Source organism: Zootoca vivipara, chromosome 12, assembly GCF_965207765.1.
Source record: "Zootoca vivipara chromosome 12, rZooViv2.hap1.1, whole genome shotgun sequence".
Lineage (NCBI taxonomy): Eukaryota > Metazoa > Chordata > Lepidosauria > Squamata > Lacertidae > Zootoca > Zootoca vivipara.
This window is the reverse complement of record NC_142595.1, coordinates 49,536,854-49,596,353: the sequence shown is the minus strand read 5'-3', so window position 1 is coordinate 49,596,353 and position 59,500 is coordinate 49,536,854. Positions and strand designations below refer to the sequence as shown.

The 59,500-nt window shown below is 47.3% G+C and overlaps 1 protein-coding gene across 1 annotated transcript; it reads left to right on the top strand.

The window, feature by feature from the left end:
* The first annotated feature begins 22,205 nt into the window (after nucleotides 1-22,205).
* On the top strand, nucleotides 22,206-58,565 carry GUCY2D (guanylate cyclase 2D, retinal). The gene is made up of 20 exons (XM_035135850.3): nucleotides 22,206-23,080; nucleotides 29,660-29,961; nucleotides 30,920-31,274; nucleotides 32,784-32,868; nucleotides 33,021-33,117; nucleotides 34,097-34,189; nucleotides 36,597-36,680; nucleotides 41,042-41,122; nucleotides 41,319-41,495; nucleotides 42,877-43,033; nucleotides 43,742-43,891; nucleotides 44,708-44,856; nucleotides 44,945-45,108; nucleotides 45,775-45,967; nucleotides 47,229-47,403; nucleotides 47,609-47,707; nucleotides 49,579-49,673; nucleotides 51,106-51,191; nucleotides 51,315-51,441; nucleotides 56,539-58,565. The coding sequence occupies exons 1-19, from the start codon at nucleotides 22,363-22,365 to the stop codon at nucleotides 51,397-51,399; spliced, it is 3,345 nt and encodes a 1,114-aa protein (XP_034991741.1). The 5' UTR covers nucleotides 22,206-22,362; the 3' UTR covers nucleotides 51,400-51,441; nucleotides 56,539-58,565.
* Nucleotides 58,566-59,500: the final 935 nt, after the last annotated feature.

Sequence of the window (59,500 nt, the reverse complement as noted above, 5' to 3'; positions counted from 1 at the left end):
TGAGATGGTCAATCTAGGCTGTATCCAACTAACTTTTAACTGAGTAGAGCCATTGAAATTATTGAACCAAAGTGAGTCATGTCCATTAATTTCATTGGGTCTGCTCTGAGTAGAGCCAGCCAACATTTGGATACAACGCCATGGGTTTTTATACAGTACATAGAAATCCAGACTTTAGGAAGGAGTTCCACTCTAACCATTCCCTCTATGTAGTACTGGAAATTTTTGGAATTGTTGAGACCACATTTGGACTTGGAGGTGGTTCTGTTTCAGCACAGACCGGCCACCAACGAGCCTTAACCTTCTGTCTGGGCTCCTAAAAGTTAGGGGTACCAAGGAACAAGCCTCAACCGATGGCGCTTGTTTGTACCTCCTGCCATTTGCTTCAAAGAGAGAGACCTCAACAGCCGGCCATTTTGCCTTGAGTCAACGGGTGGAAATGGCAGGGTAGGTTTATGAGGGCGTGCTTTCTGACTTTGCAGCACTAAAAAGAAAGGGGAGATGCAGGCAAAGAGCATCCCAACATTTTACTCCAAAGGTGAACAGCTGTATTGAAAGAAACCTTAATTTGAAAGGTGCTTGTCCAGCTGTGGCCTCCCTTTAGTTCTTATAGTTAAGAAACAGGTTTTTAGAGTAGGTGGAGGCAACAGGAGAGAGGCTGTTGAGTTTTCTGCTGGAGATCTCAAGTCATTCCTTTTTATTTCCCCTGTCTCCCATTCCAGTCCATGCTGTTGCAATCTTCTAGACCTCTGTCCCTTAACATAATTCTTTTCCTGTGATTCTTCCCATTGCTGCAATCGTTACTTTGCTGCTAGCCATCAAAATAATCTGATTCCTCCTTTCATCAAACTGTTATTCTTCCCTTCTACATCCCTGTGCTCTGTTCCTCTCAGCCGCATGACTTCATCTCTCCTCCATCTTGAATGTCCCACTTCATCAACCCTCCATCCCTTTATTGAGTCTTTCTGCATCCTTCAATTCTTTGTAGGGCTGGGGAAGAAACATGCAACAATATGCAAACCAAAGCACAGCTACCCTTTGGAATTTGCACTTCTCTGAATATTGTGATGCCTTTTTTCCAACCAAAAAGAGGTGTGTATTAGGAGGAAAAGTTCGTAATCATGCACGTGTTGAAAACAGCATACAGAAATGCATAATGTTAAAGGAAATTGATTATACAAATTTGCTATATTTGGGGGGCAGGAATTGCTTACAAAAGATGTGTATTGGGAGAGATGCTGATGATTTTTTGTGGGGACTTAAATCAAAAGCACCCCAGATACATCATCCAGTCATCACATTGTCCATTTTGACTTCTGACTTCTCTGCATTTGACCAGCCTCTGTGCTCTTAATAATTGGGATTGTCTTGGATCTAGTAGGATTGATTCGTGTCTGGCTGGTGCTAAAGCAGGGTTTTATTACCAGTGCCCTTAATTTGATTATAAACTTGCATTCCATTAGCATGCTCAGAGCCCACTGGATCAGGTCGGAGGCCCATCCACTTGAGCATGCCCTTCTCACAGTGACCAGTGAGATAATTCCTAAGAAGGCAGGACCTGAGGGAAAGACCCCTTTCACCACTTGGGATTTCCAGCAGTGGGTGTTAGAGGCACACCTCCTTCTCTGATAACCCTCCAAACACCAGCTCTGCCGCGCAGTATTCTGGACACCAGCAGTGAGTTTTTGCTAAAGCTTTTAAGAGGAAAAAGCCAACTGCAGTAGGGAGAGAAGCAAGAGGGGATCCTGTTGCTTTTATACGTTTCTATACCAAATAATGTCGCACCTTTCACTCATTCATTCATTCATTCAGCCAGAATCTTTGAGAGACTTGGGGAGGCAGTGAAAATTTTACTTGTCCTGTTTAGTGTGTGTCGGGGGAATTCCTGCCTGCCATTGAATCAGTTTTCCCTGTGGTGCCACCAGAGTGGGTGCAGATCATAGAATCATGAAATTGTAGAGTTGGAAGGGTCCATAAGGGTCATCTAGTCCAACCCCCTACAATGCAGGAAACTTTTGCCCAACCACCCTGAGATTATGCTCTACGGACTGAGCTACGGAGTCTCATGCTCTACGGACTGAGCTACCAAAGCGGATATGCCTGCAGAGTGTTACCCCCACCCCCAACAAGACCATTAATTCCAAAGTCTACAATTACCTATGATGTATGGAAGTGAGAACTGGACCATAAAGAAGGCTGATCACTGAAGAATTGATGCTTTTGAATTATGGTGCTGAAGGAGACTCTTGAGAGTCCCATGGACTGCAAGAAGATCAAGCCTATCCATTCTGCAGGAAATCAGTCCTGAGTGCTCACTGGAAGGACAGATCCTGAAGCTGAGGCTCTAATACTTTGGCCACTTCATGGGAAGAGAAGACTCCCTGGAAAAGACCCTGATGTTGGGAAAGATTGAGGGCACAAGGAGAAGGGAATGACAGAGGACGAGAAGGTTGGACAGTGTTCTCGAAGCTACATGAGTCTGACCAAACTGTGGGAGGAGTGCCTGGCATGCTCTGGTCCATGGGTCATGAAGAGTCGGAAACGACTAAACAACAACAACAATTACCTAACTTTCCTGCTCTCGGATCGTGAAGCAGAGGAAGAGATCTGGCAGAGGGCCTCAGCAACATCTTGCCACTGCATCAGGCACAACACATATCACAGGAGGGGCAGAGAGTGGTGCAAGGGAATGTCTCTGGCATGCGTCTTATTCTCAAAGGCATTCTCTCCAACGTAGCTGACCGGTGAAGACATGTGCAAGAGATTCATGACGCAATAGTGTGTCATAACTTATCAAAGTATGATTGAAATGCTTATTTTGGAGATAATAATTCCTGTAACCCAGAAAGAATGCTCTCATATTCAGATGTCGCACACTGCATCTTTTAAACTTTAAATGCTCCTGTATTTCAGAACTTTGTATACACGTACATCTCTCTCTCTGTGTATGAGAGAGAGCCAGTTCACAAGCGCTTGGATAGTGTTCTGCTCCAACTGGGTCAAAACTGGAGCAGAGAGGGCAATTTAACACACACCCCCGTCAGAAATTCATTGACACCAGTCAGGAGTAAGTGGAATCTGAAAAGCAGAATCTAGGAGAGCTTCCATGCTTGAACATTCACGCTGATAATGTTCGCACACAAAACTTGGGCAGAGGTTCTACAATGCCTCCTGTTTACTGAGCATTCATCCTGAGGTTTGCGACACCTAGGTTACAAGGCCTTTTCAGCTAGTGGCTGTTATCTCACGCTTTCCAGTGCAATTTTCTGTCACCTTTTTTTTTAACTCTCTCTTTATGGCCAGAAATGTGACGTTGCGGAAACGACAGGTCCTCCTCTCGTGGCTCTCCCCGCAGCTTGCACAGTTCCCTCCTTCTCGTCGAGGCTGCTGTGGTGTGTGTGCTGCTTGAGTGCGCCGCTGTACTCGGTGTACTTCCTCCCTGTCAGATTCGGATTCGTCGGTGAGGTCTTCGTGGTAGACCCTCGGTTGGGATGGCGGGGCCGGTCGTGCCTCTTGCGTTGACCTCTCGGCGGCTTCGGTTGCCAGGGCTTCCTCCAGAGCAATCTGGAACGTGAGGTCTTTTTTGGCGTAGAGGCGTCGTTGCAACATCTCGTCCCTCAGGCCACCGACGAGGCGGTCACGAAGCATGTTCTCCAATTCTGAGAAGTTGCATAACCGGGCGGCTTGGCGGAGGGAGGTCACAAACCCAGTTATGGTTTCCCCCGGGGCTTGCCGTTTTGCGTAGAAGGCATTTCGGCAAGCTACCACCGAGGGCTGTGGTGAGAAGTGCTCCTTCAGCCGTTCCATTATTGTTTTGTAAGAGACGGTAGCGACATCTCTAGGTGCAAGGAGAGCCCGGGCGATTTCAAACGTCTCCTCTCCACAGACGCTGAAGAATGTCGCCCTCTTCATGGCATCGTTGGTGACTTCTTTCGCTTGCAGGAGGAAGTTGAAACGGGCGGCGTACCCTTCCCAGTCTCCTGATGCTGGTTTGAATGGCGAGAAGCTGCTGTTGGTTGCCATTCTGGGTTCCTTGGGTCCTGGAGCTGAAGCCTGGATGCACGGTGCGATGCAGCGGTGCAGCAGGGGCGGTGCTGCGGTGCAGTGCGTGGTGGCGGTCAGCTCAGCAGGATCCCATCCTCGTCGCCAGTGAAATATACTCGGAGTCAAGAGTGAATTTCATGCTCTTTATTCAGCTCATAGTCATCAAGGAGGAGAAGAGAAGACGAATGGCTCTTTTCCCAAAACCATCTGCTTATATACATTATTTACACAATGGGCCTTGCGTGATTGGCTACTTCAGGGCTACACCTGTGGGCCAATTATATTGTGGATTGACTTTTGCTTGCAGCCTGATTGGCTGCTCCTACAGGCCAATCAGGTAGCAGATTCACTTCTGCCAGCCGCCTGATTGGCTGCTCCAGCAGGCCAATCAGGTTGCGGATTCACTTCCACCTGGAGTTGGATTGGGTAGCTCCTGCTGATTCTGAATCCTATTGTTCTAGGATTCAGCTCAGTACATAACAATAATTGTACTAGAAAAGTGCAGCATCACAACCACATTTTGTGTTAATAAACATCTCATCTAGAAGCACCCTGGATTTAGCAGTAGTCTCGGAAGCAGGGACTGAGAGCCTAGTGGTCGGTAGCATGGGAGATGAGCCAAAGTTAGGGCAGAAGAAATAAGATGTCTCAGGCACCTGACCAGCTCCCCAAGAACCCTTTACTCATGAGCCCTTTAGCTCTATTACTTTGGGCTCCCAGGCACACACTCCTTTGCCAGCTAGCCTGAATGTCTTTGCTCTCAAATTGAGAAATGGTTCTTCTGCTCCAGAAGAGTTAGGGACCCACCCCAAAAGTCCTTCTTTGGAAACCTATAGAGACATGTTTCGGGGGTCCGGTCTCTCTCTGGACGCAAAGGTCTTCTGATCATTGCCAGAGTTGGACTCTGTCTGCTCACCAGGATCTCCTGGCTCTGGGCAGCCTGGGGCTTCATTGGAGGAAGTGGGCGGGACAGGGCCCAGCTTGACAGGCTGTCAAATAAGCGAAAAGGTAAATGCAGCTATTAAGATGTGTGTTCCCTACATAGTGCAGAAAAGGGGACGGATGGAAAACTTTATTATGCATTTGCAGGAATCAATTTCTCCGTGAGTTTTCTGTGCCTGCGATATTGATGATGACGATCTAGTCTCAAATGCTGTAAAGGTCATGGGCATTTTAATTCCCCAAGTGTAGAAATGCCTCGGCTACAAATCTTGACATCTGCTATTATCTGTTTGGAGGACAGGTAACTGAAATTTTACCCATTTCACACTCCGCAGTGAATCCGCAGCAAAGTGCAATGGGGCAGGGGAGGTTCTTGTAGAGAAGGGAGGAGCTGTTTTGACATCACCAGTGTAATGGTCTGGGTAAAGCAAGGTCTCAGAGGTGAGGATTAACTCTTTAAAACTCCCTGAAAATATCCCCATTTATCTAGCACACTTAGAATGTGGATCAGAGGCGGTTTAGATGTGAGGTAATGCCTGGCTAAGAGATACAGTAAGCTAGATCCAGCGGAAGTCAACCCCAAATGCGGGATGTACCAACTAAAGGAAATATTTCTCCTTGCCTTTGCTTTGTAGTTTTCTTAGGCCTGTCTGAGCATAAAATAATAATAATAATAATTAATAATAAATGCTTGATTTAAAATGGGGGTGGGGGTCAGATTTGTCTGTTTCAGCCTGAAGGTTGTTTTCTGCCATCTTTCTGTTGTTCTTTTTGTGCAGTATTTCATTTATTGATTAGATTTCTTACCTGTTCTTCAGCGTAAGGCACCAGGACAGATCACAAGAATCTAATATACAATTATAATACTATTTTTGGATGGGGGGGCTGCATGTTGAGATCCCTGCATTGTAGGAGGTTTGACTAGATGACCCTTGGGGTCCGTTCCAACTCTAAAATTAGATGATGCTATGTTACAAGCAAACAAACAAACATGTAAAACAGTTCCAAATGCAACAGAGCAGTGTAAATGCAACGAAAGAGGTGGTCCCCGCAATGAAAAATACCTAAACCGCCAAAGACCAGGATAAAGAGGTGTGCATTTTTAGCACACACTGAAAGCTATGCGGTTAAGATGCTAAAGGCACTTCTTTGGGAAGGGTGCTGCTCCCTGCACTTTTGCCTGTGCGTAGTAGACATGCACTTTACCTTTCGTTCATGTGACTGCAGCCAATTTATTCAGGGTTGCAGTTCCTTTCCTATCCTGTTCTTCCAACACTCCCTTATGTAGGTGTGCATTCCTCGCAAGGGAGGTCAGAAAAAAAATCATTGTATATAATAATAACGACAATTATTTTGCACAGGGCACTCTCTGCGCTTAAAACAGTCGGCAGAATCGAGTGGCAAAGCCATTCCCAGACTCCACCACTTCAGGCAGCTGGTGGGGAGTTCTCTTGTGTCAGGACTCTACTACAACCCCACACCCCTCTGAATACAGGAAAATAGCATGCTCCACTGCCAGGCTAGGCTAAAAACCTTGTATACTCAGAATAGCTCTGCAAGTGGGAGTGGTGTTTGTTTGTTTTAAATAAAAGGTGTGGGATTATTATGATTCTCTTCTATAAATACGTAAATGGCCTGAGTTGTGGGGGTGTCTCTCAGGGAAGCAGAAGAAAATTCAGGAGGTCCTACTCTGTTAATATGTTTTGTTGTGTGTGTGTGTGTAGGTCTTGGGGGAGGTATTTCTGGTTCTACTCATGTCCAGTTGGTGTAGCTCAGGGGTCAGCAAACTTTTTCAGCAGGGGGCCGGTCCACTGTCCCTCAGACCTTGTGGGGGGCCGGACTATATTTTAGGAAAAAATTGAATGAATTCCTATGCCCCATGAAGAAGTGTGCATGCACACGAAAGCTCATACCAAAATAAAAACTTAGTTGGTCTTTAAGGTGCTACTGAAGGAATTTTTTTATTTTACTTCGATCCAGACCAACACGGCTACCTACCTATGCCCCATGAATAACCCAGAGATGCATTTTAAATAAAAGGACACATTCTACTCATGTAAAAACATGCTGATTCCCAGACCTTCCGTGGGCCGGATTTAGAAGGCGATTGGGCCGCATCCGGCCCCCAGGCCTTAGTTTTGGGACCCCTGGTGTAGCTGATAATATGCTGGAAGAGCGTTGATGGCTATCAATGCTTATCTCTTAAATTGGTGAATACATGTGTGGAGTGCAAAAGGGACTCTGACACATTATTATTATTTATTTATTCAATTAATATCCCACCCTTCTACCCAAAGCAGCCCATGGAGGCAAACACATCATTAGAAAAACAAAAATCATTAAAAACACTCTGACAACCATCAAATCCTCTCAGCCACTGAATTCAGCATTGCCAGGAACAGAATATTTCAGGCGTCAAATGCCTGAGATAAACGGGTGTTTTTTGATTTCTCCTTGAAAGTCAATAATGAGGGAGATGGGGCACACCTCACCAGGGAGGGCATTCTGCAAGCAGGGAGCCTCCACCAAGAAGGCTCTGTCATGTTCCAGTGCAGTCAGGGCAACCCCCAGTGGTGGCACCACAAACAAGCGTCATCTCCGTGTCTCACAGGGTCCAGGATGGTCAATATTCTGGCATGTGCCAGAGAATTGCAATGGAGAAGAATCATTCCTAGATTTGGATTTGACCTCTCTTTGGCCCTTTCAGAAAACTTCTATTTAAAAAGTACTTTCTAAACATGTTTTTAATATTGTGTTTTAATTATAACCTACCCTGGGACCTTAGGGGAAGTGCAGGTTAATGAAATAATAATAATAATAATAATAATAATAATAATAATAATAATAATAATAATAGTCGTGGGCGGAAGGGAGGCCAGTTGGTGGTATGGGGGTCTTTTTGCTGTGCTGTTGTACTGTGAGGGGAATACTGATTGTATGAGGTACATTTTTTCTTTGCATTGCAATGTAGTTGAAGCAAAATTCCAAGTATGGTTGATACTTGGCCAATAAATTATTCTATTCTATAATAATAATAATAATAATAATAATGCTGGTAATAATAATAATGTGGGAAAGCCAAGTAGCATGACTATACCATCTGATAAATATCTGTACACTACATATGATAGACAACCCCCCCCCCCAAAATTGCATATGTGTGTAGCTAGTTGTTCATTCTTGTTAGAAATGGGGGGGGGGAGTGTTGTATAGTACTATAGGGTACCCCTCCATTCTGACTTAGTAAAAGGGCATGATCTCTTAGACCAGGCATCCCTAACTGCGGCCCTCCAGATGTTTGGCCTACAACTCCCATGATCCCTAGCTAACAGGACCAGTGGTCGGGGAAGATGGGAATTGTAGTCCAAAACATCTGGAGGGCCAAAGTTTGGGGATGCCTGTCTTAGACTCTTCTGGAGTGTGTGCTTAGGAGATGTAGAACTTCTTGTTCTTGTTGCAATGATATCATAGGAACCATCCCATAGCTACCCTATCACAATAGCTGCTGTCCGTGTAAGTGTGTGTGTGTGTGTTTGAGAGAGAGAGATTTCTCATCTTCAAAGGGTCTTGGAGAAAGAAGGAAAGTTGATTTCTCATCTTGTGATATAGCTTTTGACTTTAAACACTATGCTACTAATGGGTTTTGAATATTAAGGCCCATAACAAAAATATGTGAATATGTCTCCAGTGGTGGCTCAGAAGATCTCCCTCTAGGGCACGGGTGTCAAACACAAGGCCCGGGGGCCAAATCCGGCCCGCCAGACCTCGTCATGTGGCCCGCCGAGCGCCCCAGCCAGCGGGACCTTGCTGCTGAAGCACCGCGCCGACAAAGCACTGACAAACAGCTGGGGCCGGGGGGGGGGAGAAAGGCGGCCAGAGCAGCGCTGCGTGGAGCGCCCCGAGCCACAGCAGGAGAAGGAGGCGGCGGCTTGCCGGGTCGGTGCCCGGCAGCGCCGTGCGGAGAGTCCCGAGCCTCTGCGACGCAGCAGTGCTCTGTAGCACTTTGAATCCTCCTCCTCCTGCCAAGGCTCGGCGCCTGGAAACGGCTGCTGCTGCTGCTGCTGAAGCACAGACAAAGCACCCAGCAGCGTCGCATGGAGGAGGAGGAGGATTCAAAGTGCTACAGAGCACTGCTGCGTCCCAGAGGCTCGGGACTCTCCGCACGGCGCTGCCGGGCACCGACCCGGCAAGCTGCCGCCGCCGCCTCCTCTTGCCTCACCTCCTCCTCCTCCTGCCGCGGCTCAGCCTCATGAACGTGAGCTCAGCAGCGGCTCAGCCTCACGAACGTGCAACTCTGAGGCTTTACGCACTTCTCCTAAAACAGACACCCGCTGCCTCACGCTGCACGGGAAATGCTTTTTGCCCCTGGGTCCCTTCGTGCTCTTTTCTGGCGCTGAATCAAGGCGGCGACCCCCCCCTTCCCTTTCTTTCTTTCTCTCTCTCGTTCTTATTCTTTCTTTCCCTCTCCTTCCTTCCTTCTTTATCTCTGTCTTCTCTCCCTCTTTCTTTTTCTTTCCTTCTTTATTCCTTCTTTCCTACTCTTCTTTCTCTCACCTCTTTCCTTCCTCTCTCCCTCCTGCTCCCTCTTTTCTTTCTTTCTTCATTTCTTTCTTTCTTCCTTCCTTCCTTCCTTCCTTCCTTCCTTCCTTCCTTCCTTCCTTCCTTCCGTCCTTTCCATCTTTCTTCCTCTCCCTCATTCCTATTCTTTCTTTCCCTCTACTTCCTTCCTTCTTTCTCCCTTTCCGTCTTCTCTCCCTCTTTCTTTTTCTTTTCTTCTTTATTCCCTTCCTTATTTCCTACTCTTCTTTCTCTCCCCTCTTTCCTTCCTTCCTCTCTCCCTCCCACTCCCTCTTTTCTTCCTTCCTTCCTTCCTTCCTTCCTTCCTTCCTTCCTTCCTTCCTTCCTTCCTTCCTCCCTCCCTCCCCTCCCCTCCCCTCCCCTCCCCTCCCTCCCTCCCTCCTCAGAAACATAGGATGCTGCTTTATACTTCTGGCCCTTAAACCCTGGAACCAGGAGAGCAGCTCCAGTGAGTCAACCTCAGCCAGTCCCTTTGGTGAAGGGTGGTGGCTCACTGGCAGAACATCTGTCCTGCATGCAGAAGGACCCCAGCATCTCCAGGTACTAGTAGCTCTGCAAAGGTCCTGCATGAAACCCTAGCAAGCCTCCACCACCCTGTGCAGTTACCAAAAATCATTTTTCAATAAATTGTACAATAATTGTACATTTGAATATCTACTTGCCATTATTCTGACTATGTTTCTGCTTTCAGAGCTAGTTATTACTTACATTATTACAAAAAACAGTAATAATTGAATGCAGTGACAATAATTTATGATAATAAAGAGTGGACACATAGTCCTACAGATACAACCAGCCCTTTGAGGGTGACCAAACTGCTGATGCGGCCCCCGATGAATTTGAGTTTGACACCCCTGCTCTAGGGCAAAGACACTTCACAATGTCTTGGGATAATTTATGGCCTAGCCGCCTACTGTATGTTCACCCTACTTAATTTTCTCCACATGTGTTGCGTACCTGAGTGCACAACCTCTTGGAAAGTTACAGGGCATCCAGTGGTGGAAAGAGCTGCCGGCCATTTTCCTCCCTCCTACCACCTGTTTGGTGCAACTTCACACAAACTTTTCTCCAGAGCTTTGCTCATTTCCCCATGGAGAAGGCATGATGTGGGGCTTGCATGCATGAAGTGATTCTCATTCAGTTGCCCAAGTCTGCTTCCCACTAGCCCAGCAGCCTTCAGCATTTTCAGTCCTCGGAGCCACACTTGCCTTTGGGGACCTATTTCTTCACTTTTCACCATATATTTGTATGGTGGTAGTACTGCTGTTTCCACCCACCTCAGATTAGACCTCAACCCACCAGTTGAAGGCCAATGTACTACCCTCCTTAGCTCTCCTTTGCTGTATCTCTTGTCTTTTGCCTTTCCTTGGTAAACATAAAGGTCTTAGGAACTGCCCCATGTCCACCCCCCACGTCACAGTATTCTCCTTTCCCTCCCAAAGACACCGTTTCTGGAGAGTGAAATTTAGTCCTGGGGTCCAATGATGGAGGTCCCAAATAAATGCCTAACAGAGAAGTCTTTAGTGAAGCTATAGAGAATATGCGTGCCCTTGGAGGTTAGTAAAATACTTATAACCATCCATCAGGACACGTGCGATGGCTTTTAGTAGGGTTGTCAAATGTCCGGGATTTAACTGGCGGAAATCAGCAAAAATTCTGCTTTTCCTAGAAAAAGCTCAACGACTTTTTGGCAACTCTACTTTTAGCCAATCAAAAGCTTTCGGCAAACTTGAGCTTATATATGGATTGCATATATAGCGACCCAGAGGCCAACTGCATTACTTCATAAATTTAGGGATAGAGCACATGTGGGGAATTTTCCATTCTTGTTCCTGCCCCCTCACAATATTCTTCGTCCGTTTCTTTGTAGTTTCCTGATGTCTAATGCAGGCCCCTTTACCAGGCACAAGACCTTAAGCAACGTACAGTATATATCTTTAGTATAGCAAATGCAGGCCCTTAGTTACCAACTACATTTCTGCCGGCCAATTTCAAAACACCCCATTGCTTAAGCAAACTAACTGCGATTTTAGATGCAACCTGAAAAAATAGATCCTAATAAAGCCACAGAATGCAACTGAATAATCTAGTAATGAAATTCCTCCCTTCGTTTATTCATCCACTCGACGCCTCTCAGTCAAATGTGTGCTCTGTCTCCCAGGGCAAGTATTATGGTCTGAGTTGACACCGGGTGCTATATCTGTGGTGATTTAAGGCAGTGTTTCTCAACCAGTGTGCCTCCAGATGTTCTGGGACTACAACTCCCATCATCCCTAGCTAGCAAGACCAGTGGTCAGGAATGATGGGAGTTGTAGCCCCAAAACATCTGGAGGCACACTGGTTGAGAAACACTGATTTAAGGTGCGGTGGCTGAGTCATACAGGCAAACCGTCATTTGGCGCTGCTTTCCAATAGATGCAAGTGTGGACTGGCTTGTGCATGAAACTCGCCTTTTCCCCATAGGTCATGTCAGAGCCTCCACCTTTAACCTGCCAAGTTAAGGGACTTCCAGTAATTTGCCACATCAGTAGAGCATAACCGGCAGACCACCGAGGGGTTTATTGTAAGCACAGGATAATAATGACTAATCTGCTCTGTTCTCATTTTCCTATGTGCTACAGAAGGAATTAGAAAACATAGCCCTAATAATCTACACATACATAAACTTCAATTTTCAAGCTGATGTGGCACTATGCAGTTTGGATTTGGGTTTTTGTTTTTTTTAGGGCTGCCAGCTGATCAAAAGATACTTTAATTGGCTTAATTAATTAATTTGCATTTGAGGATATTAAATAGTGGGTAGACAACACAGTGGTTCTTCAAGAAGCTCTTTATTCGGAAGCCAGAACTGAACTGAACTGCATTGCTGAGCCGGCCTGCTTTTATAGAGGCTGGCTCAAACAATGTATCAAACATAATTCAAAGTTCCCTCCTAAAGTTCCCTCCTAAAACAACTGACAAGGACCTGAGGACCTGAGGGAAAACTATATAGACTAATACATAACTGAGGAAACAACTGTTTTGAAACAAGGCCCATGCTTCCTTTGTTTTTTAAGGCGTTGCATCTTAGAGGACCTATTTTCTCATGCGTGAGAGAAGAAGGCGAAAGGCCTCCATCCTCCTCTAAGATGGCAGCCGCAGCTTTTACAAGTGCTTATGTTAAAAACAACAACAACACCCCTATATATTTTTAAACTGGGGCACTCGGGCTTATCAGAGGTCGACGCTGCCTTTGCTGACCAACGACTGCTGGCAAGCAAAGCCATCATGGCCACTGGGAGGGGGACAGGACTGACCCCAGGAGGCAGGGCCCCTTTCTGTGGTGCTGTGGCCCTACTTCTCCTGCTGTGCTCACCGGGTTTATGCCGTGGCTTCTGGCAAGATCTCTCAGGAATCTTAAGAGATCTTGCCAGGAGAAGCTGCCGCCATGACCCTTGGAGCGGGAGCAGGGGTGCCGCTCCATGTGATTCTGCTGTCTGAGGAGAATTTTTCTAGTCACTCAAAATCTTTCCCTCCCGGTTGGTTTAAATATGACTAATTTATCCATGAAGTCATTGCGGTTTGTGTTTCGAAACTGTACTTGACATTGTCCCTGTCCCCCACCCTTTTGGCCACCATTTTCCTGTCAACACAAATGCGATTCTCCCTTGCAAAAGAGAGGGAGAATCCTCTTCTCCACAGACAATGGGCCTGGCTTATAAGAGGTGATTTAAATAGTTTCAGGTTTCTACTATAAGAAGCCTTATTTCTCCTAATCTTTTCAGGACACCGCTTTGTACAGAACGGCAGGTATAATGGCAGGAGAATGAGAGAGGGACTTTTATGAAACCAGAGAGAGTGTGGCATGCTGGTTTTTTTCCGTTTCGTTTCGTTTTTTACACTATCCCTGCTTCAAAGCTGCGTAAGAAGAATTGGTTTTCTCCTTGCTGTCGAAGGTCCAGCAAAGCCCTTGTTAGCAGCTTTAGTCAGGGAGCTTGTGGGCGACGCTCCTTTGAGAGCGCGAAGGAATTAAAACAGGTCTCCTTGTCAAAATTATCTCCTCAGTTTTGAAATTATATGTGCAAAATTTGTGGAAAACTAATACAGTAAAAAATATTTTTTGAGGGAGGGGAATCTCCTCAGAACACGGAGGCCGGGCCTTAAAGCACCTGCTTTCCTGATTGGTCCTTGGGCATGCCTGTCTCAGAAAGCCATAATCGATAAAAGAAAATCTAATAAAGATGTTCTATAGGTGGTATCTAACCCCAACAAAAATATGTAAAATGTACAAAACGAAATCAAATTTATGTTGGAGGTGCAAACAGGGAGAGGGGACACTGCTGCATATGTGGTGGACGTGTGGTAAAATTAAAGCTTTCTGGGATTCAATATATGAAGAATCAAAGAAAAAAAATAAGCAAAATTTCAGCAAGAAAACGGAAGCTTTCTTGCTGGGAATTTTAGACACAGACCCACCCAAGGGGGAAAAAATATTTCTTTACGCCACAGCAGCAGCAAGCTCCCTATTTACCCAAAATTGGAAAAAAGAGGAAACCCCAACAAAAAAAGATTGGCAAGAAAAATTATTTGATTATATAGAAATGGCCAGAATAACAGAGGCAATTAGGGGTAAATCGAAACAAAAATTTCAAAAGGACTGGGATAAATACAGAGATTATCTGAAAGGGCAGTGCCCCCAAATTAACACTTGGTCTTCTTTTGATTAAATTCTGCAAAAAACGACAATGTAAAAATTGAAATTTGAACGAAAAACAGAAGGGGAGAATAGGAACAAAAAAAAAGGAAACAGTTTATAAAAGGATGTAGTGCAACTGCTTTGAGGAGGAATGAAAGTCAACCAGAAGAAAAGATGAAATGAAATATGGTATAATTAGCCTATATTGTTTTTTTCTAATTTATACTGGATCTTAGTACTATATGATATATTTCTCTTTTCTTCTTTTTAGTTATTCATATTTGTGTCTGAAATTTTCATTTTCTTTTTCTATATTGATTTATAATTTTCAATTTCATCTGGGGCTGTGGGTGTTTGTGTAGTAAAATTGAAATAAAAATGAGTTTAGAAAGAAAGAAAGAAAGAAAGAAAGAAAGAAAGAAAGAAAGAAAGAAAGAAAGAAAGAAAGAAAGCCACACATAATTCTGGGTTGTCATCCTGGGGTGGGGACAAGCTACATGAAAGGGAGAATATGTGAGTGAGTAATAGATAAAGTAAAATAATTCTGTTGTGCAAAAGTTACTGCACAGCAAATTGCACGAGTGATCCCAAAACTAAGCTAGCCAAAGCACATGCCTCAGAAACAATAAAAATAACTGGTACATTAACTAATACATATATTCATATCTGTGGTTGTGGGTTCATTGGCCAGCATGGCCTAGGTTTGTGTTTGTGTGGTGCTGACGGCGATGCATTCTTACACGCATTACAGTGTAATCTCACTGTATACAAGTTGTCCAAGTGACAATGAAGTATTTCAATCAATCCATCATTCTCCCCCTGAGCCAAATATGATCAGTCAGGCCTGCACCCCCTTCTCATCAGATGAGTAAACCCTAAGGGAAAATGAATGAGGTTGATTTCCTGTGCAGGACAGGAAAGTGCTCCAGAAGGTCATAACCACAGCCCAAAAGATTATCGGTCATCCTCTCCTATCTCTGGAAGAACTATACAAGTCCCGTTGCCTTAGAATCATAGATTCATAGAATCATGGAGTTGGAAGAGACCACAAGGGCCATCCAGTCCAACCCCCTGCCAAGCAGGAAACACCATCAAAGCATTCTTGACATATGGCTGTCAAGCCTCTGCTTGTTGTTGTTGTTTAGTCGTTTAGTCGTGTCCGACTCTTCGTGACCCCATGGACCATAGCACGCCAGGCACTCCTGTCTTCCACTGCCTCCCGTAGTTTGGTCAAACTCATGTTCGTAGCTTCGAGAACACTGTCCAACCATCTTGTCCTCTGTCGTCCCCTTCTCCTAGTGCCCTCAATCTTTCCCAACATCAGGGTCTTTTCCAAGGATTCTTCTCTTCTCATGAGGTGGCCAAAGTAAAGACCTCCAAAGAAGGAGACTCCACCACACTCCTTGGTAGTAAATTCCACTGCCAAACAGCTCTTACTGTCAGGAAGTTCTTCCTAATGTTTAGGTGGATTCTACTGCCTTGTAGTTTGAATCCATTGCTCCGTGTCTGCTTCTCTAGGGCAGCAGAAAACAACCTTTCACCCTCCTCTATACGACATCCTTTTATATATTTGAACATGGCTATCATATCACCCCCCCTTCATGGATCAATGCCTTGTCGTGGCGAAGGGGCTTGAATAACTCGGAGAAGCTATGAGCTATGCCATGCAGGGCCACCCAAGATGGACAGGTCATAGTGGAGAGTTTTGACTAAACGTGATCCACCTGGAGAAGGAACTGGCAAGCCACTCCAGTATCCCTGCCAAGAAAACTCCATGGACAAAGACAACAGGCATATAAAAGTTATGACGCTGGAAGATGAGCCCCTCAGGTCGGAAGGCGTCCAACATGCTACTGAGGAAGAGCGGAGGACAAGTACAAGTAGATTCAGAGCTGATGAAGCGGCTGGGCCAAAGCCGAAAGGACGCTCAGTTGCGGATATGCCTGGAAGCGAAAGGAAAGTCCGATGCTGTAAAGAAAAATATTGCATAGGAACCTGGAATGTAAGAACCATGGATGGAGGTAAGCTGGATGTGGTCAAAAATGAGATGACAAGAATAAATATCGACATCCTGGGCATCAGTGAACTAAAATGGAAGGGAATGGGCGAATTCAGTTCGGGTGACTATCATATCTACTACTGTGGGCAAGAATCCTGTAGAAGAAATGGAGTGGCCCTCATAGTCAACAAAAGAGTGGCAAAAGCTGTATTGGGATGCAATCTCAAAAATGACAGAATGATCTCGATACGAATCCAAGGCAGACCTTTTAACATCACAGTAATCCAAGTTTATGCACCAACTACCGGTGCTGAAGAAAGTGAAATTGACCAATTCTATGAAGACCTACAACACCTTCTAGAAATGACACCAAAGAAGGATGTTCTTCTCATTACAGGTGATTGGAATGCTAAAGTAGGGAATCAAGAGATAAAAGGAATAACTGGCAAGTTTGGCCTTGGAGTTCAAAACGAAGCAGGGCAAAGGCTAATAGAGTTCTGTCAAGAGAACAAGCTGGTCATCACAAACACTCTCTTCCAACAACACAAGAGACGACTCTACACATGGATATCACCAAATGGGCAGCATCGAAATCAGATTGATTATATTCTCTGCAGCCAAAGATGGAGAAGCTCTATACAGTCAGCAAAAACAAGACCTGGAGCTGACTGTAACTCAGATCATCAGCTTCTTATAGCAAAATTCCAGCTTAAACTGAAGAAAGTAGGAAAAACCACTGGGCCAGTAAGATATAATCTGAATCAAATCCCTTATGAATACACAGTGGAAGTGAGGAACAGGTTTAAGGATTTAGATTTGGTGGACAGAGTGCCTGAAGAACTATGGATGGAGGCTCGTAACATTATACAGGAGGCAGCAACGAAAACCATCCCAAGGAAAAGGAAATGCAAGAAAGCAAAATGGCTGTCCAACGAGGCCTTACAAATAGCGGAGGAGAGGAGGCAAGCAAAATGCAAGGGAGATAGGGAAAGATACAGGAAACTGAATGCAGATTTCCAAAAAGCAGCAAGGAGAGACAAGAGGGTCTTCTTAAATGATCAATGCAAAGAAATAGAGGAAAACAATAGAATGGGGAAAACCAGAGATCTGTTCAAGAAAATTGGAGATATGAAAGGAACATTTCGTACAAAGATTACCATAATCAAGGACAAAAGTGGTAAGGACCTAACAGAAGCAGAAGACATCAAGAAGAGGTGGCAAGAATACACAGAGGAATTATACCAGAAAGATATGGAGGTCTCGTACACCCCAGGTAGTGTGGTTGCTGACCTTGAGCCAGACATCTTGGAGACTGAAGTCAAATGGGCCTTAGAAAGCACTGCTAATAACAAGGCCAGTGGAAGTGATGATATTCCAGCTGAACTATTTAAAATTTTAAAAGATGATGCTGTTAAGGTGCTACACCCAATATGCCAGCAAGTTTGGAAAACTCAGCAATGGCCAGAGGATTGGAGAAGATCAGTCTACATCCCAATTCCAAAGAAGGGCAGTGCCAAAGAATGCTCCAACTACCGCACAATTGCGCTCATTTCACACGCTAGCAAGGTTATGCTCAAAATTCTACAAGGCAGGCTTGGGCAGTATGTGGACCGAGAACTCCCAGAAGTGCAAGCTGGATTTCGAAAGGGCAGAGGAACCAGAGACCAAATAGCAAACATGCGCTGGATTATGGAGAAAGCTAGAGAGTTCCAGAAAAACGTCTACTTCTGCTTCATTGACTATGCAAAAGCCTTTGACTGTGTCGACCACAGCAAACTATGGCAAGTTCTTAAAGAAATGGGAGTGCCTGATCACCTCATCTGTCTCCTGAGAAATCTCTATGTGGGACAAGAAGCTACAGTTAGAACTGGATATGGAACAACTGAGTGGTTCAAAATTGGGAAAGGAGTACGACAAGGTTGTATATTGTCTCCCTGCTTATTTAACCTATATGCAGAATTCATCATGCGAAAGGCTGGACTAGATGAATCCCAAGCCGGAATTAAGATTGCCGGAAGAAATATCAACAACCTCAGATATGCAGATGACACAACCTTGATGGCAGAAAGCGAGGAGGAATTAAAGAACCTTTTAATGAGGGTGAAAGAGGAGAGCGCAAAATATGGTCTGAAGCTCAACATCAAAAAAACCAAGATCATGGCCACCGGTCCCATCACCTCCTGGCAAATAGAAGGGGAAGAAATGGAGGCAGTGAGAGATTTTACTTTCTTGGGCTCCTTGATCACTGCAGATGGTGACAGCAGTCACGAAATTAAAAGACGCCTGCTTCTTGGGAGAAAAGCAATGACAAACCTAGACAGCATCTTAAAAAGCAGAGACATCACCTTGCCTACAAAGGTCCGTATAGTTAAAGCTATGGTTTTCCCAGTAGTGATGTATGGAAGTGAGAGCTGGACCATAAAGAAGGCTGATCGCCAAAGAATTGATGCTTTTGAATTGTGGTGCTGGAGGAGACTCTTGAGAGTCCCATGGACTGCAAGAAGATCAAACCTATCCATTCTTAAGGAAATCAGCCCTGAGTGCTCCCTGGAAGGACAGATCGTGAAGCTGAGGCTCCAATACTTTGGCCACCTCATGAGAAGAGAAGAATCCTTGGAAAAGACCCTGATGTTGGGAAAGATTGAGGGCACTAGGAGAAGGGGACGACAGAGGACAAGATGGTTGGACAGTGTTCTCAAAGCTACGAACATGAGTTTGACCAAACTGCGGGAGGCAGTGCAAGACAGGAGTACCTGGCGTGCTATGGTCCATGGGGTCACGAAGAGTCGGACACGACTAAACGACTAAACAACAATCATATCACCCCTTAACCTTCTCTTCTCCAGGCTAAACATACCCAGCTCCCATAGCCGTTCCTCATAAGGCATCGTTTCCAGGCCTTTGACCATTTTGGTTGCCCTCCTCTGGACACGTTCCAGCTTGTCAGTATCCTCCTTGAACTGTGGGGCCCAGAACTGGACACAGTACTCCAGGTGAGGTCTGACCAGAGCAGAATACAGTGGTACTATTAACTTCCCTTGATCTAGATGCTATACTCCTATTAAAAAAAGCAAATAATATTTTACAAGATTCATCTCATCCTGGATATAGATACATGTACCTGAAGAAGTGTGCATGCAGACAAAAGCTCATATCAATGACAAACTTAGTTGGTCTCTAAGGTGCTACCGGAAGGAATTTTTTAATTTTGTTTCGACTACGGCAGACCAACACAGCTACCTACCTGTAACTAGAACTGAAGGTAATGGGGCCCTTTATATGTCCAGCTGTCCTTTGTCAACAACAAATTGTTGCTGTTTTTTGTGTTGGATATATGGTACATAGTAATTTATGGACCTCATAGGTATCTGAAGCCATTTGCCCATGTTGCCCTGCAACCAGTCCATGCAAAATGTAGGGACCCTATATATAGAAATGAGCAAACCAGTGATATTTTAGGGAGCAGGCTAGCAGGCATTGTCTTACATCATAGGAGCCTACACAACACAAAACACTGTTGCTGTAAGTAGGTTTTATTTTATTTGTTTTTTATCTTATATTTTGGAAATGTACATCCAGGTTTTTTCCCCTTTATATTTTTTTGGGGTCCCCGAGAGAGTGGGGCCCTAAGCTATAGCTTGTTTAGCTTATACGTAAATCCGGCACTAGTAGGGGCTGCTATTTTTCGTCGGGGATGGAGGCGTTCAGAGGCATACTGACTCCAGCAGTGGAGATACATCACAGTGGTCATTGCTAGTAGCGACCAATAGCTTTTACCTTCCATGAAACAGTGTACTTAACCCCTGTTTCTATAAAAGATGCATCAAAGATGCAGATGTACAGGTGAAGTTTGTCGTTGTGTTGCATGGGGTGGGAAATTACCTGTTGAAATGGTGTGTGTGTGTGTGTGTGTGTGTGTGAGAGAGAGAGAGAGAGAGAGAGAGAGAGAGAGAGAGCAGGCATGGCTAGGCTATGACCCTCCAGATGACTCCTCTCTGTCTCAGCTAGCATGACTAGTGGTCAGAGATTCTGGTAGTTGGTGTCCGTCCAACCTCTGGAATAGAGGGAGATAGCGGGCAGAAGAAGCAGGCAGAGTCTGGACAGCAAGGTGTCATTTTCACAGCCTATTCCAGGACCCAGATTTGAGACCAGAATAGGCCTAATTGGGACCCACTCTAGTCTTGCGTGGAAAACTCATTTGTATCAAAAGCAAATACGGGCATCTTCATTCAGTGGGATTCAGCCAGAGTGGTTTCTTCGTAAGCAACTGTGCCTTGCTGAATTCCACAGCGTTCCACCGAATCGTAAATGTAGGTCACCAGCTATGCACTCAGTTTTTAATAGATTCACAGGTGTGGAAAGGCAAGTCGCTTGACCTTTGTCAGATGAAAATAGGTAGACTTGTGTCGTGTTGCATAATGCAATAGCTCTTCCCAGTGGGATAATGAGAATAGCACAGAAGCATATTTTTGTGGGTGTCTTAAATATGTGCCCCTCCCACCAAATATTTTTGCAAACTCACATTTTGAAAGATTAATTCCATTATCATCTATACAATCTTTAATTTTTTTAAAAAAGTGTATTTATGCATTGGAGCTCTGTAAAATGTCCAACATGTCTTATAGTTAAGACCTCAAATTCTGATAGTTGATTCTGGAACTTGCTAATGTTGCTACACATGATTATTAGTTGGAGAAAGCTGGCTTCTAACCAGCCATACAGAAGCTATCACATACTTTAAATAAATTTAAAAATAGAATGGGCCACAGTGAGCGTAAATCTAGTACATAGATTGGGGGGGGAATGCTATTCACCCATAAAATTATTATGTTTGAAAAAATGCAAGAATGAGCCAGTGTAAAAATTCCAATAAGTGTTAAAAGTGTGGCAAAGACAATATTTTGTTCCAGTAAAACAGCTCTATGTTCTTTACCATCAGTAACAAATATAATGCCTGTTGGTTTCAAATAACACATTGAAACAGATCTTACATGCCATCGTTGTGTTAAAAGAAAACATAATTGATGCTTGTGGTTTTCCAGCTTTCCCTCACATTTCCAGTTTTTCTCAAAGGGTGTAAAATTAAGACCTGATAGCTCTTTCCCCCTCTGTAACTTCACACATACATACACACACAAACACAAACACACCTTGCAACATTATTCCTAGTAAAGGGTAAAAGGAGTTGGTAGAGGTGACCTGCTGAGCACTTGTGGGCACGTGAGGGCCATCATACCGATTCGCACCTAATGCGAAGAGGCAGCTGGGGCCAAAAGGCTAATCCTGTTTTAGTTCAGCTGCAAGATTAGGATTTGAGGGATGGGGCAGCTTCGTTGAGGTGCTGGAGCATGAGCAGAACAGTAGTTTGGATAATACCACCCGAGGCTGGTAGAATAGGGTGGACTTTGGCCAAAGCAGCTGGCTGCCTCTCCTGTCATGACCTCTCTCTTCTCTCTCTCTCTCTCTCCCGGAAGTGCAGTGATATCAGCCCCCCCCCCCCCACGCTATGGGATTGTTTGCCTTGCCCAAAAGAAATGCGAAGCAAATAATATTTGTAAGCATCACCAGCCCTAAAAGTTGGGCAACAAATATGGCTCCGCAGTAGCTAACCCGGAGTGGTGCTCTTTTTGTTCATTTTACACCTGTGAAGATGGTGAGGTAGTTGCTACGGGCAACAAGCTTGCCTTTGGTAACAAGATGGCTGCCCAAAGTGGAGAGGTGTTTGGCCGCATGCTGTTTACCCAACTTTCTGTGAGCAGCATGACGCTACTCAGTCTTAAAAAAATGTGTGTTTTTTTAATGAGATTAAAAAACACAGGACATACAAACGGGGTTGTTTGTGGCAATGCCCACTGATCCCCACAGCTATGCACAGGACCCCAAGCATCCTTTCCCCAGCATAGTGTGATGTTTCTCTTTTTTCTCTATTCCAGGGTGATTTCTCTTGACTGCGTGCGTTGAGTCTTAACCAAGTTGATGGCGGCAAATGGACCCACTCCGACAAAAGGCTTCTGGCCCTTGGCCCCTGAGGGACTAAAGGATTTGTGAGCCGTGCCTTCTCCCTCTTCTTCCCCTCCCTTCCCCCTTCCCCCACCGCCGCGCCATTCCCGGGCTCTGCGACACCATGATCCTAGCCTGGCTTGGCTTCCACAGATTCCTGCTCCGCCTTTCCAATCACCCCAGGTGGGCCTGCTACAGGGGCCCCTGCTGGCAAGCCCTCCTCTTCTGGCTCTTGTTCCTCTCTTTGCCCTGCCACGTCCTGCCGTCAACCTTCAAGGTGGGTGTGATGGGCCCCTGGACCTGCGACCCCATCTACGCCAGGGCCTACCCTGACGCAGCGGCCAAGCTGGCCATTGCCCGCATCAACAAGGACCCTACTCTGAACCAGGGCTACTGGTTTGACTACGTCCTCCTCAACGAAGACTGCAAGTCGTCTCAGGCCATGGTTGGCTTTGTCAACTCGGAACGCTATGCCTCTGGCTTTGTGGGCCCGGTCAACCCAGCCACCTGCGAGGCAGCTGGGCTGCTGGGCAGAGCTTGGAACAAGCCCGTCTTCTCCTGGTCTTGCCTGACTGACGATGCCGAGGTGGAGCGTTTTGGTACCTTTTCCCGGCCGCTGCCCCAGGCCTCTGCCGTCCTCTACACCGTGCTCAAGTACTTCCGCTGGGCCCACGTCGCTGTGATCAGCTCCGAGCAGGACCTCTGGGTGGAAGTAGGGCAAGGCCTGGCGGAGTCGTTGCGCAACTTTGGCCTCCCTGTCACTGTGGTAACCACTATGGAAGATGAACCGAATGGGGCACGGGATGCCCTCCGCCGTGTACAGAGGGCCTATGATGTACGAGGTATGGCTGGGTTAGGGCCACATGTGCTTGCGCGACTCTCAAAGGAAGAGGGTCTAATATTTGGGGGGTAATTGTTAGAAAACTTCTAGGTTCTGCCGAGGTTCTTAGTCAGTGTGGATAAGATCAGTTCACATAGTCATTTTAAATGAGCAGGAACTGTTCTATAAGGTGCAATTGCGTACATATGACAGGCTTCTCCACCCTCCAGCCTGATCCATACTTTTAAGAAGTAGCCTGATGGGACAAGAGATACGCAGGATCACGATACAACAGCATTTGCCAAGAAAAGCTTCCATGCTGTTGCCTCATGATAAATTGCGTGACGAGGTTGCCAGACACGCCCCCCCCCCCCCCCAAATAACTCACACCACACACAGAATTTTAGTTTGGGTTGTGGCATTAATTTGGCTACAACTTTATTTAAATACAATTAAATGTGAGTGTTGGCTTAGGCATTGGTTAATCCAGGGGTCAGCAAACTTTTTCAGCAGGGGGCCGGTCCACTGTCCCTCAGACCTTGTGGGGGGGCCGGACTATATTTTGGGGAAAAAATATGAACGAATTCCTACAAATAACCCCACAAATAACCCAGAGGTGCATTTTAAATAAAAGGACACATTCTACTCATGTAAAAACATGCTGATTCCCAGACCTTCTGCGGGCCGGATTGAGAAGGCGATTGGGCCGCATCCGGCCCCTGGGCCTTAGTTTGGGAACCCCTGGGTTAATCCATCTGTCCACCGCCTGGGACAGATCAGCTCCGACTTCCCTAGCCGTATAGGGAAGTCAAGTAAACACCCCATGGGAGAGGAGGTAGCTGTGTCCAGGCACTCTCCCCTCGACCAGAAATGCTCCCCAAGGCTCATGCTCTGTAATGGCCCCAGCCCCGCCCATTGCGGGGGTGTATGGACAAGAGCCCCGGAGCCCCAGGATTCCTTTAACGGAATACTTCTATGTGGAGCAGCATTTTAATGAGGGGAAGGCACCTCCATGCCAACCAGAATTATTAACCAATGCCTAACCGCCAACCTAACAAGTTGTGACGCTTTGCTAAGCAGTAGGCAAAAACCAATGGCAACAGCCAATCAGCCAAATGGCAAAATTCCTACTGGGCCCTTGCAAAGCAAGCGACCCCATAAAAGGCAAAGCAATGTCAGGCTAAACCATAAGAAAAGGCGGTGGGCGGGAGGGAGAGCAGAAGCACTTTGCAAAAGTGAAACTAACTGCGCTGAGGTTTTAAGGGTCAGTCCCTGTCCATCAAAAATCGCTACATGCTTCCCCCCCCAGCAACCCAGGTTGGTCCTATCACACACACTCCCTCTCAACCAGCACCACCCCCAACCCAGGGGATGTCTTTTTAACCCTTCTTCCACATCCCGCGCTCTCCCTAATTGTGCTCCAAGCACAATGGACGTTAAGAAAGTACAGTAATACCTCGGGTTACGAACGCGATCCGTTCCGGATCGCAGTTCGTAACCCGAATAGTTCGCAAACCGAGCGCGATGGGCGCCGCCATTTTGCGCATGCGCAAATTGCGCGATCGCGCGCGCGCGGCGAAAACACTTCCGGGTTTGCGCAGTTCGTAACCCGAACTGTTCGCAAACCGAGGTGGTCGTAACCCGAGGTACGACTGTATTGCTTATCAAGATGAAGTAAGAATGTGGCTTTAGTGCTTTCTGTCTCTGTATAAAAGCAGCCACACTGGTGTCAGATGTGGGATTTCTGTTTCCTGGAGGAGGTGTGCCTGAGTAGAGATGGAGGGAGGAATAGCAACACCCCTCGAGTGGCTTGTGAGAATAGAGCAGTGACAAAGTGAGCAGTTTGATTGAATGAGAGTAGCTTGGGTGAGAAGCTTCCATGGACAGGAAAGTGTGACTCCATGTGAGCTGAGGGCCCTGCCAAATGAGATGCTACAGGGGGTTGAAAGTCACCCAGGAGCCCAGCTGCAAGGCACCCAGATGGAAGGGGCAGCTGAAGAGATCCAGAATGTAGGGGGGCAGCTGAAGGCAAGGGGGGAAGGCAACATGTCGGAGAAAGCTGGAGCTGGCTGGAGCTGAGGAGCTGCTGCTAATTGATTTCTCCACTCACTGGAAGCCTATTTTGGAAGAGGGTGTGTCAGGGGAAGAGGTGCAGTAGGAGGAATCAGAGCTGGGTGTGAGCGTGCAAGAGGAGCGGCAGCCACAGCGGGCTCCACCAGGTCCTCCCGTAGCTGCGACTAGGCTACATTGGGCCTAGCTTCAGCAGCCATGGCTGGCTCTGCCGGGCCTTTCAGAGGGTGTGACAAGTCCCGCCAGGCCCCCTCCCACCATGTGATGTCGCACGCCCCCCCCCCATGTTGGGCAGAAACTGGCGCGCCTGTAACAATATACACATTTTGTAAGACCTTTTCCCTAATATAATGCTTTTGTCCACTATCTTCACTGATAAATGCACAGTTGACCCTAATGCAATGCACTGTTGTCCACATTTATTGACTGGAGAATGGAACGTGGAGAAATGCAAATTTGAAGGATGTATGTTTGTTGCGTATCGTTTCTCAAAGCGCAAATTGTGTAAATTTGCCTTTAAATGTGAACTAGGGTTGCAATATGTCCGGAATCTCTGGACGTAAATATATCCGGAATATTGATTTGCCTCCCCCCCCCAAAAAAATCACTCAACAACTTTGGGGGGGGGGGGGAACTCAACAACTTTTCTGTTCAGATTCCCACCATTTAAAATATGGCAATCCAATGTGAACTGAATCAAATTTCTCCCCATCCCTAACCCCCAGCAACAACCCCATCGAAAATAACCCCCATATGCTGTTATTAGCCAAAGAAAAAGAAAGCTTCCCTTAGCCGGTGGTGCCATCAGGACAGGATTTTAGGGCAGATCTCCAGGGCCCCACTTTGGAGGAATGGACAGGAGGGGCTATGTGCAAACCACCTAAAGAAGGGCGCTCCATAAGACCGTTAAGTCCAGACTCTGAAATTACCATATGGCACCTCTGCCATTAGTGCTACAGTTGTTGTTGTTTAGTCGTTTAGTCGTGTCCGACTCTTCGTGACCCCATGGACCATAGCACGCCAGGCACTCCTGTCTCGCACTGCCTCCCGCAGTTTGGTCAAACTCATGTTCGTAGCTTCGAGAACACTGTCCAACCATCTTGTCCTCTGTCGTCCCCTTCTCCTAGTGCCCTCAATCTTTCCCAACATCAGGGTCTTTTCCAAGGATTCTTCTCTTCTCATGAGGTGGCCAAAGTATTGGAGCCTCAGCTTCACGATCTGTCCTTCCAGGGAGCACTCAGGGCTGATTTCCTTAAGAATGGATAGGTTTGATCTTCTTGCAGTCCATGGGACTCTCAAGAGTCTCCTCCAGCACCATAATTCAAAAGCATCAATTCTTCGGCGATCAGCCTTCTTTATGGTCCAACTCTCACTTCCATACATCACTACTGGGAAAACCATAGCTTTAACTATACGGACCTTTGTCGGCAAGGTGATGTCTCTGCTTTTTAAGATGCTGTCTAGGTTTGTCATTGCTTTTCTCCCAAGAAGCAGGCGTCTTTTAATTTCGTGACTGCTGTCACCATCTGCAGTGATCAAGGAGCCCAAGAAAGTAAAATCTCTCACTGCTTCCATTTCTTCCCCTTCTATTTGCCAGGAGGTGATGGGACCAGTGGCCATGATCTTGGTTTTTTTGATGTTGAGCTTCAGACCATATTTTGCGCTCTCCTCTTTCACCCTCATTAAAAGGTTCTTTAATTCCTCCTCGCTTTCTGCCATCAAGGTTGTGTCATCTGCATATCTGAGGTTGTTGATATTTCTTCCAGCAATCTTAATTCCGGCTTGGGATTCATCTAGTCCAGCCTTTCGCATGATGAATTCTGCATATAAGTTAAATAAGCAGGGAGACAATATACAACCTTGTCGTACTCCTTTCCCAATTTTGAACCAATCAGTTGTTCCATATCCAGTTCTAACTGTAGCTTCTTGTCCCACATAGAGATTTCTCAGGAGACAGATGAGGTGATCAGGCACTCCCATTTCTTTAAGAACTTGCCATAGTTTGCTGTGGTCGACACAGTCAAAGGCTTTTGCATAGTCAATGAAGCAGAAGTAGATGTTTTTCTGGAACTCTCTAGCTTTCTCCATAATCCAGCGCATGTTTGCTACTTGGTCTCTGGTTCCTCTGCCCCTTCGAAATCCAGCTTGCACTTCTGGGAGTTCTCGGTCCACATACTGCCTAAGCCTGCCTTGTAGAATTTTAAGCATAACCTTGCTAGCGTGTGAAATGAGCACAATTGTGCGGTAGTTGGAGCATTCTTTGGCACTGCCCTTCTTTGGAATGTGCTACAGTTAAGTAGTGCCAATTAATTAGTGTGGTGGTGGGCACACTATTTCCATCAGTATCATGGCTGGGGAGGGAAAGTGTCAACTTCCCCTCCTGCGCATTGTAGTCAAAACCAAATTGCACACCCAGTAAACATAAACTACATTATTCTTTTAAAAAAAATGTCTAAACCTCCCTTTATCCAAACTGATCCAATCTGCCGACCCTCTAATGGTACCCGCCCCCTTAAAAAACCTGCCACCTGAGAAGGAATGCCTCACTCTCCTGATGGTAAGACTGCTTGTGGTTCTAAAGCAACCTTTCCCAAACTTGGGTCTCCAGCTGTTTTTGGACTACAATGCCCGTCATCCCTGACCACTGGTCCTGCTAGCTGGTGATGATGGGAATTGTAGTCCAAAAGCAGTTGGAGACCCAAGTTTGGGAAACACTGCTCTAAAGTAACCTTCCCCAACCTGGTGTCATCCCGATGTTTTGGGCAACAGCTCCCACGGCTGTACTGGCTAGGGCAGGTGATGTTTTGTAGCCCAAAACATCTGGAAGTCAAAGGCTGCTGTTGCTGTTGCTGTGCAGGGATGGTGGTCAGACATCACTGCTATGAAGAGTCCTGGAACTAGTAGGTATGTGAGGTGTAAGCTATTTATTTAATAAAATTTATACACTACTTGATTGTTTAGAAACACACAAACCTCAAAGTGCTAAAAGATAAAATGATAACAGATTCAGGTAGTGTAAGGGGGCGGAGTTACAGAGAACATCCCCCCCATCATAAAGTCCAGCTCCTCAACCAGTCAGAGCTCCAGCAGCGGGTCCAGTGAAGGGCAGGAGGAAGTGAGCAGGTTGGTACAGGGCTCCGGCAGCATCCAAGAGCCGCGACTGCAGCCTAGAGCTCCTATACAGGAAACGGCAAGCGGCGGAGCATCGCACAGGCGCCCTTTTCCCCCAACGCCTTATTTGAGGTGTGCCAGCTCCCATAGGAGCAAGGGGTGGCGCTTTGGGGGGTCCCCAAACTACTTTGCTGGGCGCGTAGCCGGAAAGCGCCATTGCGAGATTCTGATGCAGACTGAACAGTCATGTCTTTCTTATCTCTTGCACTGTAAGTAAGTATGCACCAATAAAAGTCTTAAAGACGCGGCGGTGTGGAGCGTCGTCACTTGAGGGTAGCCACCAGCACCCCTGACAGCTGTGTTGGTCGGACACAGTCGAAATAAAAAATAAAATAAAAATTTTCAATATTTTTTTTATTTTTATAAAATGATAAAATCAAGAAAAACTTAAAAGTGTTTTAAACATACACGAAGTTAAAATACTAAAACATTAAAGTTCACAGTACATCTCCCAGGATCTTTGGGAAAGCAATGTGCATTAAATGTATGTTATGGATGTGGCTATAGCATATTAATATTATTATAATAGTACTTATAATGGTCACTTTTTTTTTTACGAAAAGGAACCCAAAGCAACTTAAAACATAAATGCAAAAATAGAAACTGCTCCAAAACGATAGTAAAATAAAAGCTAAACGCATTCATATACATCCTACCGACATCCTAAGGGAGGTCGCAATATCTAAAACTTTCCAGCGTAAAGGGCCCCTAAACTGACGGACTAGAAACATTATTGCTTGGTGCCTAAAAATAGCCAGTGAAAGTGCCAGGCTTTCCTTCCTGGGGAGGGCATTCCATAAGTGAGGAGCCACCACAGAAAGGACCTGTTCTTGTGCTGCTACCCTCTGCATCTCCTTTGGAGAGGGCACATGGAGAGGGACCTCAGATTATAAATGCAGGGTCTGGGTTGGCTCATATTAGGAGAGGCAGTCCATTTTGCAGAAGGTCACTTTGCACATACACAGAGGCCCTCTTCACCTCACTGCGGTCCCTTGGTGAGCTCTGGACTTTACACTGATTTTTCTCCTATTGACCTATACCCTAATGGGTAGGCAAACTAAGGCCCGGGGGCTGGATGCGTCCCAATCACCTTCTAAATCCGGGAGCCTGTGGACAGTCCGGGAATCACTGTGTTTTTACATGAGTAGAATGTGTGCTTTTATTTAAAATGCATCTCTCTGGGTTATCTGTGGGGCATAGGAATTCGTTCATTCCCCCCCCAAAAAATATAGTCTGGCTCCCCACAAGGTCTGAGGGACAGTGGACCACCCCCCTGCTGGAAAAGTTTGCTGACCCTTGCCCTAATCCTTCCCCCTGTCTACCCTGTCCATTTCCTCCTCCTTGTTCCTTTCCTATCCAGTGATCGTCATGTGTATGCACTCTGCCCTGCTGGGTGGGGAGGATCAGCGCCTCCTGCTGGAGAAGGCCGAGGACCTGCGTATGACAGACGGGACCTACGTTTTCATCCCCTACGACGCCCTGACTTACAGCATGCCCTACCAGAAGGAGTCCTACCCTGTGCTGGATGACAGCCTCAAACTCCGCATGGCCTACGACGCGGTGCTCACCATCACCATCGACTCGCCGGAGCAGTCCTTCCGGCAGACTTTCAGGGAGGCTCAGGAGAAGAGGGAAATCCCTGGCCACCTTGATGCTGACAAGGTGTGTGAGAAAAGAGGCAGCGGGTGGGGGCGGGCAGGTACAAGGGGTGGCTGTTTGAGGTGCAGGAGAGGCTCAGATTTAGGAGGTTCCATATGCCGTTCAGAGCTGTGTGTGCTCACAACTACATTAATTTTTAGATCTGCCTGAATGAAGGGCGTTTTAGCACTGCTGCGGAATACTCTTCCAGCAGAGGTTTGGCAAGCCTCCTCACTTTTGAGCTTCTGACGGCTCTTGGAGACTTTATTGTGTGCCTATTCTGCAGTAGGGTGGTTCATAATTATTATTATTTTTTTAAAAAAATGCCTGCTCCAAAGGTCTTATCTTACTACACTAGGGATTATATAGCTATATCTGAAATTTCATGCATATCAGTTAATATCTTGACCCTGCTCCACTGAATTGAAATTTGGCAGTTTCAGGCCTTGGGTGGAATCCTTTAGTCTATCTTCCTAAATGGGGGGGGGGGTTTGAAGCGGTGACCCATGTCCCCCCTTGCAGTGGTGATCCCAGGGTTCCCCGTTAAAGGTGTCTTGAGGGGAGGCATTGGCCATACGCCGAGAGGTTGTCATTGTTCTCCCCTGTGACGGCGGCGAAACAGGGGGTGGGCTCTCTGCTTGAACATATGTTCTCCAGAGCCAGCCCAATCCCCACACATTCTGGATAACCCTGATGTCTCCCAGATACCCGGCTGGGGACTGGGAAGGATAAACGCCCAATGCCTGAGCCAAGGTCTCCCTAGACCTGAAGCTTAATAAAGTTGTGGCCAATTTTAATCCCATAGCACTTTGTCTTGAGTCATTATTCCGCTCAGGGGTCATCTGGGGTTGGGGGGACTCCGCCTGTCCACGCAAATGAGGGGAATCAAGAAAACAGAAGCAAATGTTACCCATTAGCACCATTTATTCAGGTTGCAGAATTTGAGAACCTGGTCCTAACTCTTGCTTGCTTCTCTTTAAAGGCACACCCCCTGTTTGGTACTATCTTTAACTCCATCTACTTCCTGGCCAAGGCAGTGGAGAGTACTCGGAAGTCCGGCAAGTGGGTGATGGGCTCCACCATTGCAGAGCACGCCAAAGACTTTGAACTGGAAGGCTTCAGCCAGCCAGTATCAGCCGATGAATATGGGGATGCCGTGATCCCCTATATCATATTGGACACAAATGGGAAGGGCAGCCGCCTCTGGCCTACCTACAGTGTGAACGTCGGTGCTCGTACTCTGCGCTATGCTGGGTACACTATCCATTGGCCTCACAGTTCCAGTCCAGACACGGACTCCATCTGCTGGTTTGACTCGGTCACCATCTGCAATGGGGGTGAGTGCTGAAGTGGGCTGCCTGGGTGTGCAAGGATGGAGAGGGAGAGGGAGGATGGAGAGGAATTTGATTTGCATTTAAAGGTAAACCTCCCTAATTTGCACTTTCCAAAACAATACGAGAACTGAGACTCGGCCATCCTTTGAAATTTGCTCTTCCCTGAATTTTGCAGTGCAGTTTTCCAGTCCAGTAATGTGCACAAAAATGCATATACTAGGGTAAAGTGTGCATATGTTACTGAAAATAACATACAAAATTTCATTATATTATGGAAAATTGCTTTGCAAAAATGTGTATACCAGGGAAAATTGCACACAAAGTTAATTTCTGTGGGTCTATTCTAAATAATATTTTGTTGAATACCACCTATTATTGTATATCGTTAAAAACAGTGCGAAACAAATTTCACATGACCCCAGTTCTGGTCATGAAGGGAAATTAGCAATACAGTCATACCTCTAGTTACATTCGCTGCGGGTTGCGTACATCACGGGTTAAGAACGCGCCGAACCCAGAAGTGCTGGGATGGGTTACTTCCGGGTTCAGCGATTCACGCATGCGCAGATGCGCCGGATGATGTCACACGCATGCACAAAAGCGCCGAATCACACGGTGAGCATGCGCAGATTCGGCGTTTCAAGTTGTGTACTGCTCTGGATGCGAACGGAGCTCCGGAATGGATCCCGTTCGCATCCAGAGGTAGTATTGTACTAATACTAAGCTGTGAAGGCCCAAGTGAAAAGAATGGTTTTCAGCATACACTGAAAGCCTAAGATTGTAGGTGCCTGCCTTATTTTGAGGGGAAGTCAGGTCCATACTGAAGGCCCTGTTCTATCCTAGCCATCCATCCATCGTTCCATCCCACCAACTTCAAATATACCATCCAGTTGATCGATCAACCAATCTCATATACCAGGCACCCCCCAAACTGCGGCCCTCCAGATGTTTTGGCTTACAACTCCCATGATCCCTAGCTAACAGGACCAGTGGTCAGGGATGATGGGAATTGTAGTCCAAAACATCTGGAGGGCCGAAGTTTGGGGATGCCTGTGATATACGCTAGCTATGTGTCCTGCCAGCTAGCCAGCTCACCTCATATACTCCACTCGCAGACCCTCCCACTGGGACGCACGTCTTTCAGCGCCACACTCCTGCGTGAATCACATGGCCCGTGTAAGATCGCAGCCCCCAAGGACATACTTTTTTGGGGGTGAGATCACGGCGCCCAAATGGCGCTTTAGGAAGGTGAGAAAGGAGCTGTTGATTTCATAGGTTTGGGTGTCTTATGGTAAAGTCACGCAGGGAAGAGAAGACAAGGAAAGTCTGGGGAGAAGGCAAAAGGCATCTCTGTCAGGATTTGTAATACTACAGTGGGTGGGTGGAGATATTTTGCATGGTACTCCCCATATGTGACTAGGAGAAGATGGTGATGGAGCTGGAAATAACCTCTCAAGTCTGTTTCCTGGAAGTGAAGTCCCCAGTGGTAACACTCTTCTCCTTCTCCTTCAGGGGTGAATGCTGGTTTTATCCTCCTCATATTCCTCCTGGTTATCTGCTTGATGTTGGGTGGAGGTGCCCTTGCTTTCCATCTCAGGTGAGTTACGCAAACACCTTGGCGACTAGGTCTGCTGGACAACAGCTACCAGCTGACATTTTGGATTTTGGGACCTCCCCGTGCTGCGTGCTTTATCTTTACGAACAACCATTTTTTTATTTTTGCTCTGCACATGTTGTTGATTCCGACAGGCGGCAGTTTCAGCATGCCCAGCTAATGAAGGGGCCCGACAAGATTGTCCTCACCATGGATGACTTGACATTCATCCATTCCCAGAACAGCAAGAAGGTGAGGAGTTTGTCTCTGTGGGAGGGACCATTGAGGAGACTAAGGAGAGGCTGGCAAGATGGAGCGCTGCAAAGTCAAAGAGGGATCAAAACAGGCAATGCGAGTAATAGTAATGCTTAAGGTTTCTATGATGGTTGCTTCATGCAACTGAAATAAAGGGCAGCGGACAGAAAGGACTGCTGTTTTTGGTTATGTAGGAGCAGATTCTCGCCTTCAGACATTGGATGGGTATGATGGTCAGGCCAGAACTGTTTGAGAATGCGGATGCTATGTTAGAGGGTTGCAGTATTGGCCAAGGGTCATTACTGTATGATAAAGGTCCAAGTTAAGAATAAGAAAGCTGTTTATCAAGCAGTGCCCTGAAATAACCACCCGGACTTGTTTTGATTAATTCCTACAGGAGGATTTATGGTTTTTAAGTTACAATTTATATGCCTGTTGTCTTTGTCCATGGAGTTTTCTTGGCAGGGATACTGGAGTGGCTTGCCAGTTCCTTCTCCAGGTGGATCACATTTAGTCAAAACTCTCCACTATGTCCATCTTGGGTGGCCCTGCATGGCATAGCTCATAGCTTCTCTGAGTTATTCAAGCCCCTTCGCTACGACAAGGCATTGATCCATGAAGGGGGGCAGTGCAAGACAGGAGTGCCTGGCGTGCTAGGGTCCATGGGGTCACGAAGTCGGACACGACTAAACAACAACAAAGTTACAATTTGAGATAACCAGTAATAATTATCTATATGGGAAACAGTTTATTAGAAGTAAAGAAGGATAAAGGAAGTCTTTTATTTTTAAAAATATTTTTTCTTTGTGGTAAGTGTAAAGTTGTTAAGTTTGTATCGCTTTAGATGTCATGGTGGTGGATTTATTTGTTTTAGTTGTTGTAGTAGATTTGTGTTGTGAATAACTTCAATAGAATTAATTTAAAAGAATAAGAAAGCTGTTCCTTAGTTCATGGTACTCCCCTCTTCATCCCCCAGAAAATGGACGACAGTCGAAAAAGTACGTCGGACATGAAAAGTCTCAAGAGTGTGGCGGCAAATGCAGAAAACAGCAACATGGCTGTGGTTGAGGTAAAAGCATGTCCCCCTCCTTCACAGTTCCTATTCCTGCACCCTCCCTCTTTCCCAGTTACTAGTGGGTGGGCCAGGAGAAGCCTCTGGTGCAAAGCCATTTCCCCAGGAGGCGCAGATGGCGTTCTTGCCAGCAGCCTTTCCTGGAGCAGTGCCAGCACTGATATAATCATTGTGGGTGGGTTGGGGCTGGAAAGAATGCACTAAAATTGGGTGGCAGGTTTTGATGGTGACGCCAAGCCATCTCCTTCCACTCATTCTAAGCAGTTCTATTCCACACAGATCCTTTTTTATTGGGCCCAGTTTGTCGCACTGCTGAATCTCCCTTCACCTTTATATAATGGTGTTTTGTTTTGAAATATATCCTCCCAGGGTCCTTGCCATTTTACATTTTCCATCCATCGCCTACTTCCTGTCATGGCGGGTGCCATTTTGAGAGGCTGGGGCTGCTTCCTGATTGGTGGCTCCTGCCACTATCCAAACATTGCTCTTCCCTTGTAAGCTACAAGCGGAATTGCAATTGACTTTCCTCCACCACCTGGAATATTGTGCCTTTTCTTTGTGTACATCCCATTATGCCCTGTCCACACAGTAGACATGTCATTTGAAGCTCAGAACACACTCAGTATGACCCTTGTGGTGGGAGACATTTTATAACCCCATCTGTTCCCCCCCAAACTGCTCTTTTAATTAGTTCTGAAGGGCTTTTCTGGCTATAATTTTTAAATTAAATTATTGAATAATTACAGCTGACATGAAATGTGATGAAAATGTAACATGACTGTTGCTCTCAGCTGCATTACTTCTTATGAGAAGTTTTATACTGTGCTGATATTTGCCAAAATGAAATACTTTTCTTAATTTTTTAATTTTAATATAGCATCTTGGTGGGTTTGTAGCACTGTACTGGTCTTATTTTAAGAAAAACATAGCTAGAAAAGCATTTTGGCACTAATTAAAAGATAGAGTTCAAAAACAAACAAGGATTTAATACTGTAATGTTGCCCACTGCAAAAGGCTGAGGTATGGTAGGTTCACTTGCCTGATTAATATCCATGATTAATGCTCAGCTGTGGCATAGTGTGGATGCCCTGTAAAAAGAAAGTGAGCGAAGCACAGCAACCCCACATTCAGTGGCTGGTGAGGGGCAGTTGGCTGCCACCGGCTCAGCGGTAGGGGGCTGGAGGGGCTTACATGTTCAGGGAGCATGCCCAGGTACATCCCTCTGTGAAGGGTGACCTCACTGATTCCTGCAGCTCCCGCCACTGATCTCAACGTGGCTTTGCTTGCCGGCACTGCTCCCTGCTCCCTGGAGACCTTGCTTGCTCCCCCGTCCCCCAACCCACCACCTTTTCCTGCACCATATTGGTCAGGAAGTGATGTGTGTCTGGGCATCCTCTCCTTCCCGCCTCAGTACTCAACCACACTTATTGGGCTCATGATTTGGATGTTACGGGGGTCAGGGTTGCAATCCCTCTGGTCATGGCAGGGAGGCTGCAGCCAAGTGTGCCTCTGCTGGCTGTTGCTAGGAAACCAGGAAGCTTCTCTAGAAGCAGTTGTTTCCATGTTGGCGATAATCCAGCCCTGGGGTCTGTGGTACTCTGCCCCAAGTCCATGTTAATTTCTAAGGTCATATTCACAGCATATGAATTAAAGCACTAGGATACCACTTTGAGCAGTCATGGTTCCCCCACTGCAAAGAATTATGGGAGGTGCTGAGAGTTGTCCGGAGAATGCTTTTCCTCTCACAGAGTTACCATTCCCAAGAAGAGGGGCTGATCGCTAAACCATTCTAGGAATGGTTAACAAACTACAACTCCCAGAATTCTTTGGGGGAGCCACGACTGTTGCAAGTGGTACCATGGTGCTTTAAATACCTGGTGTGAATGTGGCTTAAATCTGCTCTGACACCAGTGTGTTTTTGTGCAAAATCCTAAGGCATCTTTAATTATCCTTGTGAGCCTAGCCATGGCACCATCACTGTGTGCTCGACACTGTAAGTGCACCCATCTTCTCCAGCTCACTGCTGCCTTCCCCAGCCCCACAGCTCTACACACCTGGTTCCCATCCTACAGTTTGCTGAGAGAGTTCAGTGTTTAATCCCTAAAGAGGGGCTTGAATCCTCAGCATGTCTGTCTGAGAAGCCTATTGCTCCAATCTCCAGCATTGCTTGTTGGAGGGTGGGGCAGGTTTTCACGGAAATGTACTTAGCACATGCTCAGAGGCACCCTCATAATTATGAACCCCCATTGATCAGGCCCAGCTGAGAGAGAGTGTGTTGAGGGAGCGCCCCACCCCAGTTCATACACCTGTCCTTCTGGGTTTTGCCCTCCCTTTCTGCCCCCACCCCCTTCCATCCACCACCAGCATCATTTATTTTTGACCGCCTGCTTCCTGCTATCCTTAGGGCGAGGACAAGCCAAAATTCACCAGCCAACTCCCCTTGCTCCTCCTTTTGTTTAACAGCCAAGGCGTAATAGCCGCGGTCCAGGTAAGTCCCATTTGGCAAAAGGCCCTTTTAAGTTGTGCCTTTTTGCCAGTCTGCTCTGCCTTTCAGTTTGGTTTTTACACCCTCCCCTCACTCCCAAAAGTTTGATGCTCCTTCTCTTTCACTTGACCTTTTTAGCTCTCATGCATTTTGTTGTGTTAGGGTTTTTTCCCTCCTCTCAAAAATGAGAGGAAGAAAAAAGTTGGCTATGGCACTTGTTACTTCATCCCCCCCCCCCTACTTGCAGGCCATACTCCCTCCTCTGGGGAGAAGGTGTTGGCAAGGATTGAAATGGGAGGTAGAAAACAGGTTCAGATTGGTGGTTTGCTGGAAAAATTGTGTGTGTGTGTGTGTGTGTGTGTGTGTGAGAGAGAGAGAGAGAGAGAGAGAGAGAGAGAGAGAGAGAGATATTATAGGTGAAGTGCTTAATTTGCAACTGAGTTGTTGTATGGCAGGGGCGTACCCAGGATCAAAACTAGGGGGGGCAAGGGGCGGGGCCAAGGCACGGGAGGGGAGGGGCCACAAAGTGGGAATGTGGGCGGGGCTACAGAGCCCAGGTGAAATCAAAATAAACCTGAAGCGACGGCGGCGAAGGGGAGAAAACCAGCGGCCGCCTAGAGGAGAAGAGGGAAGTCTGGGGGTGGGCTGGGGGGGGAGAGAAGGGAACCAGGCTTGGATCGGGGCCTCCGCGGAGGTCTGGAGCAAAGCCCCGGCCTCCGCGAAGCTATCCGAGGCTCCGTTGCTGCAGCGGTCTGGCAGGCGCTGAACGACTCCCGACGTTCGGGAGACCTTTGAGCACAGCCGCGCTGTGCGCATGCGCCCTGCACGGCGGCCGCCGGAGTCCACAGCCGCGCTGTGCGCATGCGCCCCGCTTTGCGCATGCGCAAAGGTCTCCCAAACGTCGGGAGCGTCAGCCCTTGCCCCCTCCCACACAGCGCGGCTGTGTGGACTCCGCACGGCTCGGGCGCAAGAGACTGCTGCGGGCGCCGAACTCGCGCTCCGCTGGGCTGTCCTCCGCCTCTGCCCACCAGCCCCGCCGGCAGCGCCACTCTTGCCCGCAGCTGCCCGACCGGCCCTGCCTCTAGAGTAGGGCAGCGGCCCCTCCCTGCCCCGCGGTGGGTACGCCCTTGTTGTATGGGGCTTAAGCCCAACTACACATGCTTCCTCTGATCAGGTAGCCTGTTCAGTCCAACTCCATGTAGCATCTCTCTCTGCTGTGGACAGGGCCAAGACATCTTGGCACCTGATGTGCCCCTTCCCTCCCAAGGAAGAAGGGGTAGGTGAAGATTCACAACAGTAACAAAGGTCTAGACTCTCCAAGTGTCCCTGTTTTCCAGGGACAGTCCTGGATTTACAGAAGTCACCCCAGTTTCTCATTTGATCCTGGAAAGACTTGCTTTTCCTTAGGATGTCCCTCTTTTCATCAGAGAAATGTTGGAGGGTGTAGAGTTGTGCAACCTTCGAGCCAAGGAGATAAGTAATTATACAACCTTCAGAAGACATCTGAAGGCAGCCCTTTTAACGTGTGATGTTAAGACACGTTTTAACGTGTGATGTTTTCATATATGTTGGAAGCTGTCCAGAGTAGCTGGGGAAACCAAAGCAGATGGGTCGGGTACAAGTAATAAAATTATTAGCATTATTATGAAGTAGGATGTCTCTATTTTCACTGGAGAAATGTTGGAGGGTATGAGATCCACGTCGGTATCTGCTGCCCCTGTGGATCCTGCCGCCTGAGGGGGTCACTTCACCCCCTCATGGGTGGGCCGGCCTTGGCTATGGAATACAGGCCCAAACCTACAACCTACGACCAGCATAGATGATTCCATTCTTAACAGTGCTGTCACACCCTTTAAAGCAATCTTAGCTAACTAATCAAATAAGTTGTAACCGACTGATTAAATCTGCACACACTTGCAAATGTGTGCAGATTTAATCAGCATGCTACAACTGATGTGATTAGTCTGCAACCTTCATCGTACATATACGGGTCTCAACAGGCATGCTATTAGAAGAGGAATTCTCTCCGGCTGTAAAGTGAAAGTTGTGTGTGGTAGCAAAGATACCTCCTCTGCCACCTGCACTTCTTAAATTTATATTTTTATATTGAAACATTCAACCTACAAAAAGAAAGTGTTGCCTGGTTTAATCATAGCTGCCTTTTCACTTGATTAAACAGTTTCATCTAAGATTAGTAAATGCAATTTAAATGTTGCCGCCACAATTTTTATGAATATTTTCAGGGATGGAATATATTGCTTCTCTCTCTCTCTCTCTCTCTCTCTCTCTCTCTCTGTGTGTGTGTGTGTGTGTGTGTGTGTGTGCACGCAAAAGAAATGTGAAATTTGTAATCGAAAGGGAGTGTGCAGGTGATAGGAGACAAACTTGCCTCCCAGCCTAGTTCACTGCCAGTAATCTGGGCAGGTAAATTCCACAGGGAGGTTTTGATGTAAAAACCAGACTGCCTCCCCACTGCTCAGTCTTTGCTTCATACAAGAACGGGCAAGGCACGTGAATAAGCAGACACCTTCTGTTCTGTAGCACACAGGGGCCCTAAACAAGCTTTTTGTTTGTTTCCGGCTTTGCAGGATGGCTGGCTACATCCTAATCCCATGAGTGCTTCAAAAGCCTTTCCCTGCCCCCTCCCCCCTTTCTGCAAATTCCCCTGCCTCGTTTTGCAAACTACCTTGTAGCAAAATTGGCTTCTAGAGAGGTGCACATCTGTTAGTGCACCAACTCAGTGCTATTTTGCTGGTTACCTAGAAGACCTTTCTGGTGTCCTCGGAATGGTTATTGTGCAGGTTTGCTTAGAAATAGAAGGAAGGAAATACTTTACTACTGAAAATCACAAGAAATGCTACATTTTTTTTTTTGTATAAAAGAAGTTGGTTATGGGGAATAATTATTAATCCCATTCCTGAATTATTTTGTTGTAAGTTTTTTAGAAGGTGGGGAAAGTAATATTGTTGAACTGAATACTGGAAGACTTTGGAGGGGGATTACCCTTGAGTGTGGCGAATCCGAATGGCTTCCAGCTCCCATTTCTGCCTCTGTGACCTGAGAAACCGGCTGTGGGAAACCAAATATCTTAGCAGGATCACACAATGCATGCTGGCTTGGCAAACTTCTATGCTGAAGAGGAGGGGCAGGGCAAGGTAGTAGCAAAGTATTTTGATTAGTACTAAAACATATGCCATAGCGACCTTAGAAGCACTGCGGATAAACACAGTTTCTTGGGATGCAAGCTTCTTGCAAAGCCCCCCCCCCACTTTTTGTACAAAGTGCCCCTTTCCTTATAGCCCCCTGCACCAGAGTTTCCTCCTGTGAGCACTAAGCATGCACAACATGAGCCAGAAAGTTGCAGCCCCATCGCTACACTCCCTGCCATCTGAGTTATGGTCTCCCTGTGTGGGGATTATATACTGGCAGGCAGTGTTGTGCTGTCATTGGGTGTTTGAGTTACACCATATGCTTTGCCGTGGCAATGTAGTCATTGTAGTCAATGACATGGGGCTAGTTTTTATTCCCCACCCCACCCCTGGTTGCAGTAAAAGGGGAGGAAATGATTTGCATCAGGTCCTGGGTGGAAGACAGGAAAGTTCCACCCTTGGCCAGGTTACAGCCATAGGGAATTGAAGGCGTACTGGATACAGTCTACGTTTTCTCTTACCCCCATGGTGCCCACATCCCACCTATGACTCCATCCCGTTTTGGCCATTCCACAGCCAGCATATTGTTGTATCTGTCACAACAGTGGCCTGTCTGGCATTCCCCTACTGGTTCTGGCATTCCACCAAAATAAATCCTAAAGCCCCTCCATCAGCATCACTCCAGTACAGGATTGCACCTTAAAAGGCCTGGAGAAATAAAAGGATAGGTGCCAGGTGAACCTCTCCAGGGAGGGCATTCCATACCACCCAAAATGTCCTGTCTACCATACCCACCTACTGCACCTCGCCTAATGTGGGGCACTTTCAGAAAGGTGCCCGAAGAAGATCTTGTGGAAGGGAGGTTGTACCCTGGTAGTCTCAGTCTGTGAAGAATCTGAGAGTATAAGATAACTGCTTTGCTGTTACTTGGCAAGACCCCTTTCCCCTGCTGTTTTCTTTCTCTCAGGGGTTAAGAGGTCCCTGTTAGCTTGGCTGGGCCAATTTTCCTTTCCTGGTCTCTCGGGGGTTGGGTTCTGTTCATTCCTTGCTTCACTCTCCACTCCTCTTGCTTAAAAGCATATGTATTTACCTGTTTCCCTTTACTTCTGTGAGCCTTTCAGGCTGTGGGGAGGGTTTGTGGGCTTGTCTTCCTTCTTTCAGGTGCATTATCTTAAGAGGGGGAACATTCATGCCCTCCCTTGTCTTCCTTCCCAGGGTGACTGGGTGTGGCTGAAGAAATTCCCAGGCGAAAAGCACACTGAAATCAAACCTGCCACCAAAACAGCATTCTTAAAGGTCAGTGCTCTTGCGCAACTCTCTGTGGCCATTGGGGGTCGCTGCTGCTTCAGTGGGTGAGTCAATCACCCCAGTGCAATTCCCAACCTGACCACTAGGACTATGCACAGCACCCTCTACTGGACGGTCATCTTCGTGGGCTTCCTCCTCTCATCCCTCTGTTCTTGTTACTTTCCCTACTTTCCCTCACCTTCAGCTCCGGGACCTGCGGCATGAAAATGTGAACCTTTTCCTGGGCTTCTTCCATGACTGTGGGATCTTTGCTGTGGTCTCAGAGCACTGTACACGTGGCAGCCTTGAGGATCTCATCAATAACGAGGACATGAAGCTGGACTGGATGTTCAAGTCGTCCTTGCTGCTTGACCTTATTAAGGTGCTTGGGGGAGAGGGATCTAGCAATCTAGTTTTGGGGATCTGGGTGGGTAGGTAATGCCACTTCCTCATCATAGGAAGAGGAGCAGGACATTTCTGATGGGAACAGGAAAGGAAATTGAAGTGTAGGTGGGTTCCCACGAGGCAAGAGACAGTGATAACAGCAAGCACCTTTATTGAACCACATAACTGGGAAACAGGGGCAAAGCAACTGCTTATATACGGTACATTTCTGAAAATCTGGGCCACTCCCCCTCCCAACGTGATTGGCTGTCTAAATTCCACGCTGCGAATCATGACTCAGAGTTCAAGGGCCAATGGCAGAGGCCCAAATCCTGAAATGTTCTGTGATTGGACATTGTGTATCAAATCAGAACACAGGAGCTCAGAATCCTTAGTCCAGACTCAAGCTCAGGCAAACACAGGCCACTGAATACATAACAGAAACCACAGAGTCCTGCTGGATCAGACCACTGTTCCTTTTTGTCCAGTATCTTCCTTCTTGCTGTGGCAAGTCAGGTGCCACTGGGAAAGCCCACAAGCAGGGTTGCAGGTGGTGACATTCCCATCCAATAACTGAACCTGGGACCTTATACAAGCCAAACAGATACTCTATCTGTGTCTCTTCCCCAATCCATTTGGATTTTGCAGTATTTTGCAGTATCCAGGGGTCTTGCTTGCCTAACAGAGAAGTCAGAGGTGTTCTATAGAACAAGGGGATATAAACACAAGGGAAACTTGTTGGCAGAATCGTATTGGAGAATCCACCACAGGTGGGTGAGTGGGCAGTGTAATAGGAATAATTTTGTAGGTTTTCCAATTTACGCAGTCTAGCAGGCTAGACACTGTTGCCCAAACCACCTGGTCTATTTGTCAAAAACATCTGGCTTGGCTTAGACAAGTCTTCACAACCAGGTGAACTCCAGTTGTTTTGCAGCTTCCATCAGCCCCAGAAAGCCTAGCAGCTCATCTACATTTCCCTTTTTCCTGCCACTTTCCCTGGGAAAACACACTGTTTATCGCTGAATTGTAACAAATAGTAATAGGGTTTTCCGTGGGGATAGCACAGGTTTTCTAGCGGATAGCAGCAGGACAAAGGCAAATCCACTCAGACCTGACCTAGAAAGCATGGGACAAGCGGAAAATTGCTTGGACCCATGTTTTCTAGGCACGGCAAGCAGAAGTGTGGATGAGCTGTAGGGATTTCAGTCCAAAACATCTGGAGGGCAGCAGGTTGGCAAAGGCTGGCTTAGAAGATGTCCTGGCAGTAGGAGGGAGGAAGAAGAGAAATGGGTGCTGCTGTTCTTGGGAGGAGATCCAAGCAATAGAGCAGAGCTGTGAGCAGATTATTCACCCCTTTCTTCCCTCACTCTGCTCTCTAGGGGATGAAATACCTTCACCATCATGATTTCCCACACGGGCGGCTGAAGTCTCGGAACTGTGTGGTGGATGGCCGCTTCGTCCTCAAGGTCACAGACCATGGCTACAACGAGCTGTTGGAGGCCCAGAAGATCCCGCGAGAGACACCGAAACCAGAGGGTTAGCAGGGGAAGTTGGGACCCGGGAAGGGGAAGGGAGACAGGCAAATACAAAGTCTGGGGTATGTTGCAGAGATCTTTGGTAAGCAGGGAAGGTGTCGTTGCTGCTCCCTGCTATGAAATGATTTTTAAAAGCAGTGACATATATTGCTCTACTGGCTGGCGCAATTTTTCCACGGAATTGTTCAATATAGATTAGAGATCAGCGGCAAACAGCTCTCTGGGCCAAATCTGTCAACCAGGGATTTTGCCAGCCTGTCAACCAGAAATATAGATAGCAGCAAAGATTGCACCCACCTGTGCATTTTCTAAGTTATGAAAGGAGGCTGAATCTTAGGTGTCTGTAGAGAAACAGTGCCCAAACATTTCAAGTTGCACTCTTTATTCACAGCAATTTTAACAGGGACTTTGGAAGCAGGTTTTTTAGCAAGGGGCTGCGGAACTCAGGTACACACATCCACTGTGTTTCAAGCAGCCAGTGGCTGAATAAGAGAGGAGTGAGGAAGTCTCCATCACTGGCCTTGGAGGAGGCTGCAGGTTTTGCTCCCTTTGTTAGATTTGGAGAGGGAACCCATAATAAAGGGGGCAGACCAATGGAGCTATAGAGAATGCCTGCAGATGCAGGGAATGAGAGGCAGAGAAGGCTGGGTATGATGAAGGAGGGGATGCAGCGTAGTGCTTGATTTTTGTTTCCCATGCCCCCTTCTAGACCGGTTATGGACGGCGCCCGAGCTACTGCGAGACCCATCCCAGGAGCGGAAAGGCTCTTTCCGGGGAGATGTCTTCAGTATCTCCATAATTATGCAGGAAGTCATATGCCGTGCTGCCCCCTATTGCATGCTGGACATGACCCCTGAAGGTATATAAAGGGCAGGAATTGGTTGGTTACAGACCAGCTCCCATCCCCAACCTTTCCCTGTCTGTATGACTATTTTTGAGCCTGGGGCCTTCTGCATGCCAAGCAGAGGCTCTGCTTCTGAACAACGGGCCCATCCCATGTAACATGGCATTACCACATTGCTTTTCCATGGCAAACATTGCCTGGTGAGGATTGGAGGGTCACTCTAGAGTTGGCCATGCTGCCTTCAATATGGAAAAGTTAGAACCAAAGAGTTGGAAGGGGACCTCAAGGGTCATCTAGCTAAACTCCCTGCAGTGCAGGAATCACAACTAAAGCATCCATGACAGGTGGCATCCAGCCTCTGCTTAAAAACCTCCAAGGAAGGAGAGTCCACAACCTTCAGAGGGAGTCTGTTCCACTGTTGAACAGTTATTACTGCCAGAAAGTTCTCCCTAAATGTTTAGTCGGAATCTCCTTTCTTGTAACTTGAAGCCATTGGTTTGAGTCCCACCCTCCAGGGCGTATTCCATGGGACCGCTCTTAAGATGTTTGAAGATGGTTATCACATTGGTTTGGTTTGGAGAGTTGAGCAGGGTTGGTGAGTTAACGTGCTGGCCCCGAGTCAAGTGGAGCAGAAACATGGTGGGGTTAAGGAAGGGTGCAGGGTGAGTGGTCTTGATTACATGGAGAGGACAGGCCCTGTTGTAGGGTTTGGTTGCTGAAACACAGAGTGCTGTGTGAAACAGGGTAGTAATGGAGTTTATGGAGTGATTGCAGAGTGGAGGGGACCTGGCCTGCCCAGGACAGAAGCAAATTGTTTTCCTTGTCTGACAGAGATAATCAAGAAAGTAGAAAAGCCGCCCCCGCTCTGCCGGCCCTCTGTTTCAGTAGACCAAGCCCCAATGGAGTGCATTCAGCTGATGAAGCAGTGCTGGAGTGAGCAGCCCGAGAAAAGGCCAAACATCAACCAGATTTTTGACCAGGTGAGTGGGCCTCTGGAGCAGTTATTTGCCAGGATTCCAGAGGTTAGGGAGGTTGCCTCCTGATGCCCCTTCCGTCCCTCCCCTGCAGTTCAAGAGCATCAACAAAGGTCGTAAGACAAACATCATCGACTCCATGCTACGGATGTTGGAGCAGTACTCCAGCAACTTGGAGGACTTGATCCGGGAGCGAACAGAAGAGCTGGAGGTGGAGAAGCAAAAGACAGACAAGTTGTTAACGCAGATGTTGCCCCCGTGAGTCTGTGGAAATTATGTGCGGAGCTTAAGTGGGGCAACCAGAGCAAGTCCTAGTGGCCTCACATTCCTAGAAATGAGGGAATTGCCTGTTCACCTGTGCATGTAAGAGGTCTCCAAGTGGGTTGTGTAGGTCAGGTACAGGAAATGCCCAGAACTTCTACAGAAGACATTTCTGCTCTCTTCCTGTTGAAGCTCAGTCTGTTTCCTGTGTCAGCTCAGTGCAACAACCTGTTTGGAGTCTCTCTCCTTCAATCTGTTCTCTTATACCCTAGCTGTTATTTCATCTCCTGCTTTATTTCAGGGGGATTTTTGGGTCCTCATTTATTTTCTCCAACCGCTCTTTCCCTGATTTTCTTTTAATGTGTAAAACAAAACAAAAAACGCTCAGTTTTTCTCAAAGTTTTCCACCTTTTTATTGCTTTCTGAGCTCCCTTCTGAGCTGTGAAGCAAGGATTTTTCTTGCTGCCCCTTCCTTGCTTTGCTGTGATTAATATGTTCTGTCAGCAGTGAGCATTGCTAAGCTTGGGTTAGAATTTGGAGAGAAATTGGGGGAAGCTATTTTTTTAAAAGAATATTGTTAATTGCACCTTGCAGGCACCCTTAAGTGCTTTCTGATTCTCCCAAGGAGAGACTGGCTGACATTTCTGCTTGTCACCCCTTCAGTTCAGTAGCGGAGGCCCTGAAGACTGGTGCACCAGTGGAACCAGAGTATTTTGAAGAGGTGACCTTGTACTTCAGTGACATTGTGGGCTTCACCACCATCTCAGCCATGAGTGAACCCATTGAGGTGGTCGACCTTCTGAATGACCTTTACACCCTCTTCGATGCCATCATCGGTTCCCATGATGTCTATAAGGTACAGTCCTGTCGGCTCTGTCAGCCACCTTTACTGTGGGCAGGAGGCAGAGAAAGGGTGGGGCTTGGAGGATCCAAGGGATGTGAAGGAAAAGGACGACACAGATGCTTAGTGTTGCCAAGCGAAACTCATGTTGGCTGGGAAGTGGCTGGGTCTTGAGTTAGTTGGAGGGGAGGATGATTCTAGGGCTCCTGAATGGCTTCCTAGTGATAATCAGGAGGGGGGTGTTATTCAGGAGGGGGGTGTTATTCCTAGGTCAGGGGTCCGCAAACTTTTTGAGCAGGGGGCTGGTCCACTGTCCCTCAGACCTTGTGGGGGGGCCGGACTATTTTTTTTTTGGGGGGGAGAACGAATTCCTGTGCCCCACAAATAACCCAGAGATGCATTTTAAATAAAAGCACACATTCTACCCATGTAAAAACACGAGGCAGGCCCCACAAATAACCCAGAGATGCATTTTAAATCAAATGTATGTAAATCATGTAAAAACATGCTGATTCCCAGACTGTCCGCAGGCCGGATTTAGAAGGCGATTGGGCTGGATCCGGCCCCCGGGTCTTAGTTTGCCTAGCCATGTCCTAGGTCTCCCTGGCCCTCTGGCAACTGGGGGAGCTCTCTTTCCTCATGGACTCAACCCCTACTAGGGTTCTGTCCTGAACATGGGACAGGAACTTAGCCTGAGTGCAGAATGTGCTAGATGTAGATATGTCCAGGGATAAACAGGTCACATATTGCTAGTAAAAATTTAGGATCCAGGAGGTGAAGTCAGGTCAAGCAAAGGTCAGTCAACTCAGATGATAGATGCAGGTCTGATAAAAGGAAGGGCAACATCCTTAAAGGCAAAGCGGCGAAGTGGCTAGCACCCTGGAGAGCTCCAAGTGACACACATGCTGGCAGCCAGACAAGGCAGCCTTGTGGACGTTCATTCCAGGGAATCTAGACTGAGCCTTAACTAGGACTGCAACTTCCTCTGGGGAGCTAGGTGGGTGGAGCCACTCCTCTTAAAGGAGCCCAGCCTGTTTCAGAAGCTTCTGCCTCCAGCGGTGCAGTGGAGCTCAGGGTTCTGCTACGGCCTCTCAGCTAAGGCAACGTGACCTCTTCAGGCCAGAGAGGTGCTGGCACCAGGAACTCTACTGAGGAGGGGGGAATGGGCAAAGCCTGGTTCTCAGAGCAGGCCTTGTTCCTGGCTTGAGGTGTCCCCTGAATCCATGGCCTCTTCCCCTGAGGACGGGCTCCATCTCCATCTGGCTTCTCCCAACAGGTGGAGACCATTGGCGACGCCTACATGGTTGCTTCTGGGCTGCCCAAGCGCAACGGCAACCGGCACGCAGGTGAGATCGCCAACATGTCGCTGGATATCCTCAGCGCTGTCGGCACCTTCAGGATGCGTCACATGCCAGAAGTGCCAGTACGGATCCGCATCGGCCTGCACTCAGGTAGGCTGTCCTAAAGGCAGGGCTGCTGCAGAGCGGTGCCAATGGCCTCCAGCCACAGGGACCCACCTGTACTTCGTGGCCCTGTCCACCCTCACTCGGCTCTTCTGAAGAGAGCTCAACTGGGCAGGAGGGGAGAGGGGATGGGGGGGAGCTGTTAAGGTGGAAGAAACACCTGAGCTCAAGGTGGATCTGTTTCCCATGGCAGGGCCTTGCGTGGCTGGTGTGGTGGGGCTGACGATGCCACGATACTGTCTTTTTGGAGACACAGTCAACACCGCCTCACGGATGGAGTCCACAGGACTGCGTGAGTAGCCCATGGCCCAGGTGGGGGGCTGCAGAGGGAGGGAGGGGTTCCTGCTGGGGATGGAGTTTGCCCCCATTTGGATGGGCTTGGCTGACCATCTTGGGATGCCATTTATAATAATTATATATAATTATATACTGTATATGGGACCCAGGTGGCGCTGTGGGCTAAACCACTGAGCCTAGGACTTGCTGATCAGAAGGTCGGCGGTTCGAATCCCTGTGACGGGGTGAGCTCCCATTGCTTGGTCCCAGCTCCTGCCAACCTAGCAGTTTGAAAGCACGTCTAAGTGCAAGTAGATAAATAGGAACCGCTATAGCGGGAAGGTAAACGGCGTTTCCATGTGCTGCTCTGGTTCGCCAGAAGTGGCTTTATCATGCTGGCCACATGGCCTGGAAGCTGTACGCCGGCTCCCTCGGCCAATAATGCGAGATGAGTGTGCAACCCCAGAGTCGGTCACGACTGGACCTAATGGTCAGGGGTCCCTTTACCTTTTTATATACTGTATATAATATTATATTTCTTACACCTTTCCCATCTGACTGGGTTGTCCCAGCCACTCTGGGTGGCTTCCAACAAACATACGAATAAAAGGCAATAATTTTAAAAAGCCATCAAACTTTATGGCGATAGATTAGGAAACAAATGGAAATTCAAGGAATAATAATAATAATAATAATAATTTATTATTTATACCCCGCCCGTCTGTCTGGGTTTCCCCAGCCACTCTGGGCGGCTTCCAACAGAAATATTAGAATACAGAAATATTAGAAGGGGCGTAGCTCAGTGGCAGGGCTTCTGCTGTGTATGAAGCTTCGATCCATGGTGGCCTTGACAGGCAGTGGCTCTCCAGGGATTTCTCAGCCTCACATGGAGATGCTGGGGATTAAACCTGGGACCTTTCGCACACTAAGCATGTGGTCTCCTTCTACGACGTGCCCCTTCCCCTGGTTTTGGAATCCCAGCCATTGGCCTGGGGGGGGGGGGGAAGGGTTTTCTCCCTTTCTCATAACACTAGAACTCATGGATAGCCAATGAAGTGTTGGAAGATTCAGGATGGATGAAAGAAAGTCCTCCTTCACACAACGTGAAGTTAAACCAGGGTTCCCCAAACTACGGCCCCCGAGCCGGATGCGGCCCAATCGGCCTTCCAATCCGGCCCGCGACGACCCCCGCCGCCCGCTGCCGCCGCCCGCTCTCACGGCGCACGGCGCAGCGACGATCTAAAAAATCGGCAAAAAATCGCCGAAAATCCTTTGTGCGCATGCGTATGGGCCTCTCCCGACCCGGAAGAGGTCATTTCTGGTGCACTTCCGGGTCGGGGAGGCCCATACGCATGCGCACAAGCGATTTTCGGCGATTTTTTCCCCGCCTGTGTGCGTGTGCGCATGCGCACGGGCGCGCACTCCCCCGCCCTCCGGCCCGCTGCGCGCGCACTTCCCTGCCCTCTAGCCCACCGCGCGGTCAGCGCGGCGGGCACCGGCCCGCCGCGCGGTAAGTCTGGGGACCCCTGAGTTAAACCATGGAACTTGCTCCCACAGGTGGCAGTGATGGCCGCCAACCCCTATGACTTTAAAAGTGGGTTAGACAAATTCATGGAGGAGGAGCGGGCTATCAGTGGCCGCTAGCCATGATGGTTGTGCTCTGCCTCCACCACTGGAGGCAGCAATGCTTCTGGAAGCCAGTTGCTGGAAGCCACAGGAGGGAGCAGGACTCATGTGCTCAAATCCTGCATGTGGATTTCCCACAGGCATCTGGTTGGCCACTGTGAGAACAGGATGCTGGAGTAGATGGGCCTGATCCAGAAGACCCTTCTTATGCTGTTATGTCTCTCAGAGGCACCCCCATCTCACCCCCCGTTGTCTCTGCAGCTTATCGAATCCACGTCAACATCCGCACCGTTCAGATCCTACATGACCTCAAGGAGGGCTACAAGCTGGACCTCCGAGGCAAGACGGAGCTCAAGGTACCTGGGGCAAGGGAGGGGCTTCTTCCAACTTCAAGGACCCTCCAATTCTCCCTCCTATCTCCAGTCAAAGCTCCATCCAGAGGATGCAGAACAGACCCAAATCCCTAGGATGGGGGTGGGGAGCCCTCTGGCAAGCAAAAGATATGCCCCCTTCATTTGCATGTGTGTCCATGGGTGATGGTTTCCCTGGCAGGGAAGCAAACAGAGGAGCCCCAGTGTGGGCAGCACACCTGTGTGTGCTTTGGAACTGCTAGATCCACAGTTCCCAAACTGTTTGGTGCCACTGCTTCCCCCACCCTGTTGCATAAACCCACCCCCAGTGCTGCCTTCCCCCTACCCTATAAAAAGCATTGTTCAGAATAGCAGTTTGCACGACCCACTGAGGAAGATAATAACGCAATGGAATTCAAAACAGTAACCATTGATTGCACATTTATTCAAAATTGATTTAATTTGGCAAAATGGATTAACTTGTTTCAGTGATAATCAGCTTTTCAAGATGATAGTCCTTTACACCTGCAGTGCCTCCCCTGCTTTATGAAATTAGTTAGCCCATCTAGCACTTAATAGAATTTAGCACTGAATAAAATGCATGTGCTTTCGTAATCCCTGCATTTACCCTCTGTAATGGAACCTGTGTATCAATGCTGTAATGACTTCTGTGCTATGTGGACTTCTCAACCCTGACCCACCCTGTAACTCTGAGTGCTGCTTGCCTAGTATAGCAACATAATGTTTATGTGACATGCTGTTCTCGCCTCGAGTCTTCTCAGGTGGGAAGCTATAGGAATGGTATGTTAAGGACTTTTTGAATGTCTGCTTGTCAAGAAGACGGACGGTAAGTGAGTGAAATGGACATTCTAAGGCATCAAGAGAATGGGGCACCCAAGGTAATGGGTGGAAGAGGAAAAACAAGCGAAGCAAGACAGTTGTAGCTCCCTGACCTTTCACATATATGTTCTATGAGCTAATACCAGTATGCTTCTGAGAAACCCTATGCAAGCTGTGCTAAAATATGCCTCAGGCACAGTTCTCCTAACTGGTGGTTCTTTGAACTCCTGGTTTGGAGATGCTGTCACTTATCTCTTAAAAAAACTGGGACGCTAAGTTCGTATATCTTTCTTGGCTGCATTTCTCTTTAAGGTGTTATTCCCTCACCTGGGCATGAACCATTAAGAGGTGGTTTAGAAGTAAATTCTTAGCACACCGCTGCCCCATGCCTCTTAGACCCCCCCACCAGGTAATCTTGCTGCCCCCCACAAGGGGAGGTAGCACCTGCCTTGGGAACAGCCGTGTCGGTGAAGCTGGCAAAGCGCTTCTGGTGTCACCTGTTGCAAGGATTCTGTTGGGGCTGCTGCTCTTAGTGCTCAAGGAGTTCACTCGAAACATGTCCTCGCACCCGCATCAGCCTCTTTCTTTTTCTCCGCAGGGAAAAGGCACTGAAGAGACATTTTGGCTCATAGGCCGTGTGGGCTTTAACAAACCCATCCCCACACCCCCTGACCTACAGCCAGGGTGAGTTATGAGGACAAGGAACAGAATATCCAGCTTTGGAACAGAATAGGGTGGGTTCTGGGCTCTTGGGGGACACGGCCCCCTTCTCCACACAAATCTCCTGTTTCTCCTCTCTGCTTCCAGGGCGAGCAACCATGGGATAAGCATGCACGAGATCCCAGAAGACCGAAGGAAGAAGCTAGAGAAAGCACGTGGAGGGAATGTGTAGCCAGAGAGCAGCCATGTTAACATGAGCCCACTTGTGATGGAGGTGAGGCTGGGACAGATGGGGGAGTGACGCATGTGCCCTTGACTTGCATGCCCAGCCTCTGCCTCCAAGAGGCTTTGAGCTCCTCTCCCATCCTTGCAAAATGTGATCTTCCCCGACTCCTCCTGTTACTTCAGGGGTGTGGAGAAAAGATTCTTGTGTCTTCTCTTCCCTTCTGAGAGCCAGTGTGGTATAGTGGTTAAGAGCGGTAGATTAGTAATCTGGGGAACCGGGTTCGTGTCTCCGCTCTTCCACATGCAGCTGCTGGGTGACCGTGGGCTAGTCACACTTCTCTGAAGTCTCTCAGCCCCACCCACCTCACAGGCTGTTTGTTGTGGGGGAGGAAGGGAAATGAGATTGTTAGCCGCTTTGAGACTCCTTCGGGTAGTGATAAAGCGGGATATCAAATCCAAACTCTTCTTCCTCTTCCTTTCTAATGCCCAATCTCCAGCATGTAGCTTTGAGCCACCTGCATTTTCTCTTTTCCCCTGCCTGGTTTCTGGATTTGAAGATGTTAGAGACTGGGGGAGAAATTCAGGTCGGTTTGAATTTCAGGCTGAAGCTACCTAATTTGCCATGCCCTGAACAAAGGATGTGGGTAGCTACACGTGCAACAATTGCAAGTTGGTTGCCCTACTAGAAAACAAGGTTGCCCTTCTGGAAGAGAAGGTGCAGCAGCTTCAGGGGCGTGTATCTACGCTCCAGAGAATTAAAGAGCTGGAGCTTTTCTTGGATGCAGCAGAGCACACTGTCTGCACCAAGGAGGAGACAGGGGATCTCCCTGAGGAGGAGGTCAGTTCCCCAACACAGCAGCCAGATGTATGGAGGAACGTGACTCATAGAAGTAGAAGGCCCAGGGATCGCTCTGAGTGCTTAGAATTACACAACCGTTTTGAAGTGCTCATGGAAGATGAGGAACAGACTCCACCTGAGGATCTCTCCCTCATCACAGTTGATGAGGAATATGAAGACGAGCAGCAAAGTCAGTCCTCCGGGAATATGCAGGTAACCTTGGAAGGGACAGCACATGGAAGAATCCCAACCAAGCCTATGAAGAGGCGTGTAGTGGTGATAGGGGATTCCCTACTGAGGGGTACAGAAGCAGTGATCTGTGGGCCTGACAAGATGTCTCGAGAGGTGTGCTGTCTACCTGGGGCCAAGATCAAAGATGTAACAGAACGGCTGCAAGGAATCATAAAACCCACCGACAAATACCCCTTCCTTTTGGTGCATGTGGGAACCAATGACACTGCAAGCCATAGCTTACAGAAGATCAAAAATGATTATGAGGCTCTGGGCAGGAAGTTGAAGCAATTAGATGCACAAATTGTCATCTCTTCTGTCCTCCCAGTTGAACGACATGGCCCAGGGAGAGAGGGAAAAATAGGGGAAGTGAACAACTGGCTTCGCAAATGGTGCAAACAGGAACGGTTTGGATTCCTAGATCACGGTCTGCAGTTTCTTGAAGATGGACTTCTGGCAAGTGATGGACTGCACCTCACAAAAGTTGGGAGGAATGTTTTTGCCACAAAACTCAAAAACCTCATCAGGAGGGCTTTAAACTGACTTATGTGGGGGAGGGAGACAGTGGTCCTGAAGGTAGGAGTCTATCAAATGCTGAAGATGATCATCCAAATGTCAAGGACCAAATGGAGCAAGCAGCATGCAGACCTAGTGGTGGGACGAAAATATCCTTAAATAAGAGACATGGGGGAATGATCAACGGTCTTCAATGTCTGTACACTAATGCACAGAGCATGGGAAATAAACAAGATGAACTTGAGCTCTTGGTACAGCAAACTAAATATGACATAATAGGCATCACTGAAACCTTGTGGGATGAGTCTCATGACTGGAATGTAGTAATAGAGGGATACAATCTATTTAAGAGAAATAGACCAAACAGGAAAGGAGGAGGAGTAGCTTTATATGTTAGGGATATGTATACCTGTGAAGAGATCCAGGATTTAAAACTTCAAAGCCAAATTGAGAGTATCTGGGTCAAAATTAAGGGAGAGAAAAACAACAGTGATCTCATTGTGGGAGTTTACTATAGATCCCCAAGCCAAACTGAGGACACAGATGATGCCTTCCTGGAACAGATGGCCAAGCATTCCAAAGGAAGTGAGATAGTAGTAATGGGGGATTTCAACTATCCTGATATTTGTTGGATGTCAAACTCAGCCAAGAGCATAAGGTCGAACAGATTCCTCACTGGCCTTGCAGACAACTTCATTGTCCAGAAAGTGGGAGAAGCAACAAGAGGATCAGCCATTTTAGATCTGGTCCTAACCAATAGTGATGACTTGGTTAGTGGGGTAGAAGTGGCAGGATCATTAGGTGGGAGTGACCATGCTCTTCTGGAGTTTATTATCCAGCGGAAAGGAGCAACCAAGCATACTAAGGTCCAAATTCTAGACTTTAAGAAAGCCAACTTCAGAAAACTTAGGGAAACGCTGGGTGAAATCCCATGGACAGTAATACTAAAAGGGAAGGGAGTTTATGATGGTTGGGAGTTTGTTAAAAGGGAGATATTAAAAGCACAACTTCAGGCAATACCAATGAGACGGAAACATGGAAGGTGCCTAAAGAAGCCAGGCTGGCTATCTAAAGAACTTTTGACTGAGTTAAGATTTAAAAGGGATATGTACAAAAAATGGAAAAGGGGGGGAATCTCCAGAGAGGAATTCAAACATATAGCCAGCACGTGTAGAGACAAAGTCAGAAAAGCTAAAGCACAGAATGAACTCAGGCTCGCTAGAGAGGTTAAAAGCAACAAAAAGGGCTTTTATGGGTATGTCCGTAGCAAAAGGAAAAACAAGGAAACAGTGGGGTCACTCAGAGGAGAAGATGGTGAAATGCAAACAGGGGACAGAGAAAGGGCAGAACTCCTCAATGCCTTCTTTGCCTCAGTCTTCTCCAAGAAAGAAAACAACGCCCGACCTGAAGAATATGGAGCAGATGATTCAGCAGGGGAAACACAGCCCAGAATAAGTAAGGAAGTAGTACAAGAATACTTGGCTAGTTTAGATGTATTCAAGTCTCCAGGGCCAGATGAACTACATCCAAGAGTATTAAAAGAACTGGCAGAGGTGATTTCAGAACCACTGGCAATAATCTTTGAAAATTCCTGGAGAACAGGCGAAGTTCCAGCAGACTGGAGGAGGGCAAATGTTGTCCCTATTTTCCAAAAGGGGAAAAGAGAGGACCCAAACAATTACCGCCCAGTCAGCCTGACATCAATACCAGGAAAGATTCTAGAGCAGATCATTAAGCAAACAGTCTGTGAGCACCTAGAAAGAAACTCTGTGATCACTAAAAGTCAGCATGGGTTCCTGAAAAATAAGTCATGTCAGACTAATCTGATCTCATTTTTTGACAGAATTACAAGCCTGGTAGATGAAGGGAACGCTGTGGATGTAGCCTATCTTGATTTCAGCAAGGCCTTTGACAAGGTGCCCCATGATATTCTTGTAAAGAAGCTGGTAAAATGTGGGCTAGACAATGCTACCATTCAGTGGATTTGTAACTGGCTTACTGACCGAACCCAAAGGGTGCTCATCAATGGCTCCTCCTCATCCTGGAGAGTAGTGACTAGTGGGGTGCCACAGGGTTCTGTCTTGGGCCCAGTCTTGTTCAACATCTTTATCAATGACTTGGATGATGGGCTTGAGGGCATCCTGAGCAAGTTTGCAGATGACACCAAATTGGGAGGGGTGGCTAACACCCCAGAGGACAGGATCACACTTCAGAATGACCTTAACAGATTAGACAACTGGGCCAAAGCAAACAAGATGAATTTTAACAAGGAGAAATGTAAAGTACTACACTTGGGCAAAAAAAATGAAAGGCACAAATGCAGGATGGGAGACACCTGGCTTGAGAGCAGTACATGTGAAAAGGATCTAGGAGTCTTGGTAGACCACAAACTTGACATGAGTCAGCAGTGTGATGCAGCAGCTAAAAAAGCCAATGCAATTCTGGGCTGCATCAATAGGAGTATAGCATCTAGATCAAGGGAAGTAATAGTACCACTGTATTCTGCTCTGGTCAGACCTCACCTGGAGTACTGTGTCCAGTTCTGGGCACCACAGTTCAAGAAGGATACTGATAAGCTGGAACGTGTCCAGAAGAGGGCAACCAAAATGGTCAAAGGCCTGGAAACGATGCCTTATGAGGAACGGCTTAGGGAGCTGGGTATGTTTAGCCTGGAGAAGAGAAGGTTAAGGGGTGATATGATAACCATGTTCAAATATATAAAAGGATGTCATATAGAGGAGGGAGAAAGGTTGTTTTCTGCTGCTCCAGAGAAGCGGACACGGAGCAACGGATTCAAACTACAAGAAAGAAAATTCCACCTAAACATTAGGAAGAACTTCCTGACAGTAAGAGCTGTTCGGCAGTGGAATTTGCTGCCAAGGAGTGTGGTGGAGTCTCCTTCTTTGGAGGTCTTTAAGCAGAGGCTTGACAGCCATCTGTCAGGAATGCTTTGATGGTGTTTCCTGCTTGGCAGGGGGTTGGACTGGATGGCCCTTGTGGTCTCTTCCAACTCTATGATTCTATGATTCTATGATTCTAAGACCCTTCGGCGTTTATACTTCTCCACGTTCTGCATCATGGATCTTCAACCAAACAATGTGTAAAGAAATGCGGAAGGTGGTGGGCTGTCTTTTGTTGGAGGTTTTTAAACAGAGGTTTTTTTAAACAGAGGTTTTTGAACAGAGGTTGGACAGCCTTCTATCAGGGATTTTTTAGCTGTGATTCCTGCATTGCTGGAGGTTGGGCTGGGATCCCTTCACAACTCCACAGTTCTATGATCCTGTGATTCCATATGCTGTAGCACAGGATAGTGTATTGTAGGACTTCCTACAGCCTACTTATTTCTCTCTCTGGCCATAGAGATATGGCCTAGAGCACCCCATAGTGGAGTGGATTGCTTTTGATCAGCTGGATAGCTCAGTTGGTTTAGAGCATGGCGCTAACAATGCAAAGGTTGTGGGTTCAATCCCACCTGCATATTCCTGCACTGCAGGGAATTAGACTAGATGATCCTCTATGATTCTATGGTCTTACCTAACTTTGCTTCTCGTGTTTATGCAGCTCAAACAGCAACAGAGACCTGTGGCCTGCACCTGCCGCTGTTTTCTGACCAACTCTGATGAGGCCTTTCACGCAGCCTGCGAGGCAGGTAGTCAGGAGCGACCTTTGGAAGGGGGATGAATCAGCAGTTGGTGCTCGAGGGACTCGCAGCCTCCTTTCGCCCGCGGCCATCTTGGACTCACCCTTTCTTCTCTCTTCTCTCTTCCTCTGCCACTCTTGCTGGCTCTGGTGCACAAAGGACCTTTGGCCAACCTAGGATTCACTCTCCAACCAAAAAGGAAAACGAAAAGTGGCCAGTGTGCGTCGGGACTTCTGGCCAAATCCGAGAATGGCTGTGGATTCTTCTCCCTCACCAGAGGTGCTTGCCTCCATTGTCACAGACTATAATGGAAGGATGGACGCGGAAGGAGGCCTGTTTTCGGAGTGGCTTTCTTCGAAGAAGATCAGGCTCAACGGGGGGGCTCTGTCATGGTTTCTTGTGGCCAATGCAGGATGCTTGTGGGCAGTGATTCCATAGAGGACAGTCCTGGTGATCTGGTTAAATGGAGCCATGCTTGGGGCTAGAGGGAGCAGGCTTTGTTCCTGCCCCACTCTGAAGCACTTGGGTCCGTAGATGCGACAGTGGCCCAGCAGGTAGCAGAGTGGCCTTGGCATGGTGTAGATTCACTGCCCCTTCTCTTTTCAGAGAACAGGGGCAGGTTCCATGTGGAGATTAAACTTGGGGGGGGGTGGAGAGGGTGGAGGTTGAGGAGCCTTATCAGACAGGATGTGCCTGGAGATTCATCATGGCCCCATATTTAAGCAAGCGAACAATCCTTTGGGAATTCAGCTCATATGGTTAACCACACTAGATGACAGTGTTTCCTGATGGGAATACTTGCAAGACTTTCAGAAATTGGCTTTTCATCTTAAGGGGGTGGCCGCCTACTACAAACCCTTGAGCCCCAACGTTTCTTTAGAACCAGTAATAAAGAACAGCAAACAGATACTTTGGGACTGGGCTGTTTAGAATGGAGAAGTGAGGAGGGTGTGGAGTATCTTGACTGCAGCTCCGAATATGGCTCTCTCTGGGATGTCATTTAGTAGTCAATATTAAGCCTCCAGCTGGACATTCTGCAGCCTGGCCAAGCATTCAAGGAGATGAGGAAGGAATTGGGGCAAGTTTGAGGATGGGTTGGGGCTGCAAACATTTGTTGTGATATACAAACCTCTTCTGAATAGTATTCTGCACCCCGGAAGAGTTTTCTTAATGGGATGTCGGCTTTCAAAAGGGTTTTTGGCTACAAATTTACTCACCGCATCAGTTTTTCCTCAGAAATCCCAGATGATACTTGGAAAACCTGGCTCATTTACATCTTCAGATTCAACTACAGTAATTGGTTTCAAAGGGGTTGTTGGAATTGATCCTCTGGGGTCATCTGTGGTTGACTGCCTGTGTCTGAATTTCAAAAGTTTGCTCAATACACAGAGCAAAACTTTGCTCCTGGTACCTATCTGCAGGCAAAAGCGTTATAAGACATGTCATCCTGTGGTGAGATGGCATGTGCAATTGAGCAGTATGTATATAAGATTATATTTCTTCAAAGGGATTTTTGTTATTTGTCACCGGGCAAAAAATATTTTCCTTAAAGGGGCAGGCAGTGGTAATCGATCACCATTTCCCCACTGAGCATGGATTGGCTGGCCTCAGAATTTGTCTATCATTTTCATAGACTGTGTACAAATTGTACTTTTCCCCCTTCATTCTTATTATCAGCATTGGGATATTTTATTTAATTGTATATGTATATGGTGTTTTTGGTTGGTTTTTTTGCAATGTTATTTTGCAGATCTGAGCGGCAGCGGTAGCATCTGTGGGGTGGGGGAGGCTAAAAATGTATGTGTACAATATATGCATCATTGCGACATGGCAGAGGCGATCCTTGTACTCTGTATCCCATCGGGATGCCCAGTAGGCGCTTTGCAGCTGGTCCATAAATGACTGTATGTGCGAACTCTGCAATTAAAGGGCCAGACTAGTGATCCTGAGGGGTGTGTTGGCTTATTTGACCTGCCCAAGCGGGGCTTACACTGGAGTTGGGGTTCTGCCCTTAAACCAAGTTAGGGCTGGCTCACCCCCAGTCCTCCCAAAGAGTCAGGATGTGTTCCTGAGGCTAGCCCAACTGCACACAGACAGAAGCTAAAATGGTCCCTTTGGGGAAAGAATATGATTAGCTGCACGATTTTGCCTACTTGGAAAACTTCACCAGTTGAGTTTCTGCCTCTTGGGTAGCTGCAGGCCAGGCAGGAACCCACCCAGCTCTGTTACAGATGAGGAGAGGCAGATCAGCAGTGGATCTTCACGATGACAGCCACAAGCAATATTTCTCAAGCACAGCTGGTTAATTCTAACAATGAAGAAACAAAACCACAAACGCACCTTCCGGGGTTGTGCAATGATGACTCCAGTTTTCTGGCGGTAGCCGAACAACATCTTTCCTCAAAAGTTGTTTTCGGTGTTGTTCTGCATCCACTTTGCTTCTTTTCTCCAGTGCCGGAATTATGTATAGGCTAAGTAGGCTGAAGCCTAGAGCCTCTAGATCTAGGGGGCCTACCCAGCAGGCAGTCTCCCCTCTCCCAAAATTGCAAACCCAAGACTTCATGCAAGGGCAGGGCAACCTGGGCCCAGCAACTATGAGACTCAGGGCCAGCCAGTGGGGCCCAATTTGAAACTCTAGGGCCCAACTTGCACATTTTTTTGTGGGGCCCTAGTTCACAGCCACAATCTGCAGAATCTTAGAGATATAAATCTGTGTGCCAGGTCATTTTGACAAGGTCAGCAACGCCCTTAAGAAATCGGACCTGTTATTGAGTTCTTGTGCAAGTTTGTATGGTTCACGTCTGGATTTTTTTAAAGAAGATTTTGATGAGCTTGAGAAACAAGCAAAAGCCACCTTGCCAAATGTTAACGAGAAAACAAGGA

What these genes read in the sequence shown, in the direction of transcription:
- GUCY2D (XM_035135850.3), top strand. Translation starts at nt 22,363, where the DNA reads ATGATCCTAGCCTGGCTTGGCTTCCACAGATTCCTGCTCCGCCTTTCC. An exon ending in GCCACCTTGATGCTGACAAG is followed by an intron (nt 29,962 to 30,919) that starts GTGTGTGAGAAA and finishes TTCTCTTTAAAG; the next exon opens with GCACACCCCCTGTTTGGTAC. An exon ending in ATTCCCAGAACAGCAAGAAG is followed by an intron (nt 33,118 to 34,096) that starts GTGAGGAGTTTG and finishes TTCATCCCCCAG; the next exon opens with AAAATGGACGACAGTCGAAA.